A 70,735-nucleotide genomic window follows, 5' to 3' on the forward strand; every position below is an offset into this window, starting at 1 on the left:
TGATGATAGGGAACACACCAATAGGCCTCCACGTGTTAACATCTCAGCTAATTAAACAAAGCGCCACGGACAGGTCGGGTCGAAGGACACTTTTACCCTTGTCCCCGCTGTCTCAGCCCGGGGGGCACGAGAGCGTGCACGTGTTAATCATCTAAAGAAAGGAACTATAAATACCAGCCAGGAGCAGAAGAAGGGTAAGCCATTCCAAAGTAAAGAAATTATTATGTTATAAACCCAGAAAACTGATTATCACACCGGAGGTGCTTAACGGCCCAAACCCCCGGCTAGGCATTGTTTTGCAGGAACACACAATCTACAATCCCCATACACCAGCTAGGGAAGTTAGGTATTCTGAGACTTATCATTTGGCGCGCCAGGAAGGGGGTGGTAGAAGGAAATTCCTCCCCGAACTGAAAGATCTGCAGCATGGTCACTACTGAAGCGCCAAAAGAATCACGCACCAAAAGAGGACATGACCACGAGAAGCCGAAGAACGAGAGAACAAGATCCGCTCAACCTGGAAATAATGGAGAAGCCGAGGGAAGCGAGGCTGAAACAAGGGGAAGTGATCATTCAAAGCAAATCACCTTGACAGGCTTGACACGCCGACAAGCTAAAGATCTCAGAGAAACGGTGGCGGATTTGAAAGCTCAGAGGAAGCATCAAGAAAGAGGGGAGTCATACAGGAGCGAAAGACATACGTCAACAAAAAGCAACAACCGGGAGGAAAGTAGCGATAGATCCATATTTTCTCGACTGGGATCGTCGCGAGCTTCATCCCACACCCGGCATGGGGGAGACCACCATAGAGATGAAACATGGAGACACTACCAGGAACGCCGTGAAGAGGAGAAGAAAGAAGAGGAAAGGAAAAGATTAGAGGAGGAATACCTCGAAACTAAACATGAAAACAAGAAACGAAATAGGGAAGAGAGGGAGAGACCTAAGAAAGGGACTACGACAGCCACAAGAGATGATCTGTTGAAAACTATCGATGATCTGAAGAAGAGGGTCGAAGGAGAAGTTAACACTTTGGAGGGTAGTTCCCCTTTCACCAAGAAGCTGGAAAGAGAAAAGAAACAGAGGCATCTCAAACACCCGAACATCGATGCTTACAGCGGGGAAGGCGATCCTGAGGATCACCTTAACCAATTCGATCAGTTGAGCAAGTTCTACGAATACACGGATTTGACTAGTTGCCGTTTCTTTGCTACCAGCCTCAAGGGAAATGCACAACGATGGTTTAATAGAATACCGCCTCGAACGATCGATTCTTGGGCGGACTTCAAAAAATTGTTCTTAGTAAGATTCCGGGCGAACAAACCACATGAGGTCCATACTGTCTATTTGGAATCCGTCCGCCAGGGGGATCATGAAGATTTAGAAAGCTACTTGAAACGTTTCAAACAAGCAGTAGATAAAGTAGAAGTGGTAAATGAAACGGAAGCGTTGATACATTTGAGAAGAGGATTGAACCCATTTGAGTGCGAGAAATACATCTGTGAATTGATGAACCAGAAGCCGGACACTTTATCTAAAGCATATCAGTTAGCATCACGGTTCATCACAGAGGGGGAAGCAATGAGAGTACTCAAACAAACAAGGGCGCCTCCCGCCCAAACTCAACATCATTTTCAGCAGGAAAGGATCACATACCAGCGGACGCAAGAGCCCGCACCAAGATATCCCGAACAGTCCGCAAGGGGAAATCTGACAAGCACTTTAGAAAAAACCACGATGCCCGTGATTGACAAGACCCGTCTAGCCTTACCCCCTCCGGGACCGCCCAGTCGGGAAGATAGGCGCCCGGAGCCCACCTTTACGGTGTTCAGTATGCCGCGTGAGGACATACTCAAGGAGATACGCAATAAACCTTTTTTCTCGCCACCACCCCCGATGTGGACAACCCCTGAAAAGAGAAATTCGTCCGAACATTGCGGTTACCACGAAACTCACGGACACTCTACGGAAAGTTGTAAATCCCTGAAATATTTCCTCGAGAGACTGCTCCGACAGGGGCATATCAACCAGTACCTACCTAGACAAATCGTCAACCAGGAATATCAGGGGACAAACTCGAGCACGGCGGGCACTTCCTCGATCGATAAGGGAAAAAATATTATTAACGTGGTTTTTGGGGGGAGTCAAACACCACCGCGGGCAGTGGAAGGGGAAGTCTATTTGATTGATAGCGGGCCGAGCACAAATAATGTTGTTTCTTTTGCTGATAACGACTTCGAAGGAGTGAACCCAGATCATAATGAGGCGTTGGTAGTCAGCATAGAAATTCAGAATAATATTGTCAAGAAAGTATTGGTCGATAACGGGTCCTCGGTAGACGTGATGTTCGCTCATTGCTGGGAAAGGATGAAGTTGCAAGGTTACGAACTTCAAGCATGCCCCCAAGGAGCCCCTCTATATGGACTCGGATACAATACTATCCCCGTTATGGGGACGGTGAGGGTACCCGTCGTATTTGGAACATCCCCTAAATCTGTGGTAAAGGAGGTCAAACTGTACGTGGTTAATACCCCGTCAGCATATAATATGATATTGGGACGGCCTTCTCAAATAGCATTGCGGGCGATAACATCCATCACCCATTTGAAATTAAAATTCCCAATTCCAGGGGGCATGGGAGAGATCAAAGGAGACACGGCGGCTGCCAGGGCATGTTATGGATCGAACATGGCGTTGGCACAGACAGACTCAAAAAATTGGCAGACACACAAACCACACAAAAGAAAGGTTGAGCAGAATCAACAGAGCACGGAAACAGATAGGCAAGTGAAGAAAAAGGAGATACAGGTGTTAGAAAGTGCGATACCACCAGATGCGGACGGAGAAGATCAGAGGGTGAACTCATTATTGAAAAGTTGCATACAACGGGATGACACAGGAGTGACAGCGGCAGCGACGGCTACAGAAGGGATAGAATTAATTCCAGGCAATAAAGAAAAAATCATCAACATAGGGGCTGGGCTCGATGCGGTACTAAAGGAAGGATTGACAAAATTACTCAGAGACTATGCGGATGTATTTGCATGGACGTCCGAGGAAATGCCAGGGATTAACGAATCGATAGCCATGCATAAGCTAAATGTACATCCCGCAGCGAAACCCAAGATCCAGAAACGGAGAAATTTTTCCCCAGAGAGACAACGGGCAATCGATGAAGAAATAGACAAAATGTTGGATGCAGATCTTATATGTGAGGTCACGTACCCGAACTGGGTGGCCAATGTAGTGTTAGTCAAAAAAGCTAATGGTAAATGGAGGGTGTGTGTGGATTACACAGATCTAAACGCCGCATGCCCTAAAGACCCGTACCCGTTACCCACTATCGATCAATTGATCGACGCCACAGCGGGACACTTAATGCTCAGCTTCATGGACGCGTTCTCAGGGTATAATCAGATCAAACTGTCCCCACAAGATAGAGAGAAAACATCTTTCATCACGCACAGGGGGGTTTACTGTTACAAAGTCATGCCGTTTGGGCTTATTAATGCGGGTGCCACGTACCAACGCATGATGAACAAAGTATTCGCGGATCAGTTGGGAAGGAATATGGAAGTTTATGTTGATGATATGATAGTCAAATCCATGGAAAAAGAGGTGCACTTGAAGGATCTACAGGAGTGTTTTGATAAGCTCAGAGCAAGTAATATGAAACTCAACCCCAGCAAATGCACGTTCGCATTAGGGGCCGGCAAGTTTCTGGGATATTTGGTGAGTGTCCGAGGGATTGAAGCTAACCCAGAAAAGATCAAGGCTATCACTGACATGAAACCACCCAGCAATACTAAGGAAATCCAGAGGTTAACAGGCTGCTTGGCAGCACTCAGAAGATTTATTCCGCGCTTGGCGGATCGATGTCTACCATTCTTCGCCACCTTAAAAGGGGCTGCATCAACTAAAACCTTCCGCTGGAGCGAAGAATGTCAGAAGGCATTTGATGACCTCAAAAAATTCCTCGCATCACCACCGTTACTAACCACAGCATCCCCGTCAGAAGATCTATCTGTTTACTTGTCTGCATCTGATAACGCAGTTGGAGCCGTCCTAGTAAAAGAGACAGATAACGGGCAACAGCCTATCTACTATGTCAGCCAAATACTTAAAGAGGCCGAGACAAGGTACCCGCCCATCCAAAAAACAGCGTTTGCATTGGTGATGACTAGTAGGAAGTTACGGCACTACTTTCAAGGACGGGATATAACCGTCGTAACTGATCAACCTTTGAAGAAACTTTTGAATAAATCAGACATGTCCGGACGCCTCATAAACTGGGCTGTAGAACTGAGCCAATTCGCCATCAACTTTTCTCCCCGGAAAGCGATTAAGGCACAAGCCCTAGTGGACTTTATAACAGAATGTTCATTCTCAGAATCCAAGGAGGAGGTGTTGCAGGAAGAAAATACGCCGGTTCAGGAGGAAGAAGAGCTGCGGAGCAAGCAGTGGAAGTTGTTCGTAGACGGCTCATCTACCAAAGCCCGCAGTGGAGCAGGAGTTGTCTTGATCAGCCCGGAAGGATTCCAAGTCCTGCAAGCAATCAAGTTCTCGTTCAATGCCACAAACAATCAAGCAGAGTATGAGGCATTAATCGCTGGCCTTAAGTTAGCAGCAAGTCTGTTAGCACAGGAGTTACAGATTTTCAGCGACTCACAAGTAGTGGTCCGGCAATTAAGTGGAGAGTACGATGTTAATGATCCAACTTTACTGCGATACAATGTCATATCCCGCAGTCTGTTGGAGGCATTCCTCAAATATGATATCCATCAAATCGATCGAGCGGATAACTCAATGGCAGATGTATTATCTAAGCTAGCGGATTCAGAGAAAGATGAGCTGGATGCAGCTGTCTATTTTGAGCTGTTGACAACACCGACAAGCGAAGGGCACCAGATTATGGAAATACAAAGTGGAGACGCTTCCTGGATGACGCCCGTCATCGATTATTTGAAAGAAAATATTTTGCCCGCTGAAGCAAACGCCGCTGCAAAGATCCGCAGACAAGCTGCTCGTTACTTCTTGGAAAACAATTGTCTATACAAAAAAAGCTTTGACGCACCAGTCTTAAAATGCATCGACAGAGACGAAGCTGATTATTGCATGAGGGAGGTACATGAAGGAATTTGCGGGGATCACATGGGGGGAAAAGCGTTGGCCCATAAAATCCTCCGGCAAGGATATTTCTGGCCCACAATGGCAACTGATTGTAAAAACTTTGCAAAGAAATGTGAAAATTGTCAAAAATTTGCAAATATTCCCCGCCAACCACCAACGATGCCGTCATCCATTCTTTCCCCGATACCGTTTGCCATGTGGGGAATCGATATCATGGGTCCGTTTCCAAAGGCAAAAAATGAGGTGCAATATGTAATGGTAGGCATCGACTATATGACTAAGTGGGTAGAGGCGAAAACACTGAGAAATATCACCCAGGAAGATGCAATCAAATTCGTGAAGGAACATATCGTCACAAGATTCGGAATTCCAGTTATTTTGGTGTCTGACAATGGGACTCAATTCGTCGGCAAAAAATTCACCAAGTACCTGTCCGATCTAGGAATCAAACACCGCAAAGCATCAGTGTGTCACCCACAGAGCAATGGACAAGTCGAGGTGACTAATAGGATTATCGTGCGAGGTTTAGAGAAGAGACTGCAAGGGTTGAAAAAGAAGTGGCCAGAAGAGTTGTCTAGTGTCCTTTGGTCCTACAGGACTACAGCAAGAAGTAGCACACAGGAAACCCCGTTCAAATTATCTTATGGAACAGAAGCGTTACTCCCGGTGGAAATCGGATCACCATCACATCGCCTGTTGCAGTTCGATGAAGAGAGTAATACTCAAGGATTACACACCAACCTAGACCTGGTAGACGAGGCTCGGGAATCCGCTGTCGAAAGAATGGCCAAATACAAAGAAAGAACCAAGGAACATTTTGCAAAGAAGACCCGCATTCGCACTTTCGGAGCAGGGGATTTGGTTCTTCGGGCAACAGAAGCTTCGGACCCACGTAACACAGGGAAGTTAATGCCTAAGTGGGAAGGCCCTTACAGGGTCAAAGACGTACTTCGCCCAGGCTCATACAAGCTAGAAAGGTTGGACGGATCAGAAGTGAACAACACATGGCATGGTGATAAGTTACGCAAATTTTATTCTTAAGACGACAAAGGGACGATATATTTTGCTCGCAATATCAACGATAAACGTTGTAATGTAGTTTATCTGACTTAATGAAGTGGCCACCTTTTGCAATATGAAAAAGATCTTCGAGGCATATGGTCCCACAAACACATATACAACAAACTCAAACTCATCACATAGCGGGGGACAGAACCCGCACAACAAAACTCATACATATGCTAAATAGAGGACCACAACGCCTCTCACATGCTAATACTACACATCGCCTATTCCTATCAAATTATCTCAAACAGCACATCAAACACATGCATAAATACTTTTAGGATTTCAAAAGCAGAATACGTAGATTGAGTTGTCACAATCTAAATTCAGACAAACATCAAAAGAGCAGCATACATATCCCTTTAAAATAATGAATACATACATCCCAAAATAGTACGGCAATGATAAAAGTTCAACAACAGAAAATCCGCCAATTCACAAAAAGAGCATAAGGGCGATAGGGTTTAAAAATAAGCGTTCCGAAAAAGACGATTATACCCTTAGTCAAACATATGTCAAAAACAACAAGACACAAAATCCGTCGTCCCTGCACCTAGGTCGATGATTTGCACACAGAGCCCAAAGATGACGCACCCGTTTCACTGCGAAGACGTTGTTGGACAAAAGACATGAAGAAGTCACCGAATTCATGGCCAGGACGACGGAGATCATCCTTCAAAAACTCACGACAACATTCAACTACATGTTTAGACATTTTACCCGCTTCCATTCCCACTGCTTGGCGAAAAGCGATGCTTTTAGAATACTCAGAGGCCCAAACACTTTTCAGCTCCTTAATCGATGCAGCATAGTCAGCACTTTCTTTGTAGGTCTTCACAGCATTTTCAGCAAGCAGATCCATCTCACGACCAAATTCCTCACTCGCTTTATACGAAATAACCCCGGCAGCTCGGGCTTCACTCAGCTCTTTCTCATGCACATCACTAGAGAGGAACTCGGAAATAATAACGTCCCTCGACGGCAAAGAATCCAAAGTAGCTCGCAAATCATCGTTCTGTTTCTGCATCTCAGCTAAAGTTTTTTCCACACCCATCAACGATCCAGCACTTTCCTCCAGTTTGACTTCTAAACTCGAATTCAATTCAAGTTGCTCACGAAATTTACCCACAGCTTCTCTCTCTTTTGTTTCAATAGCCACGACCGACTCCTGCACAACCCGCAGCATCTCCTCACGTTCAGATAATTGAGTCTCTAGTTCAGAAACCCTTTTTTCCCATTTTGTCCTTTCAGCAATAATCTCAGCGCGGGCATTTTCTTTCGTTTGCACCACATCCAGCTCTAAACCCCGCTTTCGCTGCATCAGTCGCAAGCTTCGCGTACGTTCCGCTAGCAATGAATCAGTGAGACCTGAGATCTCTGCCACCACCTGCGACAAGGCACAAATATCACAAAATAGAAAACACAAATCTTACACAAAAAAGTGAATTAGAGTCCAAACAAATATACCATCCCAGCTACACGGTCAGCACGTTTGGCCCGACGCTGAAAACTACATCCTTCAAGTTTCCACTTATCATCATCAGTTAAAATATTTGACATCATAGACCGCGGGGCAGTTTTGAACAAAAACCCAACTCGTTTCCGTTTCTCACCCGTCTCAGGATTTTCCTCAACTTCATCATCCGAAGAGCTGGAATATACAATTTGCTGCGATCGACGCACGTCACCACGATTCAATAACCCAAGCTGACGGGCAGGAACTAATTTTTTTGGACGAGATCGCGCAACTCCGGACGCCGATCCAACACGGCTCGATGAATTACCCCCTTTTTCCCCTTTTTCTGGGGCACCACGCGAAGGAGGAGGCATAGATTCATCTACTACATCCAACGGAGCACCCACATTACATTGTCGGCCTTTAAGTTTCTCCCCCATAATGCCTACAACCGTCTTTTCCCCATCATCAGCAACAACCCTTGTCCTTTCCTCCTCAGGACGATCTACGACCCCAAGGTTTTCATCAACTCCAGTAACAATACCATCCACACTGACAACAGGAGGTAGATCTTTAGTCGGATCTACATCGCCAGACAGACCCATAAAAAAGTCCCCAGATAAGTTACTAATAGCACTCCCCAACTCAAAAACATCAAGGGGGACTTCTTCAACCTACAAAAATAAACAACAGAGCGTCAATGGGTTTAGATAAGAATACGAAACAAAACGAGTGAGACACCAATAAGCAAGGTAGGAGCAAAAATAAGAGTTACATTAGGAAGTACAAGGCCAGCTATATATATATATATAGACTTACAGGTATGTTTAATGTACTTGTCTCGGGTTCCACACCCGACACGTCAGCGAAGACGGGTCCAACATGCGCTTTGACTAAACGTCGCCTAACCCGCTTTGGGGTCACAGCAGATGTGTCCGCCTTAGTTGTCAATTTTCTCTTATTCAAAGGAACACTATCCTCAGGATCTGAATCTGACTCAGCATCGGGGACGGGTGATCTAACCTCTTTCTCAGTTGCATCATCTATACCCTGGTCTGATTCTTCCGCAACTCTTTCTCCTCCCACGTTCGCACTCCCGGTGGTAATTCCCCGCCTTCTCCGTAGGTGTTCAGGAACCGGAGCATAGTTCGACATAAAACTGCCAAGAGACACAGTATCCAAGTTCCAATTGAGCTCCGCATCGTCCATCGAACGCGGGGGGTATACTGCATGATACAACCAACACGTGATACTTAATAGCAAAATACACATTCAGCCACAAATAGTTGAAATTCACATATTACTAACATATATTAGTACGTATAACTAGACGCCATATACATATAATTGTGAGCACAACCTACAAGATAAAAGAGAATAAGCAAGATATCGCAGATATGCAGATCCACTCACAATTATGTTCTTTAAGACTAGCAACCTCATAAAAGACGGAGACATTCAAAGGGACTTCGAAAGTATGAACCAGATTGCGCAATCCAGCTAAAATCTCATGAGTATGCAGTTCAGGAGGAATCTTATAAGTCACAGTACAATCAGTAGTGAAGCCAGGCATGTAGGACCATTCTCCACCGCGTAACATGATAAATTCATGCCACCAATTCTTCATACATTTAGGTTTGTTCACTGGGTGAAAACCTCCAACAGCGGCCCCTAACCGCGTATTGCGTGAGTATTGTACCAACTCATAAAAAGGGTCCTTGCGGGAGCTCTTCACATAAAAAATAGAAAAGAAAGCTTTGAAAGTGGGTTGTTTTTTCTGACGATGACACGCGGCGATGAACCAAAGAATCAATCGAATTGCATTAGGAGAAAACTGAGCAGGAGAACATCTAAACTCTTGTTTAAACAAGGCGATAAAAAACCGATGCGGACGAGTCCGCAAACCAGCCTTAAAATGGGAAATGGGAATTGCAATAAATCCATCGGGAGGGCGACTATACAGCCGTTCATCTGCATGCGGAGCCCTCCACTCGTAATCACCTCCAATCTGAAAAGCTCTAGAAATTTTACCCCCGTGCTCAACTACATTGAAACTACTAGGATACTGCAAGCTTTCATAACCCTTAAAACGCGCAGACAACTCTTCCGCATCAAAAGTCGGCGGGTCAACATGATGTTCTCGATAGTAATCATGATAACTGCGAAATAGCTCCTCCTTATCCATTTGCACATTTTCTGGAACTTGGAAACGAGGAGAATCCGCCCAAGACCCATCACCATTCAAGAGACTCGCCACGGTTCGGATATTAGACCTACCCTCACCACGGGAGAACTCAGCACCTTCAGCCATCTAAGAACCCTCAAAACGAAACATACGCACGTATATAAGACGAACACATTACCAAAATAATCGGATACAACCACCCAACCAAAACCACAGAGTATAGAGTATCACAAAAGATCATGAAGATATTAAGTCACACATAAAGGCAGGAGCATCGACATAAAAGACCAACATTCCAAAGGCATAAACCTAACGACGTAATGAAAGTAAATTTAGAGTGTCGAACTTTGTCTCAAACATACACACACATCAAACATACACACACATCACACGAATCACTTATCACAAGTAATACAATACATACACAACACACAACAAAAGGGGCTCTCAACGGTAGTGATACCGAAGGGGAGAGGGTAGTAACCCAATAGCTTATCTTAAGACAAAGAGCAAAGACAAGAAATACTTACACCACAAAGTAGTAGAATGGTTCTTGATTATGATCCCCACACGCCACGCCACACAGAATACACAAGAGTCGTGAAAAGATACAAGACAAAGAAAAGAGGGGAGAGGGATACCTAGCGTTTCCAAAGAGTGAAGTACACTGGAGAAACAAAACTTTCTTTAGATTAATAAACAGAAAAACACCCAAACAACTTCCAACGTTTCAGTTTCCATCAACCCTCGCGAGGTTTATTTTCCCCAAAATTTTTAGCAGTCGGCACTCTTTTTCGTAAAATCACACTGTCCCACCCCAGTCACATAAGCAACAAAAAATCAAGAATAAGTTGGCATTCAAATTATTTTATTTCAGTATACAAATCGTTTTTATTATTTATAATTTTTCACAATGGTGTCACACTAAATGTCCACACGGGAAAGAAAAATTGGTACTCGTGTCAGTTTAAATTATGTATATTGAATAACATCATCACAACAGGTGATACCATCCCATGGGTCCCACAAGAGAGAACCAATATAGCGTCCTTCCTCAATACGCAACTTACAGGCAGGACCCACATGGGGTACCAAAAACATAGAACTAAAATTAACAATGTATAACATAAAGTAGAAAAGATAGTTTCGTCCACCCGTTGAGTTTCCCCACAGCGGATCTCCCAAACTTTCCTTTCTACTGGGGGGCAATGGATACTATTGAAAGCATAACACAAGAGAACAACTCCGAAATAATAAAATAGTTGAGACAGGAGACATAATGGACAAAAGCAGGAAATAGCACTTAGATTATAAATAAAGGGAAATTACAAAAAGCCAGGTTAGGCAGCATACGCCCGTCAAAAACAACAGCTAAAAAGGAACAAAACGATATATCATACAGGCCTAGATAATACGTAAACATCGAGCAAACAGCTAGGTAAGTAGTCGAGGCAGGAGAGGGGAGAGCTAGTTTAGAGTCTCCATCCCGTCATCGATATTCCCTCCTTCGCCCGGAAAGATTGGAGCGGGAGGATCAGAATCAGCAGCCTCGAGAACCAGATCCTTCACAACGTCACAGAGGATCGACAACCCAGCAAGAGCCTCCTTAAACTTACGTTTCTCTTCTTCGATACGGTTGTTGTACCAAGCAGTCAGAGCATCCCTGCGGTGAAGTAGCTCATCCCGTTCCTCGGTATGGCGATCTTGTAATTCACGAATAGCATCACGAGATCGAGGGCAGAGGGGAGGATCTATCCATTTGTGATACCCGCAAACGTCAGCACCACATTCTCGAAAGCGCCGCCCCACGTTAACGCCATACCAACGAGTTTTCTCCACGCTCATACGGTAACAGTCGCACATCAGATCCAATATCGCATCACATTCCTCGAGAGTCCTACTCATTCTGGAGAGTGTGAGAGAAAGCTGAACAGAAAGTGATAGTAAGTGAGACGAGATAAAAGGAAGGATGAAGACCCCTTTATATAAACAAAAGAAAAAGAGTCAAAACAAGAGAGTCAAACTCACACTTTAATACTTCCTCGAAACCTATAAAATATAGGATCCGGGAAGTAGGGGGGCAATGATAGGGAACACACCAATAGGCCTCCACGTGTTAACATCTCAGCTAATTAAACAAAGCGCCACGGACAGGTCGGGTCGAAGGACACTTTTACCCTTGTCCCCGCTGTCTCAGCCCGGGGGGCACGAGAGCGTGCACGTGTTAATCATCTAAAGAAAGGAACTATAAATACCAGCCAGGAGCAGAAGAAGGGTAAGCCATTCCAAAGTAAAGAAATTATTATGTTATAAACCCAGAAAACTGATTATCACACCGGAGGTGCTTAACGGCCCAAACCCCCGGCTAGGCATTGTTTTGCAGGAACACACAATCTACAATCCCCATACACCAGCTAGGGAAGTTAGGTATTCTGAGACTTATCAGATGATATGTGTGATAAGATTATAGAGGTACCGCGCTCTTGAACAAAGGAGGTTCATAGGGCTTGAGTAAGATTACAGCATAATGTTCTTGCTCTTCCTGGCACAAATTGGATCAGAACTCAAGTCAGGTCGTAATATGCGAAAAGTTCTGAATTGAGGGACCGAAGATAACAGATAACCACAGGGAAAATAAAATCATGTTTTGCGATGTGACGCGGAGGATGTTATAAACAAAATATATTATTTAGTATAATAATAGATAATATATTATCTTGCTAAATTGGTCGAATATGACTAATATGATGATTTATTTTTTGCTAAGAAAAATTAGCTGCCAGAGGGTCCACCTAATATTCAATTCAATATATATCACCTTAAATTTTTACAAAAGATTTTATAATATTATTTTTATATCTATGAATTTTTATGTGACACCAAATATAAATATTTAAATAAATATATATATATGTCTGATAAAAAATATGAGATACATCATCAAATTTATTAGAAACTGTTATTTATTTGATTCAAAAATCTTATCAATATTTGAATATAATAGGATAAATATCAGATATATTTTAAAATATACATAAAATATATCAGACTTTAAAAAGTAAATAAAATGTTATCAAATTGGGAAAATAGATTTTTTTGTCACCCAAGTTTTTATGTTTTTAGAAACTTGCCACTCAACTAAATTTTTTCTCCTTTTAGTCACTAATGTTAGGTTTGGATTTGTTTTTAGTCACTAACTTAGGTTCAGATATGATTATTAGCATTGTGATAATTTTTTGTAGCATCCTTAATACATAGTGATAGTATATAATATTTTGATAATATGATGTATGGTTATATCTTTATATATATCAATAATAACATAAAATGAGGCGAAATAATATTAAAATCAGGAAAAATCGTAATTAGAATTCTAGAATTTCATTAAATCAACAGTATGAATCAATGATTTCAAATAATTCATCCTCTCCATGATAAAATAAAATCTAATTGAGTGATACGATGCATCATCTTTCACTGTTAAAGTTTCAATCACCTAGTTCAGCCTAAGATCTCTCTTAAATTTATCTTCATAATTTTTAATAATTTTATCTTATTATAATTTTCAAGATAAAAATAAATAAATAGAGAGGAAAACTTGATCTTCAATGATTTATGAGATTTTCTTTTTGCGTGTAAAAATTTAAACACTAAAATACTTTTATTCGGAAGAAAAAATTAAATAATTTATGAGACTACATCTTTTGGAAACCGTAAAATGCGTGTCAAACTCTTATCACCGAAGATAAACGATCTTGGGTACATAAAAGTACTATATATAAAGATAGACATATATCAAATCATCAAAATATTACAGATTATCACTATATTTTAATAATACTACAAAGAATTAATATAATGGTAATAATCAAATCCGAACCTAACTTTAGTGGCAAAAAAAAATCCGAACCTAACATCAGTGACTAAAAGAAAAAAAATTTAGTTGAGTGGTAAATTTCTAAAAACATAATAAGTTCGATGACAAAAAAATCTATTTTCCCTATCAAATTAATATATACCATAATTCTAAAAATGCCTCAAATGTGAATCACCCCTCGGTAAGAATCATATGAAACAAACATAGCACAAGGCATTGTCACCCATTCCCCCAATTGAACAAACCCTAACCCTAATTCTCACAGTTCACCATGTCCAATCCACCCGAGAATCCCGACTCCGGTCCATTCAACCTCGGCGACTACATAACTCGGAAGGAGCTCCTGACTCGGCGCGCCCGAATGTTCCGCGAACTCGCCAACATCTACAAGGAAGAGTACTGGGCTTTAATGGAGGAGATCAAGGATAAGTACGCCGAGTTCTGCTGGGAGCACGGTAAGGCCACGATCGACGACAGCGACGAGGACGTTGAAACTGACAAGAATGCGGAGCGCGAAAATGTCGCTGTTGCTGATGGTGCTGAGAAAAAGGCGGGAAAAGCTGTGGTGGTGACGGGGTCTGGTAATCGGTGTGAGGGTTATGGATGCGAGAGGAAGGCGATGGAGCTTACACGGTATTGTTTTGATCATATTTTGCTGGATGAGAGGCAGGTGTTGTATAAGGGCTGCAAGTATTTTCTTAGGGGGTAAGGCTTCGAGTTTCGAGTTTCTTTCTTTTATGATGTTCGATTGATTGTGTTTGTTTGATGTGCATTGTTTGTTATGTTCCGTGTGTGGTATAAATTTTGATGTGAATATGATTTTGCATAATGTGATGAATTAATAGTAAGTGAAAAGTTTAGGTGGAAATAAGGAATGTGTACTTGATTGACGATAGTATTTTGTGAGGCAAGATTAGGAGGTATATATATTTTTGGTGGTCAAGTGTATAGCTTCTGGTCTTGTTACTGAACTTTTGATGCTCTGAGAATGTGATTAGATGATTAGTAGGATGTTTTTAGTTTAGTTGGGGTTCGTGAAACTAGTTAATGTTTATTTAATGGCATCTTACTCTAACTACGTCCATTTTATGTAACATTCATTCTGTTTTTTTTTGCCAAAGTTCTTCCGGAGCACTTTATAGCTACACCTATTATCTTATAATAATCTAAGTTTGTATATGTCTATGTGAAAAGAGAGCACTATCTCATATGCAAAACCCTGGCAAAGCATGGGGTTCGTGGTTTGATTTCAGAAGGCCCATGTACTTGTAAAAGTTCTGTTAAATGCTAATAAGTGAAAAGGTTTTAGCATTTTTACGACTTTTCTTGAATCACTGCTGTGAGTTCTAATCAAATAGAAATTATCAGAAATTATCAGAAACGTTACGTTAAGAAAATAAATTATTTGTTTAATTAATAAAGACAACACGATGCTGAAAACAATTTGTGTATGTTTGTTACAAAGTACCTCAACAAGTTTTTTTTAGAGAATGTTATTTGCTTTTATCACTTGCCTACATATATGTATGTTACTTCATTTTATAAATTGTGCTTTGTTCAAGTTCAAGGGAATGTAGTTGTGCTTTTCACGTATATTGCTATGTATGTTACTTCATTTTTATAAATTGTGCTTTGTTCAAGTTCAAGGGAATGTAGTTGTGCTTTTCGCGTATATTGCTATGCCCTATCTACTTCTATAAATTATGCTTTGTATATGCTATCGGAATGCCTTTGTGGTTTTATGTATATTTCTATGCCCCCTTGTCAGTTATTGACCTTTGAGTTATCTAATTTTGCAAGTGTTTTTGTGATTTCCTGTGTTTATAGGCTAGGAACGTAGAGAAATGTATTTTTTTTAATACTGGAGATTATCAAGATAGCAGATAGATTTGAGAAAATTGTAGAGAGAAATGGAGAGAAAACTTGTACGGAAAGGTTTGTTGTAGTGAGAGGAAGTAGTTAAGTAAATGGGAGAGAATGGTGGAATGATATTCCTTTTCATTAAAATCCGCGTAACAGAGTTTACAAGACTCTACAACTATTTTTATAGAATACTGACACAAACAAGTAAAAAGACCAATTTACCCTTACTATTGCTGCACAGTCATAGCTAATACTGCCAATACTGACTATAATAGTGCATTCCTGACATTCCTCCCTTCTTAAAAAGCACCATGTCCTCAAGGTTATTCTATTTGGAACTCGACTCCCCAATATCAGTGGCAGAACCTTCATGCATTCTTGAGAGGGCATCAACTATAATATTATCTCTGCCTTTTCTTTAAAGGTTTCTTTGATTGTAACCCAAAAGTTCGCTGACCCTGCAAAAGTTTACGATTTTATTCTCAGTCAGAAACTTAAGAGCCCAATGGTCAGTTTTGCTACAAAAGTGCTTGCCCATCAGATAGGGAGCCCATTTTATAACAGAGTGGCGACTGCCATGAGTTTGTTTTCTTATGTTGACAGTGCATGCTCTTTAACTTTCTGATGCACTCCTTTGATCTGAGAATTGAGATCCCATCCTCATAGACATTAATTTGAACAGTTTGACACCACAATTTCGGCACCACATTTCTACTCCTAATCACCTCACTCCTTTGCAATTCAGTAACACAAGTCTCTGCAAGCAACAAAAAGTATCTCCAATACCCCAATTCAAGCAAATTCAGTAACACAAGTCTCTGCAAGCAACAAAATTATCTCCAATACTCCAATTCAAGCAATTCACACTCAAGATGACAACAAATATCCAGTATAATACTCAGTCTTCAGTACAACACACTAACATAACCACAACATTAAAATACCTGCTGTTTTTTTGAAGTTTTCTTCAATAACTACAAAACCACACTACTTATGCACAAACAACTGAGATTGAACTAAAACAACAGAGATTCCAACCGATTCTAACAGAAACTGAACAGACCTATAAGAAAAACTGAAGAACTAGGCGCCGGGAGTGTATTAAATATATCTGCGATAACAGAGATGTTAGGCTCGCTCGACCTAGTTTTTGCTGCACAACACATAAGAAGCAGTGGCTGATCACTTTCTAATGCTCTGATACCAATTGTTCTGGAATTGACCTTTGAGTTTTCTGATTTTCCATGTGTTTTTTTGTGATTCTCAGTGTTTATAGGCTAGGGATGTAGAGAAACAAGTAAGAAACAGTGTTTACTACTAGAGATTAGCAGGGTAACATATAGATTTGAGAGAATTGTACAGAGAAATTGAGAGAACTTGTAGAGAAAGGTTTGTTATAGGGAGGTAGAGGGAGAGAGAGTGGTGGGATGATATTCTTTTTCATCAAAATCCACATAACAGAGTTTACAAGACTCCACAACTATTTTAGATTGCACACAGTTATAGCTAATAGCCTAATACTGACTATACTAGTGCATTCCTGACACCTCACCACTGTCATCACCTTGATCCCTGTTGCATGAACATACTTGCCTGTGTCTCTGTTCCATTTTGTATCAGTTATTATGTGGCCCGCAAATATAATTGTCAAGGGCATAAATTTTTGTCAGGGGACGTAAAAGAGGGACAGAAGGGACTGTGATATCTTAAAGCATCGTACTGGTAGATTATTTATTTGCAAGTTGATATTTGTTACAAGTTATACTTCATTATTTATGAATTTTGTTTGGTAGTTAGCTTGTAGGTCTCTACTTGTTTCCGATATATATCGTTATCATTAAATAGAAACTCTTTTGAAATGAGAAATTTTGTGCCTTGTAATATGTGTGTGTGTGAAATTTTTACCTTTGTGTGTGTGTGTGTGAATTTTTACCTTTGTGTGTGCGTGTTCTACAATGGTTGTTTATCTTTCCTTGTCTAGTTTCTAGCTTCCATTAATCATACTACATAAGGTGCACATCCATGGACTTTTGTGAAGATTGCTGGTGTAGGAAATATGCGCACCGTACATGTATATACAATTGGGGTCGTATGACTCATACTAATGATTCTGTATAAGTTTTCATCAGAGTTAAATTGTATGATTATATATGTATTGGCATCAAAGTACGATTCTGTATAAGTTTTCATCAGAGTTAAATTGTATGATTATATATGTATTGGCATCAAAGTACTTGCAACCATTAACTTCATTAATTGTGGTTGGTAACGTCCCAGCTCAAATTGCTTATACCTTATTATTTTCTTATCAGTTCACCGGTAGGACCAATACTTTGTAATAAGCCGATACTGAGCGCCACTGTTCCATCTCTCTGCACTGCTCATAAGCAGAGAACTGAGAAACATGTCGCCAAGGCCCTCAAGAAGGCTGGCCTTAGTAGCCATTCTGCCAGCAGGTCTGCTCCCCAGTTCCATGTCATGGTTGCAGAATTTGTCAACCAGATTCAAGCAAAAAGGCGTGCAGCTCGGGAAGTGAAGAAGGATCCCTGTGAAATGAACATGGAAGATGATACCACAGTGCACATTGACTAGGGTAGAAGATTCAGAATTGGGAAATTACGAATCTTCTACCAGTAAGGGTAACATGAAACTCTAATAATATAACTCAAGGTGCAAGTTTGCTTAGAGTGGCGTTAAGGCAAAAGTGGTCATATTGAACATATTTTTGCAGTGAAAACAAGTCATATTGAATGTTTTGTGAATCAAGAATTTGAAACTAAGCCTGTTTATATAGCCTGGAGGGACTAAGGGATTATAATGTTTACCTTTTTATATGTTCTACATAAACGTGTTAAGTTTTGTAATGGTTTTGGTTATGCTCTTGCTTAAATTTTACATTTATGCCTGTTTAGCAATTTAAAAAGCATTGAAGGGCTGCTTGTTAATCTGTGTGTAGCTCTTTTTTAATTATTTATTTGGACTATTTTATCATGTAGTTCGAATCCGTACTTGTGAGGTTTGGGATATAAATTTAATTAATGGGCACGTCATAATAATTTAGGGATGAAGATGCAACAATCAATACACGTAAACGTATGCAGAGCTATATCCAAATTTTCCAAAATAGTAGTGTGACCTTTACATCGTCGCTCTTCAGTCTTTTCATGATGCATTTTATTGTCGTATACAGGCACCTTTGATCTGGTCGATTTCACAAATTATGAAGACATGAAATATGCTGCAAGCTGCTGATCTATTTGATATGTAAGCTTAATTTATTTGCTTGAACATGGCTAGCCCGAGCTATAATGTTTTTGTGTATGAATGCAAATTAAGAAACTTAATGACACTGAGTAAAAATCCTTAGACAAAAACCTATATCCGGATAATCCTCATTCCGGTATTTGTATCTAATGTGATTTTATACTTTCCTAATATATGACTAGATTCTTAAATAGTGTCTCATTGCAGATTTCCGTAGTTTAAAAAAAAAGTGCATAGCACCTACACTTGTACCCTTGTGTTAGTTTAATATTCTGATCATTTTATATATATATGACAGACAAATATTCTAAATTTACAGGATGGTGCTCAGCCAATGGGTCAAATCAAAGTCAGCACCGTAAAAGGATAGGTTCTGTTAGGAGGTATCTATATCCAAGCTTTATTGCTTTGGCTCGTGGATACTCGAGGACACAGACCTACGGAATATATATACATATGATAGTGCACACGTAACACATGCCTTGTCGAAAAGTTATGTAGCTATCTATATATTAATTGTAAAAACCTCTAAATAAACTAATATATAGATAAGTACATAAATTAGGATATTCGAATAGGCATGTGTAGTTGATACCTCTTATTGCCAAGGGAACAGAAGAAAAAAAATTATTTCTTAGAATATTAATCGAGATCTAATATTTTGGTTTTCGGCTCTTCAATTAGACCATTGAATCCCTGTAAATGTTACTACTGCAGTTTGGCTGATCCCTAATATTTCCATACATTAGAAGTGCAATTTTCACCGCTTAGCAACTTACGTGGGTCCGGCACTGATTCTAGCAATTATAGGTCACAACTTATTTCATATTATTTGAAAGTAGAAGCCTGAAACACTTAATTATGACATTATTAAAACATAATTATTTATATAACTATATTTTTGATAGTAAATGATGAGATCCACTGAATGACATGAATAGTAAATGATCACCAACATTTTACATTTTCTGGACAATTTCTCTTTACAGCCGATCTGATTCATAAGTGTCATGGGTTACTTGTTTCAAGGTTACTTGTTTCTTATGAAAAAGCCTTTGATTTGATTGTATTCCGATTTCAGGTTAGCAAGTTTGACCGCTGTCCACCAAGAAGCCGAAGGAGGAGCCGGAGTTGGATTAGAAGCTTAAGAAGGGATGGGAGGTAAGCGGTCTGTCAATACTTTGTAAACTGTTTTGCAAAATACTTGTTTCAAGTCTTCAACTGAAATTAAACTGTTCAATTTTGCAGCAAATCTCTGGATCGGTCCGTCTCAAGGTCACCCATTAAGTCGATATCTGCATCTCCGGTCAAATTGACCAGGGCGTATCTCCTGTCAAATCAACCAGGGCAGCATCTCCTGTCAAGTCATCCAGGTCATAATTTCTTAATGATAAAATATTTTCTGCTCCTCTATTTCGTTACATTCTTATGTTTTGTCTTTTTAACGATCATATATGCAGGCCTAGGTCAAGATCCTTATCTGCGTCCCCAAATCAGGTGAACCTTCTCTCAAGTGGTTGACATGCATGTGTTTAGTCTAGTTGCTCTAGTTATCGAAATAATGAGAGCTATTGGAGTTTGAATATTGTAGTGCAAGCATTAGGAGTTCTTGTAAAGGGAAGCAGAGCTTTCTAATCTCGTTTGAATTCGTCATTCTAAATGGTATTGTAATTTTTAACTCTATAGTACTTAACCACACGTCATGCTGCCCTGCTTTAAAATTTCTACTGATGGAACAGATGTCCTAGTATTTAACCTGCAATTAAATGCATAAAGAACTTTTGGTAAGTAGGGGATTTTTCTGGTGGAGGTGGGTAGGTTGGCTTTCCGTGGAGTTAAGACCTAAAGATGATGGTTAATCAGATCATTATATGCCCAAAATAGTAGTGTGTCGACCATAGGGTGTTGGCCCATATGAAATTTCCTTTCCTGCTTTTATAATCACTACTCTGACTCTCTGAGGCAGTAATGTTACAAAAAAAGAATTTAGGCTATCTTAAAATAATGATTAGCATCAATCATCAAATATGAATTATTATTGCAATAAACAATGAATTTGTTTATTATTATTATAAATCATGTGTTCTCATGGAAGATATGGGTCCACCTCAGGTGCGATCAGGAAGTGCAAGGACAAGTACTGGGTTTTAATGGAGGACCTCAAGAATCACTATTTGTGTATTACTGGGATAACAGTAAGAGTCCTTTTCTCCAAAGACAACAGCAGGGAAGTTGATAATAATGGTAATAATGGTGACGAAATGGTGACACCTGAATTTTAGTAATCATTGTGCTGTTCAAGGATGCAAAATAAAAGCGATGGAGTTTATCTGGAATTGAAGTATGCATATTTTGAGCACTGTTTATACGGCGTTTGGCGATAAGGCGGTAAAGAAGTCCATGGCGTCCTCCTCGTCAGTCTACTTATATGGCGCGCGGTTTGGCGTCCATATGGCGTTTAAGACCGCCATGGCGCCAGGCCCAGCCCAAAAATTATAAATAAAAAGTGGCCCAATAGCCCCATACTCTTATACTCCCTCCGTCCCTCTCAATTCTTAACATTGGGGGATGGGGGCGTGACACAGACTTTAATGCTCATATAAAGTATAGTTCTGTAACTTTTTTTAAAATTTATATTTTTCCGAATAAAAGTTTGATGTTTAAATTTTTATTCAGAAAAAGAAAATCTTAGAAAAAGGTTATAGAACTATGTTTTATAAACGCATTAAAATGCGTGTCGAGCAGTGAAAAAGAAATGTTAAGAAATGAAAGGGATAGAGGGAGTATGTTATAACCTATAACCTAAATACTAAAACTGAAGTCTCCCCCATGTGATTACGACTAAAGCATTTCACCAGGTATTTAATCTTCTTCTTATTTTCTTTTCTTAGTTTTTATCTTCTTCTTCTTCACTTTCTTAATTTGCCTAATCACCTATATTTGTTAGTAATTACACAGTGCACACCACATGTTTGATAATATTCCTATGTGTATATCAAGAATGTTTAAAAATATTTACACTATTATATATATAAGTTATGCATATAATATTATGTTATACTATATATAAAATTATATATATCAAATATATCAGATTAAATATGGCGTCCGCCTAGTCCGCCATGGCGTCCTGACCCTCTACGGTTGCCGTGTCGCAATTACGCCGCATAAACATTGATTTTGAGAGATGACAAGCAGGTTTTCTTAAAGGTCACGTTGTCAGGATATAGGGTTTAGAATTGCAGAAATAAAGGTATTTTTGGTGTTTTCTGGTTTATATGCTGAGAAATAACAGATTCTAGAGAAACAGAGATTAAGAGAGAGATTTAAGCTACAGAGATAGAGAATTTAGAAAAACTTGCACACACAAAACACATAAATCTGTTATAGAGAGAGAAAGTAAACAGAGTTCTAGAGAGAGAAAGTGACGGTGGAAATTAATTCCATTTTCTGATAAAGTGTTCAACATAATTGCATTACAACTAGCTGATAGCTATTTGCACTAGTTTGATTCTGCAGTATAGTAAAAGACTATAGCATCCTTAAATGACACCCTTTTTTTAATACTAATACTTCCTTTTACTATATATACTTTAGTGCTTGCAACAGATCACTCTCCTGGCATTCTTTCTTCCTGAAAGTATCTCCATGTCCTCATGGGGATAGCACGAATCCTGGAAATTTGACTTTAAGCAGTTTTTCTTCCTCCCAGGTAGCTTCACTAACTGACCTCATGATCTTTCACAACAGTTCTATGATCCAAAACTCTTAATCAGAATTAGATCCAAGGTACCTTGCTGTGTCACTTGAGGTAATTGTGTGTGAACCTTAGCTTTGACCCGCCACTTTCTTTAAACTTCAATTGTGAGACATGAAACACAGGATGAGCTCTTGATGACTCAGTTGAAGCCAACTTGTAGGCATCATCACCTATCCTTTCCGGAACTTCATAGGGTCCAAAGAATTTGGCTGACAATTTCACATTTGGCCACTGTAACCTGTCTGTAGGGCTGGAGCCTTAAGTAAATCCCATCCCCAACCACAAACTCTCTCTCTCTCTCTGTCCTGTTAGCATCTGCATAGCTCTTCATTTTAGGTTGAGCTGCTTCTAGAATCTCCAAGTGGGTGGTCCATTGCTGCTGCTTATTGGCAAACAGGGTTTCTAAAGATAAAATGTTGGTGTGCATTCTCTCTAAGCCAGGTAAATGTCTTGGCTTTACTACTTAAATAACTTCATATGAAGAAGTCTGCAAGGTAGTGCACTATACCACCGTTCAGCTTCAGACTATCAAGGGGCCCAATTTTTTGGGACTTGGTTGGTCATACTTCTCAAATATCGCTCCAAACAATTATTTACCCCTTCTGTACAGCCATCAGATTGAGGATGATAGCCTGTACTCATACATAACGTGGTTCCAGTTATCTTGAAAAATTTCTGCTAGAACTCACTTAAAATAAGGCTGTCTTTACAGATTCTGACTATAGATCCTGGTAACCCATGCAACCTATAGATGTGATCTAGGAAGGTTTGTGCCAGGCTTTTAGCTAATATAGGGTGTTACGAATTGAAGAAAAAAGATCAGAAAATTTTCTTTCTCTTTTCTTTTACATCTTCCTATGTAGACCTGTGTATGCCATCATGCAAATTTCTGGCGACCTTGAAAGAGCTACAAGAAGTGTTCAATTTTCAACCAATGAATGTGATGCCTACTCTGTCCTGTGTCCTGTTGTGTCGACACGGGTACGCTGGCCAAAAGTGCTGTGTCGGAGTAACATTGGTTGCTTCAGTTTGTTGGTTTGTTCTCTATTTTTAGCATTACCAACAGGAACAGGGTAAACATCACTAGGCTCCACCTCATAGGTTAATCCTTAACCTTCTATTTTAGCAAACATCAGGAAATTGTGAGGCTTCTCGCACTCATGACTCTTTGACAACTTTTCATCACAGTAAGAACACAATCCTTTTTGTCTCCTCTCCACCCTTTGTGTATAGGTCAAGGGTTTAGGCTTAGAATTAAGCATGTTAATTGACTTTCTAGGAATTAGTAAGGATCCTTGACCATTGCTCGAGCCCCGAACAGTTGTGCAAGTAATACTATTTGATCTCCTGTACCAGACTTGAAGTTACTCCCGTAGCTACTGTATTTCTTTGGTTGCGGAATGATTTAGGTTTTTTGTGTATAGATAGTGTGTGTGTGAGAGAGAGAGAGAGTGTGTGTGTGTGTGTGAGAGAGAGAGAGAGAGAGAGAGGGGGGGGGGGAGAGGGAGAGGGAGGGTTATTACTTCTATGTGTGTGTGAGAGAGGGGGTGGGGGGTGGGTTTGGTGGTTCTACACTGGTTATTTATCAACGGACTTCTTTGTGCAAAGATTGTATCTATAGGATAATATGCACTACGCATGTATCTACAATTGGTGTCGTACGACTTATTCCAATGAATCTGTATAATGTCTTCACCAGAGTTAAATTGAATTTTCATGCACTACACATGTCCTCATTATTCTCTTAACGCCTACTTAGTGATTCTCTGTGTTACTCGGACTCGGGTACGGAATGTCGGATACGACACGTATCCGAGTGTCGGACTTAAGAACTTTGAGAATTGGGGACACTGTACTATTTTTGGACAAGGGTATGTGGACACGTCGTATCATACTAATAAACAAGTATGGTAAGTTAGACATCTTAACAAAAATTAACAATAAAACTCAAATTAGACATGACTTTGTAGGGGATCTTGCAAATTAGGCGTCTTCTGTACTTTAATCACATTTTTGCTTCTTTTTTCTCACATATTACTTTTGAATTGTAAGTTTGACTCATATTTACGAAATAAGTGTCGTGTCCGAGTGTCCAAGTGTCTGACACGGGTACGGCTACCTAAATATAAGAGTTGGAGTAACATAGGTTATTCTCATGTACCAGACTTGAAGTTACTCCCGTAGCTACTGTATTTCTTTGGTTGCGGAATGATTTAGGTTTTTTGTGTATAGATTGTAACACCCCACTTTTACAATAGGCTAAACAATTCTAACAAGTCTAAATTCATTTAGAAATATAATAATTTAGCAAACTAAGAAATCATAGTAAATATTAAAATCTGAAACTCCATAATAAAAACTCTAACAAAGTCTTAAAACAATATGAATATTAATCCTGAAGTCTTATTATAGCCCCTAAAGCAACTAAGTGTGGGTGTCACTCAATCACGCTCCCTGCTACCCCTGATTACCTGCGGAAAGAGAACAAACGGAGTGAGCCAATGCCCAGTACGAATATAAAAATAATGTAGGTGCAAGTGCAAGGAGTGTCAATAATCTCGAAACAATGATGTAATAAACTAGTACAAATAGTAACTCAAGTCACAATAATCGAGATAAACAATGAACTATAAATAGGACTCAATGATGAATAGATGACACAATACGGGTCTCTTACACAAAACTGTACTTGCTCAACTCCAATCACCGAGCAAATACAAAACAATGATTTCTTCTTCGGCTATCCACAAGAAGAAATAAAGAATGTATAAAACATTCCCCAAAACAATAACGATCATGATCTTCTCACGTCTCATACCCCAGAAACGTGCTCGTATGCTTAAATCACCGATACGAGTTGGTGTCTAGTTCACCTTTACTACGAACTCCATGTGAACATTGTCCGTGATTTACCCACACGGATAAGTTTAAGAGCCCAAACAATTACAAAAGTTGCCGACTCAATGAACAAAATATATACAGTGATACAATAATAAAACGAAAGGAAACAATAGGAGTCAAGGCAACAATAATTCAAATATATGGAGGCCAAGTGAAAAGAGTAGTGTACAATAACAAAAGAGATTTTAAAGATGTCATAATAATAAATATAATAAATATTTATTATTCAAGTAAAAGGAGAGAAAGAAATAGGATCCGTACCTGATATGAATACTAAACTAACTCCAAAAGATCCGCAACAAGATATGACCACTCCTTAAAAATCTAAAATCATATTTATTAACATTATTCAGCGAAAGAATTCAACGTATAATAATAATAATAATAGTAACAATTTAGTGATCACTGTGACACTAAAATATAACAGTTTGCGGACCAAGTCAACATATCAGTAACGTATACTATCATTTAGTATAGCACCAACCAACCTGCTAAGCCCATGATTATTAAACTAAATATTGTAAATTGTAAAATTAATGAATCCTTAATAAATTATTTATTACAAACACAGTAAATAACTCTAATTCTAAATTCATGAATAACCCGTAAATACTAATTAGCCAACAAAGCTACTGCTTCCGATAATCAATCCAAAATCAGAAAAACTAATATATACATAAAATTATAATACACCACATTATTAAGTATTTCTAAAAGAATTACTTTTAATGATATTCATAATGAAAATAAAATAAAATGAGTTAAGAATCTAGTATATCATTAATGTAGAATAACATAGCACGTGTTTGTCAAAACTAAATTCATTTAAAAAAGACATAAAAGAATTATTTAAACTAACATGAATAGTGTAACATGTGAACTACTATTCTCAGCTTGTTCCTGCTAGACATTAACGACATCATTGTACATATTCACGGTGTAAGACTTATATGCAGAAATACGAGTTAAAATAAAATTAGAAGTACCAGTGTAATTACTATGACGCATAGTTCAATGTATTCCATAAAATAAACTTTGAAAAAAAACAAACTCTATTTCGTCCAATGAAATATCATCCTTACAATAAATATAAATATAAATTATCTTTAAGATATAAATAAATATAAATAGAAAAATATTTCTCTAATTAAGCTAATTACAATAAAAACATTTGCAATTAACACTAATAAATATAAGAACAACAACTAATCATATCGCCATAATATTATAAACATTTAAATTACAAATACATGGCAGAACACATTGGGTAATCGCAAAACTAATAAAATAAGCAATTTAGAGGAACATATTCTCATACCAAAACTAATATTTAAATCAAAATTAAATCTATACAATTCATTATGCAATGAAAGAGAATAACGAAAGCATGATCTTACATTGATTTAAACTCAAACTAGTACGTGAGGTTGTGCAAATGGACGCTGAGAGCTAACAGGCTCCTGCTCACGCAAAGTTTATAAATCATTATATTAATATAGATATCTAACAACTGAAAATACAACTATAGATTACTGAATTCACGCACTACCTCGAGACTCTGCTTCCTGTACACTTTTGTGGCTATACGAGGTACTATATTTATAAATAGAATAGGATAACTATTACTAATTTGAATGTAGTTGTCGTAGATATCTGTTAAACCAAATATCTTATCTATATTATTATCTTCCTATTGTCCAGGTAGAAACTCCTGACGCCTTTCTAGTCGGATGCCATTAAAAATGACTAAATAAAATATCACTAATAATTTATATAATCATATAATAAATATTTTATATTACTAACATAGAGAATATTGGGATATTATATAGATAGTGTGTGTGTGTGTGTGTGTGAGAGAGAGAGAGAGAGAGAGAGGGGAGGAGGGGGGGGGGGGGGGGGGAGAAGGAGGGTTATTACTTCTATGTGTGTGTGAGAGAGGGGGGTGGGGGGTGGGTTTGGTGGTTCTACATTGGTTATTTATCAACGGACTTCTTTGTGCAAAGATTGTATCTATAGGATAATATGTACTACGCATGTATCTACAATTGGTGTCGTACGACTTATTCCAATGAATCTGTATAATGTCTTCACCAGAGTTAAATTGAATTTTTATGCACTACACATGTCCTCATTATTCTCTTAACGCCTACTTAGTTATTCTCTGTGTTACTCGGACTCGGGTACGGAGTGTCGGACACGACACGTATCCGAGTGTCGGACTTAAGAACTTTGAGAATTGGGGACACGGGGACACTGTACTATTTTTGGACAAGGGTATGGGGACACGTCGTATTATACTAATAAACAAGTATGGTAAGTTAGACATCTTAACAAAAATTAACAATAAAACTCAAATTAGACATGACTTTGTAGGGGATCTTGCAAATTAGGCGTCTTCTGTACTTTAATCACATTTTTGCTTCTTTTTTCTCACATATTACTTTTGAATTGTAAGTTTGACTCATATTTACGAAAGAAGTGTCGTGTCCGAGTGTCCAAGTGTTTGACACGGGTAAATAGAAGAGTCGGAGTAACATAGGTTATTCTCTTGACGCCTACGGAGCAGTTCACAGGCAGGACCGTTACTTTGCAATAAGCCTATACTGAGAGCTGCTGTTCCATTTCTCTGCACTCATATGCAGAACTCTGAGAAACATGTCGACCTGGCCCTGAAGAAGGCTGGCCTTAGTGGCCATTTCACCGTTACTTAGCAATAAGCCAATACTGAGAGCCTCTGTTTCATCTCTCTGCACTCATATGCAGAAAGCCGAGAAGCATGTCGTCCTGGCCCTGAGAAGGCTGGCCTTAGTGGCCATTCTACCAGCAAAGTTTATGCACCAGTTCCATTAGTTGGAGAATACTAAACCAGATTCGAGCAAAAGAGAAGAGCAGCTCAGGAAGTGAAAGAGGATCCCTCTGAAGTGAACAAGGAAAGTAGGGTAGAAGATTCGGTATAGGTAAGTATGAATTTAGGGTAATATGAAATTCTGATATTGTACAGGTGAACTAAAACAGATAGTTCATGTCAATATTTCTATTTTTGAATGCATTTGTATGAATATTTCAGTAAATAATTGTGCTGAGATTATTAAGAATATCATGTCACCGAGTTGAATGTTTTGAGATATGTCAAGTTCCATGCAACTCTGCACGCCTGTATGTTATCTGTATAAATTAACATTCATGTGTTTAAATAATTTTTTTTTTGACAAATATGGCTTATAGCCTTACAAGTGAGTATAATAAATTTAAACCTGTTTCTATATTTGTAACTATTTAAGTAGCATGATGTTCTTGTTCTCCTTTGCGTGAATTGGATTATCAGAACTCGAACTCTGTTATTACCCCCCTTCATGATATTCACAGCGGAGTGTATTTCAAATGCAGTTGACGGTTTCTTTGACTCCGCTCATGGTTGCAATGCAGTCTCCGGGACATGAAACTAGGCTTTTAGAGGTAACGCTGATAGATCAACCTGAAGTTTTGTTTCCAAATTTAGCTGAGTGGAATATACTCTTATATGCAAAATATCTGTTCTAAAACTTCTCGGGTGAGTGAAAGTTGACTGGAGTGTCGCGGAACAACATAGGATAAACACACCACTTGGGCTGTCCATTCACACTCTTACTGTTACTAGTTGTACTTGAATATATGATAATTGGTTAAATGTGCAGCAATGCTGTGCCTAGAACTCCCTGTTACTAGTTGTACTTGAATATATGATAATTGGTCAAATGTGCAGCAATGCTGTGCCTAGAACTCCACAAGGACCCATATGAGGGGCATCTTGGCATGCATGATGCAACCCAACTTATCAACTAGTGGACATAACCTGTACAAAGTAAATTGGTCATGTATGATCAACTTTTAAAGACCTCAGCGGTCAAAAGTTTGATTTGAATTCACATACATCCTGCTCTCTTCTGCAAGGTTTTGCTTTCCAAGGATTCTTGCTTAAAGGTCTCTTTTTATGAATAGGCTGAGCAACCTCGTGGCCTTCATTTGGGCATGAAGCGAGCCATCATCGGCTTGGAGGAGTCTGCTATACCACCCCAAAGTGATTTTGGGTGTTGGTCCCATTATTATAATTTCAAATAATAATATTTCAAATATCACGTTCGGAAAATATGGTCTCAAATATCACTTCACAACATTACATCATTTGATGCTATACTTTTTTTTTTTTTTTGACAGGATCATGTGATGTTATACTTCTTATTGAAAACGCTACAGTGTAGCGTTTGCCTTTTTTTATTTTTAGCTCAAGTTCACAGGAGAACTCTAACGTGAAATTATGTAACGTTATTTTATCTAATGAAACTCAAACCCATATAATATATGACTTAAATGCTACATCGTGTAGTGTTTCATTAGCATTAAATTACCGCTACATGATGTAGTGTTTTATTGTGAATCAAGAGACATATTTTCCGAGTGTGATATTTTAGACATTTTTACCCTTAAAATTTGGGTGAGATTTAGGCAATTTCTCAGGGATGCTACTGTCCAAAACATTTGATGGTCCTTTGAAAACTCTGTTATCAAATCAAACGGCAAAAGAAGATGCAGTGTATATTCATAAGCACGATTCACAAGCATCTCGAACACTTTCACTAATCCATGAACTCCCTTTTCTTTTAGGCTTAAAGTCTTAAAACCTGACCCAGTTTTGAAAAGAGCCTATTCTCCCAGATTCTCCATGTCTTCCTCACTTTGAATTTCTTTTCTACACAGCTCGATAAAATCAAGTTCAGAGCTTGATATCATGATGTCTAACAAAGATATACTTTTCAAGATTGACCTCGCTTTAGGATATCATATTATAAAAAAAATTATCAGAGTCTACAACTTGCTGAAAAATGAAAAGTTTAAAGGGGTAACTTAGTTTCTTACTTGGATCCTTCAGTTTCAATGGCCATATTCATGGTTGATCAACTTTCATGGTGTAACATGTCCAAGATTATACTATTGTGTCGGATATTCCGACCTCGACTACTCTGTACCGGATTCCGGGTAACATAGCATATAGGTGACTTTTGTAAGAAGATATATAATGAAATACTAAACCATCATCTCTGCCAAACCTTCACTTCTATCACTAGCAAAAGCCTATTAGCACTTTGAAAAGCCTAAACTTTTCTTTCAGTTTTTAAAAGGGAACTTATCTAATTTTGGCTGATAGAGTTACCCCATAGCCCTCTTTAATCAAATCATGATCCTATCTGGTCTGTTAAAGATACAAACATGTAAAACTTTGCATTTATAGTATGCTATTGGATATTCATGATCATGATTCATGAATGTCCTACACAGTGTCGTAATAGTGGCTTCTGATTCTACTTAATTCTCTGAAGAAATGATCTCCTCCTCATCGTGCCTGAAAACTCGACAGAGGTGACTCGTCAACTACTTCAGATTCGCTAAAACATCACGTTTATCTAGTGTGCACATGGGCCTTGGACGTGTTCGGCCTCCTCCATCCCAGTAGGGAGTCATGGACTTAGACGGGCAATTTGATACACGACACACGGATTTCAATTTTTGGTCCACGATATAAATATACTTTTAAATAGATAAATATATTTTTAAGTAAAATATAGATATATATAATACAAATATTTACACAATTGTACGTAAATATAAAGATTTAATGTATACTTCATAAAATAATACATAAAAAATGTATTATTAAATATATTTTAATTAAATATTATTATATTTATATTTTATGTACACAAAAATTATAAGAAAAGTACATGACATGTTTCGAAACGGATATAAGTTTGAGATTAGGTACATGGGTCGGACGCGGATTTAGCTTCAAGTATACGAAACTATACGTTGACAAACAAAAGGAGGGGAAGTGGAGAAAAACCTAAGTGGTTTAAGTGGCTAGTTTCTGAACATTCACCATCAATATCGCGAAGAAGGCATGAACCATGAATAGGTAAATTCTTTTGTGGCATTACAAGCACTGTAAATAGATAGAAAGGCACTATCTTAGTCCTAGCTCGTGAAAGGGGTGAATATGGACAATGCTTTGTGTAGCATTAGAAGGCAAACACTACTAGAATTATACTTTTGGTAAAGTCACATAAAACTTAAACACAACACCAAAATGCAACTCACGCAGAGATAACTAAAACGTGTAACGGGCTGGCTAACTTGTGCCCTCAAGGCATGTTAAAGTGTATTTAATACCTTGGTTGTTGTGGACAGCTGATATGAATGAATGATAGTACTTATACACTTTAACCTCTGCCCCAGGGCAAAGGTTAGCCGGCCCGAATATGTAATTGTGATAAAAGTTATACTAGCAGTTAAAAAATAACATGTCTAGAGTTCCAAAGTCCATGCAATTATGAACTTTTCTACTTGCTTTTCATAAAGTTTGAGCATGACCATAATGTTCCCTGGCTACTTGTCGAGCTCTGATCTTTATCTGTATGATTACGACTCATTCTCAATACAGAACATTGCTGCTGCTCGGATAATCAAACGGTTAGGACTGATAAACTGATTAAGTTGCTTGTAATCACACCACAGAAGATGCAAGTAAAGTTTAAATGTCAAGTGAGTATCTTCTGATAGACACTTCCCAGAAAGCTATTACAGCAACTCCTAGTCAAAAGGCAAGTAAAATTATTGCTACTTTATGTATCTCAGGGTTCCTTTTCTTATATAAACCTCATCACCTCCATTTTCTTAACATCATAGGCATTTCCCTCTCATCTTTCCGTTCACCAGCCGATGTCTGGGAACCACGAAATCTCTCCACAACATTGCGCTAAGAAAGGTTTGAGCATCCACAAGCGCTACAAGAAGCTACTATACGCTCTATTTACCTCTATCTTTTCAATTTTATCCATCATCTTCATTATATATTTTCTCCTACATCCCTCCAAGCCCGAGTTCTCCCTCAAAGAAGTCGATATCTACCAACTCAACCTTTTTACACATCCTCAGCTTGTCAACTCCTCTATTCAGTTCACCTTGCTTTCTAACAATCCTAACCAGAAAGTTGGCATTTACTACGACAAACTAGTGGTTTATGCGTCTTACAAGAAACAGCAAATTACGGATTATACATCACTTGAACCATTCTACCAAGATCACGATGAGAGTAACCTCTTGACAGCTTCCGTCACAGGAAATGGAGTGCCTGTGACTACCTCATTCGGTCATGAAGTGCTACGTGACACAACCGCTGGGAAGGTTGTCCTGAATATTAAGGTAAATGGCTGGCTGCGATGGAAGGTGCGTAGTTGGGTTTCAGGAAAGTACAGATTAAATGTTAACTGTGTTGCTATTATGCCTTTGGGACCTTCCATTCCATCAGGCCCTCTCAGTTCAAGGCAAGGGACTCAGTGTTCTACTACAATGTGATGGTTTTCTATCCAGAATCTCTAATTCATATATTTTGCCTCCTAGTAAAAAACTGAAAGTTGCCATATGATACGCATCTAACCATCCACATATTCTACTTCTGAAGGGGACTTACCCAGTATGTTTGGTTTGATTTGGTCCATCGGGTACATTATAAGTACCACATTTTACGGTGTAATATCGAGTGGTAAGATATTGAAGATGACTTTGAGTTTTACCTTTCCAAATCTCAGGGCTGTCAAAAATACTAGTGAAATATTGGCTAAGAGGGGGAGGATGATAGAAAAAATCCCAAGGAAAAGGGGAAATGAAAGGAGGGGGCTCACTCTTTTGACAGGGAATCTTCATTTCCATTTTCCCCTTTATTATTGTAAAGTGCTAATGCAACTCTTGTCTGTAATGGTATATTTGTATACTAGTATATTCTACATAAGTTTGCTGGTTACTTACCGGTGATACCGGGCTTAAGCAACCCCGACTCTTACATTGTTTTCTTATTTACACTATAATTTAAAATTTTTAAATTTAAGCCTCTTTCTAAAATTTTATGTTTACAGTGTTTTTCGTACTTTATGTTGAAGGCTAATGGAGTAATGGAAGTAACTATCAACAAGAACAAGAAGTGCTTTATACACAACCTTCTAATGATCTTACCCAAATGGCACTATTCAAAGACAACCTTTCTCTCTCACTTATCAACTTCAACATCTACATTGGAGTCTAACTGAAAAAGATTATGTATTTTCATCACTGAAAAAGGTTATGTATTTTATCACAGAAGCAGCAAAAGTTTTCATATCTTCTTATGTTTTTGTGCCAGACTGCCAGTGGCCTTTTAATCAATCATCTAATTATTAAACAGGGACAAACATAAGAAGACGGAAATTCAGGAACCATCCTTGTCTATGGTCATGACCACGAAAATCTTATCAGGACTCCGATTGAACCAAAGAGTTTTGTCTCGATGATGACATCTTTAAGAGATAAGAGGAATCAAGTTTTTCAAATTCTTAGCTATGTAACATAATAACAGTCACACAGAAAAGACCAGCACACGTTACAGAAATGGTGCAAACTAGCACCATGCTTCTGTAACTTCACTAAGCAACGTGTGTGCTCTTAAGAGACTGGGTCGTTTTACTATGACTTCCACTATTTGCATACCTTGACCCGCTACAGGATGATACTCGATAGTATTAGACTAAGACATTATTCAGGTGTTGACAGTGTATTACAGTGGAGGTAAGCGCAAGTGCAGAACATCTTCGTTTTCTACACAGGGAACACAGAACATGGCGACGGAAAGGAATTAAAATACTTTCTACTGTAAGCATGAGACTACAAAAACATAGATGCCCTTTTAAGGCGCAACCATACGATGCTTGTATATATAACCTAAAAATTGGGCAGAATTTTCATCAGTTGTTACTGGTATCCTTTGCGTGATAAAATTATGATATATTTATTATCCACCATGGTAATGAGAAAATACAGATTGCAACACCACAAAATATTTACAAGTAAAATATTAGTTTAGAAGGCCTTTTCATCTAGACATATCCCTGCTTTCTAATTGATACTACCTTATATATCTTGCTATCTTGGCATCTCTTAGACTCTTATGCTAGGAAAACCATTTACCCCAACTTGCAAATTAACTAATGAACTGGACCTAAGGATGGCAATTCAATTTCCAGAATGGGTCGGGTCGTCTTATCCAATCCAGTTTTCGGGTCTTATGCAATCCATTTTTCGGGTTAATCCGAACCCGATCTGAACCCTTAACGGGTTGAAAATATATTAAAAAAGTATAAATGATAATTTAATGAGATTATTAATGGATAAATTTGTTTGAATAATATATAAATATATGACAAATACATTAATTTATACATAAAATATTATATAAATTATAATAGGACAACCAGAACCTGGCCCAAAATTTTCACGTAAAAATTAGGGTCAGTGACCGGAACCCGACCTGAAATATAAAAAACCCAACCCTAATTTATACTTTTTTCAAATCGGGTTTATGTTAAGTTTCGGGTCATGTCGGATTTTGCCAGAGCCTTTTATGTTAGTGACCGTCTATCTTCATGGTAAAGATGAAAGTAGTCTGCATATGTTTCTCCATATCTTTAATTGTGAGCAGATTTAAGGATTACACAAATTAAGCAAGGATATAAGATCATTACATCAAAGTCACCTGTGAAGACATAGAGTAGAAGGCTTTGAAGAGCATTTACATATTCTAAAGCAAAATAAGAAATCTCTGACAAAATCCTGCAAAAAATAAAATTAATCGAAATAGTAATTGTGGCATGAAGGAACAACGAATACATGTAATGTGAACCAAGTCAGTATCTAATTCATAATTACAGCAACATGGAAGCAAGATACAAGCAGTGAGAAAATGCCAGTTCATGAGATATTTTATGACCACGTGGCCAGTGAACGCCGTCAATATGAAACACCCTTTTTATTCTCTGCAATATTAAACAAAATCCACCCCTGCATCTGACTGAAGATACATCATTACAAGTAAGGAGGTGAAAAATGCTTCACAGGTCCTTGAAATCAAACATATTAGCTTACAAAAACTCAATCACCCATATAGTAGTTACATTTACTCATTACAGCTTCATTACTGCTCCACGAAGTTATTAAATAGGCATCATATACTCTTAACAGAACAGTGCTGCAGATTTTTTGTATTACTTATTCTGTTCTGGTACTTTTCTTCGATAAGGTAGGGGGAGACATTTAAAGTTTTTGAGATTCTGCATATAATTACTCAGATAACCAGAAGGGAGTACTCCAATTCTTGCCTAGGGAACAATGGTTTGAACATGGTATATTGTACATTAACAGCCATTGTTGATCAATCTAAACGGAATTATGTCATATGCAACATCAGCTACATAGGATTCTCTGCAACCAAATGTACATCACATTATATTTGACTTGTCCAGAGTCCAGGTCCAGAGTCCAGATACAATTTAATTTCATTAGCTAGCATAAATATTGTGCTCATAGTCGACTTCACAATTAAAACATAATATGAGCCAAGTATACTAATAACATGATCATAACTTGCTAAAAAGATCAAACCTTTTATAAGGATAAATAAACAACGAACTTCTCATTAGATATAAGTCAATATCAAGAAGGGTGTCATTCCACAATATGACATCCACATTTGCTGTATGTATGAATATAAGCATTTTTGTTATAGACAAACTAACTAAAAAGTGCAAACAATATAAAACAACCAACTTCACACTATAGAACCCTAAAAAAAAATAACAAGGGTTAAAAGAACTCATACTAAACTGAATCATAGTCCATCCATTTCCAATAATGCTTTTTACACGAAACCGCGCCATCCGCAATCTTCTTCTCATCCGAATCCTCATACTCTTCCCCTTCTTCCGTACAAAACTCCCCTTCCGGCAAACCATCCACAAAAGCATCCACCGTATGCAAAACATAACAAGCAGGCAATCCGGGATACGAAACCGACACCCTCTCCTCTACTTTCTTAGTATACGAATTCGGAACAATCCTCACAACCTCACCTACATTCTCCCCTCCAATTAACGAACCAAGCTCTTCTTTCACCGCCCGAAAAACAGCCGAATCAACACTCTCCCCAGGCTTCATTTTCTCCGATAAAGGCCTAGACCGATACCTAACACTCCCATCCGACAATTCCTGATGAGACTCAACCAAAACCCGATTCTCACCCCCAATAATCCTCACAATCACAACCTCCAACGTCCTCACCGGAGGCACCGAATCATCCAAACAAGTCTCCCCTTCCGAAATCTCCAGCCACAAATTATGCACATTCTTGGTCCCCGCCTTGACCCCCCACAAACAAAACTTCTCCTCAGGCAACCTCGGGCTCAGCCAGTCCGAAAGCGCCTGAGGGCTCGGAAAGTTATGTTTTTTAGGAAGCTTGCTCGTTGCAGACATAACCGAAATCGGCAAGAATCTACGAGGGTTTAGCGGAAAAGAAATTGTGGGTGTGAATCTTTGGAAGAAAACCGAGGAGGGTTTGGGAGACGAAGAAATAAGAATGAAGAGCGAAAAAGTCGCGAAGATGATATCGGAGAAAGACTGAGATGGTGGCGACACGGTGGGCTTGTGGTTAAATTGAGGTGGTTTTGGTGGAGGAGACATATTAGGGGATGATAAAATGAGGTGTGTGCATATTTTTGAGGGTGGATAAGAGGGGGATTATGAGGAATAAGTGGTGGAAATGGTAGGGTTGTTTGGGATCAGATGTTGTTGATTTGAGTTTTGAGTTTGAGTTTGGATTTTTGATAAGGATTTGACTAGTTTGGATGATTTTGTGTGATGTTTGTTGGGGGTGTGTGTTTTGGTTTTGATAAAGTTGGGGGAGAATTTAGATGTGGGAAATTGAGGTCAAGATTATTTGGGAAGGTTTTAATTTGAAACAGTATTTTACTGAAGCCAGGCTAATTCACCTTGTACTCCGTGTGTCTCCAGGCTGTTTATCTAGGAACGGGTCTGAAGCTTATTTTAATAATTCTATAAAATACAATGACTCTGTTTGGAAGCCAGAAGTTTGGGGCAAAATTAGAGGTTTGAGGTGTTTTAGATGTTTGACCACTAAAATAAACTAATATTAGTGTTTGGTAGTTAACAGATTGAAATAGAGGTTTGGATCCAAAAAGCTAATTTTAAAAAAGCTACTTTGAGGAGTTTTTTGATTAGCGGTTTTGGTATGTGTCAGAAAAAACTAATCAATCAGCTATTTACCAAATAATTTTACGAGAAACAGCTAATTCAATCCGCTAGTCAAAAAATCTAATTCAATTAGTTAGTCAAAACAGTTAATTCGATCCGCTAACAGCTAACCGCTAATTCCCAAACAGAGCCAATAATTTTATGATAGTTTATTATTTTTTTTTGAATAAAACTTTGATAATTCAATATTTGTTTATAAATTTTAAAATTATATATATATATTTGCTAATTTAAAACTAATATAAGCATTTTGAATTAAATCATGAATGAGACACGGATGAGTATATTATTAATCTTTGACTTTTTGCGTTTACCAAGTATTAATGTTATTGGCTGTTTCTTGTTTATTGTTAATCTTGACTTTTGAATGGTAGGTGACACTCTTGTCAAAGTCTAACACCAAGCTTCATTGCTGAATACACCAGTTTTTTGAAGTTATTTGGTACATTTCAGCTGGCTTGATGGGAGTTTGGGCATTCTTCTCTTTTATGGTAACATGCTTGTTTGTTCTCTTTCAAACCAATACTTGCATGGCCCTTTCAATAGCTATTGGCAGATTAAAACCTGGTTTTCAGGTTGCTCAGTTGCAATTCATAGATGATGGTGGGACGTTTCTTTGTTCAAACAACTCCATTTTTTGTTTGGGCTTTATCACCTCTGACAAAGATTACACCACATTTGTACTTGGTATATTCCACTTGAGCACTTCAAGAAAAATTTGGTCTGCAAATAGAGCCACTCCAGTTAGAAATTCTGATAAGTTTGTGTTTGAAGATGGTGGGAATGCTATTTTGCAAATTGGAGGGTCTGTGATATGGTCTACAAATACGTCGAATAAAGGGGTTTATGCCATGGAAATGCAGGACTCTGGAAATCTGATTTTGTTGGGGAAGGATAGTAAAATTGTCTGGCAAAGCTTCGATCATCCGACAGATACCCTTTTGTCTAACCAGAAATTTAGTGAAGGCATGAAACTTGTAAGTAATCCTAGCACAAGTAATTTGACCTTTTTTCTTGAAATGAAGTCTGGAGATATGGTCCTTTATGCAAATTTTGGAAATCCACAGCCGTATTGGTCCATCAGGCAAGATGATAGAAAAATTATTCAAAAGAATGGTCAGAATGTCAGTGCAGCATATCTTATTGGTAACTCATGGAGGTTTTATGACAAGAGCAGAATAGTGTTTTGGCAACTAATTATCTCTGGAGAGAGTGATACAAATTCTACTTTGGTTGCAACTTTAGGAGATGATGGATATATCACTTTCTTTAATCTTGAAAGTCAAAATTTCGATGATGGTTTTTCTGTTTTGAAAATACCAGCTAATTCATGCAGTAGACCTGAATCATGTAATCCGTATAAGATATGTTATCATGGTAATATTAATGATATCTGTGGTTGCCTTTCAGTGCTCAATTCCACGGACAATTGCAGACCTGGTATAGTTTCTCCTTGCAAGGAGTCACATGGTTCTACAGAGCTGATAGATGCTGGAAATGGGCTGAGCTATTTTGCGCTTGGCCTTGTTGCACCCTCATCCAAAACCAGCTTAGATGGCTGCAAAACTTCTTGTCTTGCTAACTGCTCATGCCTTGCTATGTTTTTTGAGGAGAAGTCCCAAAATTGCTTTCATTTTGATAATGTAGGAAGTTTGAAAGCTTCAGGTGATGGAAGTGACTTTGTTTCATACATAAAGGTCTCGAGGAATGGAGGCAATCTGAGGGGGCATAGAGGCAGCAAGAAAAAAATTCTGCTTGTCGCCATAATACTCACGGTAACAACGTTGATTATTGGTGTTGTACTTTATGGAATAAGGCATTACTACCAAAAACAGAACAGTATCCAAGTGGAGTCTCCTCGAGAAACTGAAGAAAAAAATTTCTTGGAGAACATATCTGGAATGCCAATCCGATTCAGTCACTATGATCTCCAAGTTGCTACCAACAACTTCAGTAGGAAACTAGGGCAAGGAGGTTTTGGATCAGTTTATGAAGGTGTTTTATCAGATGGAACCCGAGTGGCTGTGAAGCAATTGGAAGGCATTGGTCAAGGAAAAAAAGAATTCCGAGCTGAAGTAAGCAGTATTGGCAGCATTCATCATCACCACCTGGTAAGGCTTAAAGGCTTCTGCGCTGAAGATTCCCACCGGCTCCTTGTATATGAATACATGGCAAATGGTTCCCTGGAAAAATGGATCTTTAGTAAGCACAATGGAGATGTGTTGGACTGGGACACAAGATTTGCTATTGCTATAGGCACCGCGAGAGGGTTAGCTTATCTTCATGAGAATTGTGAAGTGAAAATTGTGCATTGTGATATTAAACCTGAAAATGTGCTCCTAGATGAAAACTTTCATGCTAAAGTTGCGGACTTTGGTCTTGCCAAGCTAATGAGCAGAGAGCAGAGCCATGTTTTCACAACACTACGGGGAACAAGGGGTTACCTTGCACCAGAGTGGATCACAAACTCTGCAATATCAGAAAAAAGTGATGTCTATAGCTATGGAATGTTACTTCTTGAGATCATTGGCGGTAGAAGAAACTACTACGCATCTGAAACAGATGAACAATGCAACTTTCCTTCATACGCTTTTGAGATGATGGAGCAAGGTAAAGTTAGGGACATTGTTGATGCCAAACTAAGAATAACTCTAGATGATGAGAGAGTGTCTATAGCAATTAAGGTTGCTCTATGGTGTATACAACATAACATGCACCTTAGACCATCAATGACAAAAGTAGTCAAAATGCTCGAACAAGTGTCTTTTGTTCCTCCACCTCCTTCTTCCCAGCAGATGAACTCTTCAGAGCCATTAGATCTCAATAGTTGTGCTGATCTTTCAGCCGTGAGGCTTTCAGGACCAAGATAGCAGCTGATATTATATGTGTATCTGGTATGTTACTAAATATCTTGTACTACTCAACTCACTTAAATATATTGTTAAATGATTCATGCTTATATGTCATTTCCTCAAAATTGATAAATTGATACACAGTTAGATCAATCTGTCATAGGAGACGGATGATTAGTGTCTGGGAGACGAACGAGTAGAGACACTTCAAAATTAGAAGAGTACATTATCAACTACATGGAGGTCTGAACCTTTATTTTCATAGCACAAGATCCTTATTTCATAGGCAAACTGTATTGATCAAAATATCATAACTGAAATATTCAATCGAAGAGCTTAATTCTCATACAAAGCTCTACTTGCAAAATTCCATAATCCAAATATTAAAAGCACAACATAACTTGTTGAAATGTTTAAATCCTGCACGTTTAGCTAAGGCCTCAAACTCTTCTTCAGTCCTCTCTCTTCCACCAGGAATACATGCCAGCATAATGGCGTCAAAATGAAGGGCGGTCTTAGTAATGAGTGAAGTTTCAGGTTGCTCCGGAAGAATGGACTCTGCTACAACTACCTTTCCACCATCCACGAGTGCTTCATAACAGTTTCTCAACAGCCTCAAACACTGATCATCGTTCCAATTATGACATATCCACTACAAAGATCGCAGTCATAATTAAGAAGATAAACTGAAGGATAAATTAACATAACTAGCAAAAATGTCAATATTGTATACACATAACCAACCTTCAAGAATATGGCATCTCCCTTGGGCACACTAATAAACATGTCCCCTCCAACATGTTCCACACCTACACATGCACAGTGAACTCAATAGAAATGTATTCTATGTGTAGGATGCACAATATAATTGAACCTTCTTTTAGTAATTTTATGCAAATTTTGTTACCATTATTATGAGATGAAGCATCTTTAACAACGTGGGGAAGATCGAAATTGATCCCTTTAATAGTAGGATACTTGGAAATGATTGCATCAAGTGAAGCCCCAATACCACCACCGACGTCTACTATTGACGTGAGACCTTCAAAACCAGTGTAATTTTCAAGGATCTTATTGATGATAATGGTAGAATGATCTTTCATAGCTTGGTTAAAGACCATGTTGAAGCGAGGGTCTGTGCCACTATAATCGTATATGTTCATTCCAAAGGCCTTGTTAAATGGAAGTCCGCCACCAAGAACGGCATCTTTCAAATGGCACCTATATATATATAAAGACTAACCATCATGTTAAATGTGACATTGCAAGATTATCTAGTTTAGCCATATAGAACAGGAGAGAATACATTACCAGCTCTCCATTATAATCTTATCATAGTTTAAGAGTGAAAGAGGTGCCAGAGAGACACCATCTTCATTTCTTGTAAAATATTTGCAGACTGGCATTAAGCCATAGGTCCGCGCTATAAGACCACTAGGTAGCTCAGTAACCTTACATTTGAGAACCAAGTAGCTGGCCAGGACTCTGAGGATGCGGTCCAGCATAAGTGGTGCATCCGGGTTTGACGTTGGGAGCCTAGAGGCTAACTCATTGGGAGTAACATAGGCAGCCGGGCCAGCTTTAGCAATGAGCTCGAAAAGGTTGAGCTCAATGGCTGATTTCAGAACCATGGGAAGTACAGAAGCAGTTGCTAGTTGTATTGCAAACAAACAAGTTTCTTCTTCTTCAGATAGAGTAGTACTAATAATATGAGCCATTGAATTCACAGGGAAGTTGTGATTGAGGGGTAATCTATATGTAGTGTGCTATAAATGACTTTTTTTTGACAATTTAGATTCATTTGTCTTACAAATAATTATTTGTTCTAATATTTGTCGGAATGAGTCGGAGTCGAATCCGGATGTCCCGACACAACAGAGGATAAACTCACCACTTGAGCTATCCGATCGTGCTCCTCCGAATGACTTTTGGAGAGCAACCATTTTGATTATTGCCATATATCTGAAGAAAATTAAGAAAGTTCAACAAATTCTGACCATAATTCTTAAGAAAATAGAGTCCGTAAGTTATGACCGGAGAAAATATGGTACAAGTTGGTTGTTTCGGGACTTGTTTGGTTTACATATGGTCAATCAGACAAACACATGACGTGGGCAGTTCTACTTCCCTCGTTTACAGGTAGCAACAGTGCTCCCTCTGTAGGTGCGGTCGCTTTTGCATGTAATAATAAAAGTATATATATTATTAATATATTAATTTTTGAATTTTTTAAAATAAAATTTTAGTATTTATAATTTTATTCATTAAAAAAATTGAAAATAATATGTAGAAATATAATTTTCTATTCCTCAAATTATGTGTAAAAAAAAAACCGATACTTATTTTAGGACATATAAATTTAGAGAGTAATATCTTCTTTTTGTTGCATATGTTCAGTGTTGTAAAAAACGGAAATCGGACTTAATCGGTGAATTCACAAAATAAGGATCAATCGGAGATTAATTGCATTGATTGGCGATTAATCGGGGATTAATTAAAATAATCGGATATTTAATTAATTCGGCGAGTTACGGAACATGGATTAATCGGTGATTAACCGTGATTAATCACCGATTTTTAGAACAGAGCATATGTTAAATAATTTCACTTTTATCCTGACCGAAAAAATGAGGCATACCAAACTTCATATATTTGAGTGACTGCAGACCAGACCGACTTCTAGAAGAACACAAGAACTCATTTGCTCCACACAAGATAATTAATATTGTTTTTTACTAGATTGTTCATGTCTTATATTTTGGCTTTTCTTATATATATGATATGTAATATGTTAGGGTTTACGGCCAGTGTTACAGAAATCGGGAATCAGACCTAATCGGTTGAACTACTAATTCAGAGATTAATTGAAAATCGGGGATTAATCGGAGTGAAAATCGGATTTATTTTAATATTAAAATATTATTAAATATTTAAGTTATTATTATAATAGCTATTTAGTAACTAATATATTTACTATATTCATAAACTCTATAATTATTCATATTTAAAGTAATATAGTATTTTAATTTTAATAATTTATCATATATATTTCGATTAAGAAATATATATAAGGATTAATCGGATTTCAGAAATCGAATCGGTGATCGACTTTGCAGGGGATTAATCGGTTAAATCGAGGATTTTTAGAACATCGTTTACAGTATTCTATTATGAAATATATTTTAAATATTATTGAGTCACTATTAACATGTCTATATCCTCATTTGGTTAAAATTTGAACATTTCCAATTGGACTTTGTTAGACGGATCAAACGGAGAATATTCAAAAATTTGAGTAAGTTATCGATTTTGTGACTTAATTAAGCTATATTAGTTATATATTTTTTTTCATTTTTCTTCAATATCACTTTTGATAATTTTAATAAAAACTATTAAAATATTTTAATATAAACAATTTGAAGTGCTGCGTAATGATTCCCGTTCTCAAAATTGCTAACAGTTCTGGTATGCGAGTAAAACCTAAAATTATAAACTTAAGGTTCGAAGTTTACAGAAAGTAAAGTCGGCCACCTCTGGTTTGAACTCTAAGTGCTTGTTTGGTTGACATCTAGATATGTGGGGAGTAGAAATTCCTAGGAAGTAATATTTGATGAAACTGTTTGGTTGAGTTCCTTGGAATTTTAAATGCCTACAAAACATAGGAAGTCATTGACCATAGACCCCCCTTGGTAACTTGCACTTCCCATAGGAAGTTAAAAACCATCTATCAATCAAACACAAATTTTAACTTCCCATTTATTATAATTTCCATAGTAATTTCAAACTACATAGGATTTAACTTCCTATTGGTAACCAAACAAGCACTAAATTACAATGCATGAACTAAGGGTATTTGGTTAAAATTTAAAAATCTTTTAATATTTTGAGATATTTCATCGAGATCCATCCATGCTAGTAAGTTTACATATTCATGAGAAGAAATGTTAACTTTTAAATAAAAAATCCAAATTTGTGACATGAATTCAAATCAAATAATTTTGAATTAAATTCAAAAATTCTTAAGTTTTTAATTAATCAAAAGTTATTTATAAAATACATATGATATTAATTATAAAATTTAAATAAATTCTAAAGTGAAATGATAATATACTCTAATTAAAACCAAATAATAATGAAAGAATTCAACCACTAGTACATATCTATATATAATTAGGTTATAAAAATTTGTCGAAATAAGAATGCCTGAGGATAGTTATTATTTATATAGTTAATGGCAGCAGAAGAATCTAAGATTTTTATTTAATGTTATGAAATAAAAAGTTTTATGTCATGTAAAATCAAACATAAATTAACAAATCATGTTTAAAATACAATTTTTAATAAAAATCTATATATATGTACATGGTAATCACAAGAAATTTGACATAAATTTAGAACACATATTACTCTGACTTGATTTTGTCCTTTAGATTAAACTAGCAGATTTTGCTTGAAGTTTCTAATAGTTCAACCTCAACTACAGTAGAGAAGGAAGTACTGCATATCACTCTCAGCTACAGTGAAAAGATGAAAAAGAAAAAAAATAAAATGGATTCAACTTAAAGAAAATCATCATAAACCAACCAAATAATACTGAAACTTGAAACCTTTAAGGTCTGAACCTTTGGTTTCAAAGCAGAACATTATTATTTCATATGCAAACTATATTGATCAAAATGTTAAAACTGAAATAATCAATAGATCCAAGAGCTTGTTTCCCATGCAAAGCTCTACTTACAAAATTCCATAATCCAAATATTAAAAGCATGGCACAGCTTGTTGAATCGTTTAAATCCTGCACGTTTAGCTAAGGCCTCAAACTCTTCTTCAGTCCTCTCTCTTCCACCAGGAATACTTGCCAGCATAATGGCGTCGACATGAAGGACGGTCTTAGTAATGAGTGAAGTTTCAGGTTGCTCCGCAAGAATGGACTCTGCTACAACTACCTTTCCACCATCCACGAGTGCTTCATAACAGTTTATCAACAGCCTCAAACACTGATCATCGTTCCAATTATGACATATCCACTACAAAGATCGCAGTCACAAATAATCACATAATTAAACAGAAAAATTTACATAATTAATTAGCTTATTTTTTTTCTAAATTTTTAAGATTGAATATACATAACCAACCTTCAAGAATATGGCATCTCCCTTGGGCACACTAATAAACATGTCCCCTCCAACATGTTCCACACCTACACATGCACAGTGAACTCAATAGAAATGTACTCTATGAGTAGGATGCACTATATATATTTTAAACTTTTTTTTAGTAATTTTATGCAAATTTTGTTACCATTATTATTAGACGAGTTAGCATCTTTAACAACGTGGGGGAGATCGAAGTTGATCCCTTTAATAGTAGGATACTTGGAAATGATTGCATCAAGTGAAGCCCCAGTACCACCACCGACGTCTACTATTGACGTGAGACCTTCAAAACCAGTGTAATTTTGAAGGATCTTATTCATGATAATGGTAGAATGATCTTTCATAGCTTGGTTAAAGACCATGTTGAAGCGAGGGTCTGTGCCACTATAATCGTATATGTTCATTCCAAAGGCCTTGTTAAATGGAAGTCCTCCACCAAGAACTGCATCTTTCAAGTGGTACCTATAATAGATAAATAAAGACTAATAAACATGTTAAATCCGTGACATTGCAAGAGTTTTTGATTTGGATTGAAGAGGAGTGAATACATTACCAGCTCTCCATCAAAATCTTATCATTGGTCAAGAGTGAAAGAGGTGCCAGAGAGACACCATCTTCATTTCTTGTAAAATATTTGCAAACGGGCATTAAGCCGTAGGTCTTCACTAGAAGACCATTAGGTAGCTCAATAACCTTACATTTGAGAACCAAGTAGCTAGCTAGGACTCTGAGCATGCGGTGGAGCATAAGTGGTGCATCCGGGTTCGACGTGGGCAGTATAGATGCTAAGTCACTTGGAGTAACATAGGCACCCGGACCAACTTTTGCAATGGTATCGAAAATGTCAAGCTCAATAGCTGCTTTCAATACCATGGGAAGTACCGAAGCAGTTGCTAGTTGTATTGCAAACAAGCAAGTTTCTTCTTCTTCTTCAAATGAACTAGTGCTATTGATATGAGCCATTGAATTCATAGAAAAGTTGTGATTGAAGTGTATAATTTATAAGTAGTGTGCGCCCGATTATTGATGAGATAAGTGGTGCTGCACTTTCTTTCTTGGACAAGCACAAGCACGGTAAGCTAGGTATTAATTTTATGTTTTAATAATATAATGATTTTGAGTTGAGGGATTGATATTCCAATTTTTGTACAAGAAACAAGAATATAAACTCTATATATTTAACTCATGCAATTGCCCTCTTAAAGAGACTAGCTAGATCATTTCTTCGATCTATTTATGGGTGTGATCTTTAGTATTGAATATGAGAATTGATAAAAATAATTACGTTGCACTATTAATTTTATATATTTAAAAGATTATGTTTACTTCTTTTCTTTTTTTTGAATCAATAGTATGTTTATTTCTTAAAATTTGCATGTGATCCCTGCGCTTTCAATTTTATATTTTTCCAACAACAACAAATTGGTAGTTTAATTATTGTGTAGTCCAACAAACAAGCTTCTTCTGCTTTTTGTGGTAGTTGCTTATATATGACTTTTGATCGAGTTCGTTGGTGTTTTTCTTCTGTAAAGAGCACACCGATTTAAATTGCACTTCTTCAAAAGTTAAACAATAATATCTTCTCTGAAATCTTAGCTGTAGATGGATGGAGAGCATCAATTACTCTGAGGCCTCAGTTTTTTATTTTCACTACACATTTTATTCAGTTGTTAGATAACGGAATTGCTAATATCTTTACATCACTCAACGAGGAGCATGATATGACTCCAATTTCTCTAGTAGTGTTAAATCAATAATATCTTTATATCACTTAAACCGGCCAGGAGCTTGTCACTCAAATCAAGTTCTACTTGCAAAGTTCCATAATCCAAATATCCAAAGCACTGAAGACCTTGTTGAAGCGTTTAAATCCTGCACTTTTAGCTAAGGCCTTGAACTCTTTTTCGGACCTTTCTCTTCCGCCAGGAATATATTATGCCAACATAATAGCATCAAAATGAATGGCGGTCTTAGTTGCATTTTCATTTTGAGAATACTCCGGGAGGATGGAGTCTGCTATGACTATTTTTCCGTTCTCAGCGACTGCTTGGTGACAATTCTTCAAGAGCTTCAAGCAGCGTTCGTCGCTCCAGTACTCATGACATATCCACTACAAAGATTAGAACTCATAAATTCATGATTTCCTAAACAAATATATTAAGTACTATATGAATTATGTAACTATCAGAATTGATTTATGTACACATTTTCTTGTTGACCTTCAAGAATATGGCATCTCCTTTGGGCACGCTAGCAAACATGTCCCCTCTGACGTGTTCCATTTCATCACAATTGGTAGTATTTCTGATTTGTGCCATTTTATCCATGGGACAATTGTGATTCAGAGGTAATCTTTAATGATGAAGATGGTTTTTGGTAGACCAAACTTGGTGTTTATGATTTGGTTAACCAAAAATATTAGGTATTCTTGTTTTGTTCCTATTTTTGTGCTTTATAGGTGCTTGATATCTTTTTCAATCAATTGTAAATGAAACATAAGGGTTTTATAAATGTTTGGTAATGTTCCGTAACTTGTATTATTTGCGCCAGTATGTCCAAACAAAAAAAAAGTGACACTGCTAAGAATTATAGAACCTTTACTTATTTCTGAGAAAAGTATAATTCTTTGTTAAGATAAGGAGCCAGTGTCAAAGGATCTGGTCATATTAATATTAGTATCATATAAATATAATCTTGTACAAAAGTTCAGTGACCTTCATAGTTTGTATTATATGCCGCCGATCTCCAAATAGACATGCATCAATTAAGGGGGAGAATTTTATATACAATTATAAAAATCATCAAATTAATAAAAATTTAATCGGAAATTATTTATATTATATAAATCAAAAATGAATTTGGAGTTTTGAAAATTTATTATTGAAACTTCTTTATCAATATAACTAAAAAAATCAAATTACCAAAACAGTCATGGAAATAAATTAATATATAGAAATTTTTTTATCAGAATATATATTTTACAATAATGAATGTCTTAAGAATTTATAAAGCCAACACAACAACAATTAATCTATGTATCATCGAAATTATAAGGCAAACTAATATTGTTATAAAATATTAATGTAAAAGAAATACTAAATATTTGTATAGATATAATATTGACAAGATATTAATATTTATAAAGTTGAATGATTAAAAATTGATAAGAATATTAATCAGAATAAAATTAATAAATTAATGCAAATCATCTCATATAAACTTTTCTTATAACTACCAACCTAGAGTGCAAACGTTTATAAATATTTGGTTTTTCAGTTTGTTTTCTGGTGAGATTTTAAATGTGACTCTCTTCACCAACTTTATAAGTTCAACTCCTTTTTATCATTTCTTCGTGAGTGTGTTGGGTGTTCCCAAGTTCACACACTGGGGGCGAACTCAGACATTCTGGCCCCTGACTAGTCTAAAATTTCTGGAAATTACATCAAATATTAATATTTTAAAGGTACTATATACTTCTGTAATATATAATTTTATGTAAATATATTGTATTTTTATCAGTAAAATTGGAATTAAAAATTATATATAATTCAATGATTAGACAAATTAACATTTTTCATATTTTGTAAAGAAAATTAATATTTTTTAGGTACGGTCCTACTATATTGATAAATTGATACAATTTAAATATTTAGTGACAAAAGAATTTAGTTTGAAAAATAATTTTAGTCTTATAAAGTTATGAAAATGAATTTTAAAATTTTAATCAACCCGACAATTAGATAAAATAAATTAATCCGAAACACCTAACAAAATAAACTAGTAGTCTCTCTGTGTTAATATTGTCTATTATAAATAAAAACCAGACAAGAAACACAACAACAAAATATAATAACAAAACTTCAATACTTTCAGCTAAAGTTCAATAGGTTAGGTCTTGAAAAAAATTCAATAGATTTGCATAAATGGTGAGTAGTCATATTTTACATTTACAACAGAGCAAAAAATCAATTTGCCTAAACTGAAAAAGACAAAGAAATGGTCTGCAGAAACCTCCTTTTATATACTGCAAACACAGCAAATTAATTAGTTATAAGCCTTAACATATCTTCTTCCAATGGATTATACAAAATATGATTCATACAAAGATGAAGAAGCTTGCATGTTAGCAATGCAACTAGCAACTGCTTCAATACTGCCCATGGTTCTGAAAGCAACCATTGAGCTTGACCTTTTGGAGATCATAGCCAAATCTGGCTCAGAGGCCTATGTCACTCCTACTGAGCTAGCCTCCATGCTGCCAACTTCAAATCCCGATGCACCGGTTATGCTGGACCGGATCCTTCGAGTCCTGGTTTGCCACTCGGTCCTTAAATGTAAGCTTAATGAGCTAGCCAATGGTCAAGTTGAGCGGGCTTATGGCTTGGCGCCAGTGTGCAAGTATTTGACAAGAAATGAAGATGGTGTGTCGATGGCACCTCTTTCACTCATGTTCCAGGATAAGGTTTTCATTGAGAGCTGGTAATGTATCCTCTCCCCTTCTCTGGTCTCACGGGGATCGAACCCTTAACCACAAATTTTTATCAGAAAAACTGAAATTAAAAATTATATATAATTCGGTGATTAGACAAATTAACATTTTTCATATTTTGTAAAGAAAATTAATATTTTTTAGGTACAGTCCTAGTATATTGATAAATTGATACAATTTAAATTTTTAGTGACAAAAGAATTTAGTTTGAAAAATAATTTTAGTCTTGTAAAATTATGAAAATGAATTTTAAAATATTTTTTATCAACCCGACAATTAAATAAAATAAAATATTAATCCGAAACACCTAACAATATAAACTAGTAGTCTCTCTGTATAAATATTGTCCATAGACACCACACAAGAGACACAACAAGAAAATATAATAACAAAACTTCAATACTTTTAGCTAAAGTTCAATAGGTTAGGTCTTGAAAAAATTCAATGAGTAGTCATATTTTACATTTACTAACAGAGCAAAAAATCAATTTGCCTAAACTGAAAAAGACAAAGAAATGGTCTGTAGAAACCTCCTTTTATATACTGCAAACACAGCAAATTAGTTAGTTATAAGCCTTAACATATCTTCTTCCAATGGATTATACAAAATATGATTCATACAAAGATGAAGAAGCTTGCATGTCAGCAATGCAACTAGCAACTGCTTCAATACTGCCCATGGTTCTGAAAGCAACCATTGAGCTTGACCTTTTGGAGATCATAGCCAAATCTGGCTCAGAGGCCTATGTCACTCCTACTGAACTAGCCTCCATGCTGCCAACTTCAAATCCCGATGCACCGGCTATGCTGGACCGAATCCTTCGAGTCCTGGCTTGCCACTCGGTCCTTAAATGTAAGCTTAATGAGGTAGCCAATGGTCAAGTTGAGCGGGCTTATGGCTTGGCGCCAGTGTGCAAGTATTTGACAAGAAATGAAGATGGTGTGTCGATGGCACCTCTCTCGCTCATGTTCCAGGATAAGGTTTTCATTGAGAGCTGGTAATGTATCCTCTCCTCTTCTTTCGTCTCACAGGGATCGAAACCCCATCCGCATTTTCAGTTAAAAATTTGGCAACCTTCGTTAATCCATATGCCCGCTCTACTTGACCATTGGTTAGCTCGTTAAGCTTACATTTAAGAACAGAGTAGCTAGCCAGGACTCGGAGGATGCGGTCGAGCATAACCGGTGCATACTGACTAGAAGTAGGCAACCTGGAGGCTATCTCATTAGGAGTGACATAGGCGCCCGGGCCAGCGGTAGCTATGATCTCCAAAAAGGTCAAGCTCAATGGCAGCTCTGAGGACCATAGGTAGTATTGATGCTGTTGCTAGTTGCATTGCCAACATGCATGCTTCTTCATCTCCCGGTGAAGTGTTTTTGATTTGTGCCATATCCATATATAGGACAAATGTGATTGAGTGGTAATCTTTAATTATGTGTGCGCGCTTTTTGATGAAACCAGAATAGATATACAAAATAATGCAAGGGAAAAGCAAATTGTATTTCTGAACTTCGTGACTTACAGAATGAAAAACTACTGCTATTTCTAGACGTTGAACATGCAACTTGAACTCCTGGGAAATAGCCACTCTACCACTTGACCGACTAACCCACCTAACAAACTTAAATACTCATTTGACTAAGTCATAACCCCTACAGATCATGAAGCTGACTATTATTCAAATATAATAAACATGCTACGATTAAATTCCAACATGCTCCCCCTAATCTAAGCATGTTTCTGCAGATTCTGAATTCCAAGCAAAGCTCTCATCTGCTCGAACTTCACTGTCGCCATAGCTTTCGTAAGAACATCTGCACGCTGCTCATTCGAACTCACATACTTGATACTTGACTTCAATTTCCCCACGTCCAACGCACTCACGAATAAAGTGGTATCGAATGTCGATATGCTTACTTCTACCGTGAAAAACCGGATTCTTTGCGAGGTCGATAGCTGATTTATTATCCACATAGATGATCACTGGACCGTGTGTCACCCCTGTTATCTGAATCAACAAATTTCTTAACCAAACCGCTTGACAGGCAGCAGCAGTAGCTGCCATGAACTCAGCTTCGCAGGAAGAAAGAGCCACGCATCGCTGCTTTTGAGAAACCCAAGTAATCAGATTATCATTCAAATAAAACGCCATTGCTCCGGTGCTCCTCCTATCCTCGGTGTTCCCAGCAAGATCGCTATCCGAGTACCCCTCCAACAAATGATTACCTGTTCCTTTTGAATAAATCAAGCCATAGTTTGTAGTCCCTTTAATGTAACGCAAAATACGCTTCACTGCTGCTTGATGAAGAACCGTGGGTCGCTCCATATACCTACTTACAATTCCAACTGCATACGCTATATCCGGGCGTGTATGAACCAAGTAACGTAACCCACCCACGATACTCTTGAATTGAGTGGCATCTACGGCTTTTCCCTTTTCGTCCTTGTCCAGCTGAATTGAAGTTTCCATTGGGTATTTTGCTGACCTGCACTCTGCCATCCCAGCTCGAACTAACAACTTCTTCGCATAAGACTCCTGTTTGACTTCAATGTATCCCAACTGTTGACTGACCTCCATTCCTAAATAATGAGATAGTTTGCCAAGATCCGTCATGTCAAATTCCTCCCCCATTTGCCTTTTAAATTTTTGAATATTGGAGATATTTGTACCCGTAACCAGAAGGTCATCGACATACACACCTATAATCAGTACCTCTGGCCCTTCCTTTTTCGTGTATACTGCCTGCTCATAAGGGCATTTGCTAAAACCAAGACTTTCTAAGTATCTATTGAGACGAGCGTACCAGGCCCGTGGTGCCTAATGAAGACCATACAAAGCTTTCAATAGCTTGTAGACAAGATGCTCTTTGTTTCTTACTTCAAAACCAGGTGGCTGAGATACAAACACCGTTTCTTGCAATTCACCATTTAAAAAGGCTGATTTAACATCTAAATGGTGAATTTCCCATCCATTTCGAGCTGCCAATGCCAGTAAAAGACGTACTGTTTCAAGCCTGGTAACAGGTGCAAACACCTCCTCATAATCTACACCTTGTTTTTGAACGTACCCCTTTGCCACGAGACGTGCTTTATACTTGATAATATTCCCGCTGGTGTCTCGTTTCAATTTAAAAACCCATTTCAGACCAACTGGCCTGTGTCCAGGCGGGAGCTCCACTAAGTTCCATGTATTGTTTCGTTCGATGGACTCGATTTCAGATTTCATAGCTTGTGTCCATGCTGGATCTGCAAGTGCGTGCTTGTAATTTGTTGGCTCTTCTACCCCCAACAACAGCATATCATCATCAAGAAACACTTCCTCACTTTCATTATACACTTCATCAATAGAACGAAATTTTCGCGGGGCACTTTCATCACTGGTGACATCTGCAGTGTCTTGTCTATCTGTTCTTGCTCTTTCAACTGTCGAGGAAACTGCTGGAGTCTGTACCTCAACATTCTCCATACTTTGTGGTGGATTGAGTTCATCCCCATCTGCGGTGTTACCAGTGTCATATCTTGTCTGAGAATCAACAACTTTGAACATATTTGCAGGCCCATTTGACTCTTTGGTCCCCTGGTTACTCCAGTCCCAAGCTCTCCCTTCTTCAAAAACTACATCACGGCTGACATGTATTGTGCCTTGAGTAGGATCAAGCAACCGATAGGCCTTGGTCCCTGCTTCCCTGCCAAGATTCACAACCAATTTGCTTCTATTGTCCAACTTCGTTGTATGCACACTTGGCACTTTCATGTGTGCCACACAACCAAACACTCGAATATGTGCAACATTCGGCTTGTCACCATTCCAGGCTTCATACGGAGTCACATTAGACAGAGATCTTGTTGGCAACCTGTTTAATATATACACCGAATGGCGTACAGCTTCACCCCAAAGGTTTGAAGGCAAATTCATCTCCTTTAGAAAGCTACGAGCCATGGCAACTACAGTACGATTTCATCGCTCAACAACCCCATTTTGTTGAGGGGTGTATGGAGCGGTGAAATGTCGTGTGATGCCTTCCTCATTACAAAACTCAATAAAAAGTTTAGACATGAATTCACCTCCCCTATCAGTTCGGAAAATCTTGATTGTTTCTCCTGATTCTTTTTCAACAAGCCTTGTAAATTTCTTAAAAGCCTCAAATGTCTCATCTTTGCCTTTTAACATATATATCCACATAACTCGACTAAAGTCATCAACCAAGAGTAGGAAGTACCTATTTCCTCCAGCAGTTGGTGGTGAAATTGGTCCGCAAAGATCACCATGAATGAGCTCAAGTTTTTTCTTTGCACGAAAATCAGCTTGTCGAGGGAATATCTTTCTCGTTTGCTTCGCCATTAAACACCCAACACACAATTTCTTTGGTTGTATGAGCTCTGGCAACCCCTCTGCCATACCCTTTGCAGACATTAAAGCCATTGCTTGAAAATTCACATGCCCAAATCGTGTATGCCATAGCCATGTTGATTCTTCCGCCTTAGACATCAAACACGCTGCATGACTCGTCTCCAAGAGGATCTTATACAAACGATTTCCAGACCTTTTAACTTTCATGAGAAGCCGCCTTTGATCATCATAAACCCACATGTACTCCCCTTTTATCACGACCTCATTGCCCAATTCCGAAAGCTGACCCAACGATATAATGTTACTGCGTAACTCGGGGATGTAGTAAACATCGTGAAACACTTTCTCGTTCCCATCTTTGGACAAAAATGCCACTGTACCCTTACCTTTTATATCAACTGTAGACCCATCCCCAAACTTTACTTTTCCCGTCACTTCCTCATTCAACTCTTTAAATTTAGTGCGATACCCAGTCATATGTTGACTTGCTCCGTTGTCCAGGTACCAAACATTCGAGTCCACATTCTGATTGTTCCCTTGACTAATTTTAGGCACCATATTCTTCTCATTTAGCAACAACTGTTTCGATCCCTCTTTGGTGGACTCTGTAAATAACAGGGCGGGTTCGTCGTCTTGGGTAAAGCTCAGATTTGCCTCCTGTTTAGATGTATCTTTGTCCTTGCTTTCTCGATCACGTCGTGGCTTTCTGCATTCACGTTCAAAATGGCCAAGAATTCCACAGTTGAAACACCTGATGTTTCGTCTGTCACGACCTCCACGTCCTCCATCTCGATTGTAGTAGTTACCACCTCTCTGACTCCTTGATGTTTCAGTGCCCCCCTTCTCATATTTCTTGGCCCATTCTTCTTTGGTCATTAGTAATTGCCCTTCACCAATCTCACGTTTCTTCCACTCATCTTTTGTCAGCAACAACTGGTTGCTTGTGTGCTCAGTCGATCCTTTTAGCCTTTCATCATGAGCCTTAAGAGACCCAATAGTTTCTTCAACGGTCATGACCTCAAGGTCCCCAAATTGTTCGATTGTCGACGTAATTTGGAGAAACTTTGGAGGCATGGCTCTCAACAGCTTCTTAACCACGTATGACTCTGCCATATCCTCTCCCAATTCACGTATCTTAGTGACCAGAGCATTTAACCTCATACAAAAATCATCCAACGCCTCACCATCTGTCATCCGTAGGGATTCAAACTCTGCCTTCATTGTTTGCACTTTAGCTTTCCTTACCCGATCTGCACCCAAACACATAGTTTTGATTGCGTCCCAAGCTCCTTTGGCTGTCGTCTTCTCTGCAATAGTAAGCAACATGTCATCTGGAATGCACTGATATATCGCAGCTAAGGCTAGTTTATCCTTCTTCTCTTCTATCACAGCCTCAGGGTCCTTCGGTTCAACTGCCTCCCAAATACCATGTGCTTGCATAAAGACTTTCACCTTCAGTGACCACACAGTATAGTTACTTTTTGTCAACATCGGGTAGTTCAATCCCACTGCACTCTCCTTGCTCTTGTCCGTCTCCGTAGCCATTACTCTGGGTATGTACTTTGGCATATACCTTGTTCAGGCTCTGATACCAAGTGATGAAACCAGAATAGATATACAAAATAATGCAAGGGAAAAGCAAATTGTATTTCTGAACTTCGTGACTTACAGAATGAAAAACTACTGCTATTTCTAGACGTTGAACATGCAACTTGAACTCCTGGGAAATAGCCACTCTACCACTTGACCGACTAACCCACCTAACAAACTTAAATACTCATTTGACTAAGTCATAACCCCTACAGATCATGAAGCTGACTATTATTCAAATATAATAAACATGCTACGATTAAATTCCAACACTTTTTATAAGATGGTTTTGGTAGACCAAACTTCGGGTGTTTGTGATCATGGCTAACTAAAGAAATTAGGCATTCTAGTTTTTTTTTTCTTTTCTATTTCTGTGCTTTCAGTGCCCTTTGATATCTTTTTCGAATAAAATATAAGAGTGGTATAAATGTTTGGTAATCTACCAAACCTATATCTCTTGCTGTTAATCAGAAAAATAGATATGTACATTTCAAATTAAGAAAGAATAAGGTGAAACTGAGAAAAATTGTATCTTTTCAATCTAATGCAAATGAAACATAAGAGTTGTATATATGTTTGGTAATCTTCCATCACTTGTATTATTTCCGCCAATCTCAAAATAGATACGTAACGTTGAGAAATGTAAGCTTAATGAAGATTTGACAAGTATTTGACAAGAAATGAAGATGGTGTGTCAATGGCACCTCTTTCCCTCATGTTCCAGGATAAGGTTTTCATTGAGAGCTGGTAATGTATTCTCCCCTCTTCTTTTTACACTGAACTCTGGCCGTTAAGTTATCCTATGAATTGAAGCCGTGAAACTATATATCTGTACATTAATATCTTCATTGTGTATTGTCAGATGTTGTTTTTCATCTCAAAGCCTGATGTCTTCAAAAGCCCAAAGTCTGAGACGTATATTATATTTGGAGAGGTGAAGATACAAGGTTTAAGCTCTCAGTTGCAAACAAGGATTTTGGTGACATAGTCAGTGCTATCGAGCTGGTAATGACACAAGCAGGGGTATTAAGAAACAAGGCCATCGCTGCTCTCATTACCCATGATGGTGACATAGTCAGTGCTATAATGGAGCTCACTGCCTAGGTGAGATTTTGGTCATTTCGGAAACAATTGGTCACTTGGGATGAGTTTTTAATGTATGAACCACCTATTATTGATTTTCAGTTCTTATTGCATGGCACAGTTTTCTGGTTTTGTTGGATTCAGGTTACTTCCGAATGCTCACATTCTTGAGTCAATTGTGCTGGTGCCTGGTAATTAATATGATGGACTCTTAGAACAGAGATTACGACTCATATTCACAAAATGTTTTTGCTTGCTCTTTAAATCAGATGACCGTGTTTTGTGAATATTGATAACGCCAATCTCCGATCCCGGTCCTTCCTCCGCCGTGACTGGTGGTTCCGTGGTGCAGCTGCTGGATGGGAGCCTACAAAACAACGCCGGCGGGGGGGTTTTGCCCCGAAGCGCCTCCGGCGTGAGAGTAAGTGTAGGCTTCGGAAGGATAAAGATTAGAGAGAGTGCTATCTATATGTGGTGGGTGAAGGTGGTGTATGGTGGTTGTATGGTGGCTGGTGGCTTTTGTGTATGTATGCTGAGTGCTTAGGTGTGTGTATGAAATGAGTGTAAAGAGAGTGTGTAACCCTTAAACTCCTGATCCTGGGTCTATTTATAGGCCGAGGATTAGGGTTTAAGGGTGAGTACCTGGATCCTGGTCCTACACGTGTAGGGGTTCGATCCCCTATGCGTGTCCAGGTGTCAGCGCGGGAGTAGTATTTTGGAATGTCCCCTGGCTTGTCTCTTTCGCCAGTAGTTGACCGTTATGTTTGTCTTTATCGTGTCAGTCTGTGTTTTGTGCAGCAAGTGTCGGCTGGTACATACAGGGATCCTGGTCGAGGAGTGTGACTTGGTTGTGCCCGGGTCCAGGACCGTACCCGGTGATGTGTCCTGGTAAGGTTGAGGGGTCATCCGTCGTGCCTGGTAGCACACCAGGGGTCGGGGTCCTTGTTTGAGCCCGGGTCTGTCGACCCGGGTTATACCATATCATTTGCCCCCCACTCCCTTATATAGATCTTCTATGTGAGGGAGTAGAGTGGATTTCTTGCTTTTGCTCCTTTTACCGGGTGGAAGTTTTTTCAATGCCCCCTGCCTGAGTAGACCCGGGTAGGGATTTGTGTTTGCTCCCTGACCCGGTAGGTCCGGGTGAAAATTTTTTGGTTACATGTATCCGGGTGGATAGTTGTAGCCTTGGGTGAGTGGTTCATATTTATTTCCCCGTTGTCTTGTCTGGTTTGGGAGTTGGGTTTGTAGGGGTCTGTCCGAGTCTAGCTGTTTGCCCGGGCTCCTTGATTGTGAAGCGTTTTCTAAGTGTGGAATTCGAAGTGTTGCCCTGTAACGCCTCTAATCTTGGAATTTGTGTCGTCGCTGCTTTTGAGGGAAGTAATAATTACAGCTGTAATTATTATTTCTCAACGAATAGAACGTCGCCACGTGGCAAGTAGCCTGGGGGCTATATATACAGGACGCCCCCCTTCCCCCTTTCTTTTGTTATTCTTGTCTTTCTCAGTTTTCTCCCATTTTCTTTCAAAAAGAAGGTAACCGCTCAAGTATTTGCCGCCTTTCGTCGGAGCTCCGTCGCCGTTTGTTTCGCTTCTTTACTTCGCTGCTATTCCGGTGAGTTCTTGCTTGTTTCTTTCTTTTCTTTCCCTTATTTCTTTTGTAGTGCTTTCTCTCGATTTCTTGTTGCTTGATGATTGTAAATCGATGCATTTTGATCTTTTCATGTTGTGTTTTTGCTGCGTTTTGGGTTTGGTTTCGTGGGTTACGAATGTATGTTTGGGGGGGTTTCTGTTTGTTTGATGTTGGGGTTTTTGGGATGCATGGTTGCTGGGTTTGATTTTGAATATTCTTGGATGTATATGTGTGTCTATATGTGTGTATACGCGGGTTTTTGGTGTTTGATTCTTGGTTTGAGTTTGGAATTGATTTAGGAACTGTTTGTGGCTTTTAGGCTTCCGGGGGTTTGAACTGAACTCGGGTGTAATGTGTATGCCCGGGTTGGGTAGCTTTAGGGAATCACTGCATTAGATTTTTGTAGGTTGTGAATTTTCTTGCCCGGGTATATTCTGTTGGGTCCGGGTAGGACTTGAGAATTTTGTTGTGCCGTCTGGCCCGGGTAACTTTCTTGTATGTAGTACTCTTCTCCCCTCGAAAACCTGGGGAAAGGAGAGGACCCGGGTGGAGTTGGGTCAGTTGCTGTAGTTTTTTAGAGGTCGCCCGGGTGTCCTTTCTTGTCGCCTGGGATCCGGGTGGTGTTTGTTTGTACTTGATTGTCTCTTTTTGCTTTAATATATTTCACATAGATATAGGATGGGATCCGGACCTTAATAAAACTTGAAACAATTTGTGAGTTCTTTAAAACTGACCCGGGTTGCTTGTCTGTTTAGGTCCATGGTCCGGATCCCCTTGGTGGTTTTTGAAGAGTCTTCTAGTGACAGCGGGTCAGACAGAGCTCACGCTCTTGCCCATCGCGCTCGGGTTTGTATTCCCAAAAGACCAAGGCAGGTCGTTGCTTACTCGGCGGTCCCCGGGGAATTCTCTAGTGATACCGAATCCGACGAGGTTCAAACCCTTGCCGCGCGAGCCCGGGTTAAGATGTCTGAAAGGGAGGCTTCGTCTTCTGGGGTTATCTCCGAGTTCCAGAAAGTTAAAGAGGCTGTCGGGCGGCAGGTTATAATGTCTCCCGAAGGCATGTGGTGTGACTCCAAGTCCTTCTTTATTATCAAGGCCCCTCTTGTCGAGGAGAAGGGTTTCTATACAAATATGGCCGGGTTCTATCGATCGAAGCACCCGGATGGTCCCTTGGCTCCTTACAATAAGGAGGAGTTTGATTCGAGATTTGAGTTGTTGTCCGTCGCCCGGGCTCCTTTTCCTTTGAGAGACCACATAAAGGAGATGTCTGAGGATGCTGCGGATAAGATGATCCGGGCGGCGTTCCAGATCCCGCCCGATGTAGAGTGGAGATGGCCCCTGCCCGAGGAGAGGGTGTATCACCGTCCCGCCGACGGGTTTGTTCCTGTTTGGATGGAGCACCTCAGATCCGGATGGAACCCGAGGTGGCACATTTTTTTCAAGCACTTATGTAAATACGAGTTCAAGTGTTCCCCGATGCAGCTCACTCCAAATGCTATTAAATGGATGACTTGGTTTCTGGCGGCCTGCAATAAGAAGGGTTATTACCCGACTCTGAAGCTTTTCCATCTGTTGTTCCAATTTAAGAGATCCGGGGTGAAGCCCCTTTATGAGCTGCGTTTCCGGTCCAAAGAGCTCGGTTTGGGAGCCGGATTCGTTAGTCCAGTCATTCATCAAAGCTCCCTTAAAGGTTGGAATGGGGAGGTCCTTATGTTGAAGGGCTTGGACCTGGCTTTTATGCCATACATTGTTTCTGACGAGAAACAAGTGAGGACCGACTTTGGGGCTCTGGGTGCTGCGGGTGCATTTCGGGAACAATTGCGTGACTTTTGTAGTTGTCTTGGGTCTCAAATGACCCGGGATTCGTTTATGCAACATAATAAATTGCATGAATATGGCTGTAAGTTATTTTCTTTTCCTATCCGGGTTCGCTCTGTTGTATTTGGCTGTTTTGTTGTTTGTTCATTCGTCCTTAGAACTTTTCTGTTGTTCTAACTTTTGTCTTTGTTATATGTATATTGCTTCTGACCCGGGTATATGTTCGTTGTTGCAGGCTTGCCATATTTTGATCCGGATCTGTGGAAAGAAATGGCTAGTGATTCGTTTGCTGCCCATTTGAAAACTCTAGGGGCAGCCCATGTTCTCCCCAAGCCGGCTCCCAAGAAGTCCGGGAAAAAGAAGAAGAAGGCTGAGTCCGGGTCTTCCCGGCAGGAGACCGAGGGGACGGGCGCCTCTAGTGCTAATCTGGAGTTGGGGCTACGTGAGGAGGACCCGGAGCTTAGCACAGATGTGTTGGGGGTGGAGAGCCCGGATCTTCAGCCAAAGCTGAAGAGGATGAGGCCAAGCTCTTCTGTGAGGAAGGTAGCTGAGACTGAAAGCGTGGATCCGGGGAAGTCGCCTATCGAGGTCCTTGAGTTGGATGTGGAAGAGGGAGAGCGGGCCCGGGTGGTTTCAGGGAGTGGTAAACCGGAGTTCGGCCGGTATTCGCTGAAGAAAGTCATCGGGCTGATGTCTGAGCTCCCATCCGACCAGGATTGGGAGACAATGGAGGAGGAAGGTCTCGTGGAGAACTTCAAGGGACTGGGGAGTCTTTGGGCCGAGGTGATTCTCCTTCTCCCCCCTTTTTTTTTATACTTCATGTTTTTGTTTTTGTATCGAATTGTTGACCCGGATTGATGTTTGGTCTTTTGCTTTGTCAGCTTGGTGGTCGCTTGGCCGGGTTTGACCCGGATTGAGTTTTCTGCCTCCACTTTGGCCCAGGTCGCAAAGTTGGAGAAGAGTCGGGATGTGGAGAGGTCGGCCCGGGAGGTCCTGGAGTCGAGTGTGGCAACCCGAATCAAAGAAGCTGAAGCTCGTAAAGAGGCTGAACTCGGTCAGAGGGCTAGGGATGCTGAGACCCGGGCGGGTGAGGCCGAGGAGAAGGTTGCCGGGCTGGAAGGGCAGGTAGCTGAGTTGAAGAAGCAGTTGGAGACCCGGAAGGCTCCTGCGGATGTCATCTCTGATTTCAAGAAGTCCCCGGAGTATGGGGATGCTTTGTCGAAGGCCGCAGCCGCTGAAGTTATGCGCTGCTGGACCGTGGCCGAAAAGCATCTCAAGACGGACCCGGGTGCCAATGCTCAGAGCTTCATCGACCTCTATATAGCCGCAAAGGACCAAATCGCTGCAGGTGGGCCGGAGCCCGAACCATATGTCGCCCCGGGTCAGGAAGTGGACTCGGATTCCTCTGATGAGTCCGAACCTGTGGATGAAGAGATTCCTGTCCAAGATCTTCTTGCCGATGATCCTTCCGTCCAAGTCCCTCCTCCTGCTTAGATTTATTTTTGCTTTTGTTTTTGAAAACAATGTTTTGTAAGTCTTCAACATGCTTGTATCTCCGGATTGGTTGATTGACCGGGTCTGTGTGGACCCGGGACTATGGATGCTGGTTTCGCTTATTTTGACCAAATATTTGTTTATCGTGTTTGCTTGTGAATGCTTTTATATACTTCTCGTCCGAATTGATTGTTTTCGTAGCTTTGTACTTAGAAATTTTTCTAAGTAGATGGAGTAGATGGACCCGGGCAAGCTCTACCCGGGTTGGTTGCTTTATAGATGCTTGTACTTAGAAATTTTCTAAGTAAATGAAATAGATGGTCCGGGGTAAGTTCTACCCGGGTTGATTGCTTTATAGATGTTTGTACTTAAAATTTTTTTTTTTAAGTAAATAAAATGGATGGATCCGGGCAATTCTTACCCGGGTTGATTGCTTAAACATGTTTGTACTTAAAAATTTATCTAAGTAAATAAAATGGATGGACCCGGGCAATGTTATACCCGGGTTGATTGCTTTATTATGCTTGTACTTAGGAGTTTTTCTGAGTAAATGAACAGATGGGTCCGGGCAACATCTACCCGGGTTGATTGCTTAAAAACCTTGTACTTAGAAATTTTTCTAAGTAAAATGAACCGGTAGACCCGGGCAACATCTACCCGGGTTGCACTTAGAATATTTTTCGAAGTAGATAGAATAGATGGACCTGGGCAATGCTTACCCGGGTTGATTGCTTTATATGTGTTTGCACTTAGAAATTTTTCTAAGGAAATAAAATAGATGGACCCGGGCAATGCTTACCCGGGTTGATTGCTTTATACATGTTTGTACTTAGAAATTTTTCCAAGCAGATAAAATGGATGGACCCGGGCAATGCTTACCCGGGTTGATTGCTTTATACATGTTTGTACTTAGAAATTAGGGGTGTTCATCAAACCGCCCACACCGCATAAACCGCCCGCACCGCTCCGCACCACACCGCAAAATGCGGTTTTTCTTTTTCGTGGTGCGGTTGCGGGTTGAAATTTCAACAAACCGCGCGGTGCGGTGCGGGTTGCGGTTTGACATTATACATGCGCGGTTCAAACCGCACCGCACCGCCTAATATATAAAAATATATCATATATAATTACAAATATTTATATTATATAGAATATATATAGATTATTTATTATGATATTATCTCCTATATGTGTGTATATACGTTCAAGTTACTTAACTTAATTTTAATATTTTTACAATACAAATTAATGTTATTTTTAATTCGACAAATTAAATATTATAATTATATTTGTTTTCCAATAAAATGACTTGTAAGTGTTGAAATCTTTTCATCTTCATCATTATCATACTCATATTTTAGTTTATATTTCTTTTAATGAGTATCGTAACTCTAAATTTGTGTGTGTGTGTATTATAAAAATTATTTTTAAATACATATATTTTAAAATTATATTTATATTGTCATTCAAAAGTATAATTTTTTTGAATGTATAAACCACGCAAACCGCATGAACCGCACCACACCGCACCGCAATTTTGTGGTGTGGTTTACGCGGTTTTTATATTACGCGGTGCGGTTGCGGTTTACGAATTTCCCCAAACCGCATACGCGGGTTGGTTTGCGGTTTTAGGAAAAAACCGCACCGCCCGCACCGCGAACACCCCTATAATAGAAATTATTCCAAGCAAATAAAATGGATGGACCCGGGTAGATCTTTCCCGGGGTGATTGCTTTAATATGTTTTTGGTTGCCTTATAAATTTTCTAAGTAAATAACAATATAGATTCATTAGTAGCAAAAGACTTCATTGATATTCAGACGATTACACAGCTTTGATAATGATCAAAAGTACATGATTGCTTTTTAGGGATATATGGCTGTCTTCAAGGATCCTTCCTTCTCGTTGGTTTTACTGATAGAACTTCCTCAACCTAAGACCATGCCAGGTGTTGGATACTTCTGACCCGTCCATATGCTCTAATTTGTAGGTGCCCGGCCTTAGGACTTCTTTGACTTTGTAAGGGCCTTCCCACTTAGGCATCAGCTTGCCAGTGTTGGTTGGATCAGAGGCTTCGGTGTCTCGTAGGACCAGGTCTCCTGTTTGAAAATTCCTAACCCGGGATTTTTTGCTGAAATGATCCCGGGTCTTCTCTTTGTACTTTTCCATTCTTGCGATTGCCTGATCTCGGACTTCATCTACCAAGTCCAGGTTGACCCGGAGTCCTTCTTCATTCGCAATTTCATCGAAGTTGATCGCTCTGTGGGAAGGTGACCCGACTTCGATTGGGAGCATCGCCTCCGTTCCGTAGGCCAATTTGAAGGGAGTTTCTCCGGTGCTTGTCCGAGGACTAGTTCGGTATGACCAGAGGACATGAGGTAGTTCTTCTGGTCACTTGCTCTTGCTTTCTTCTAGCCTTTTTTCAATTCCTCTCAGGAGGATCCGGTTGGTGACCTCTACCTGGCCATTTCCTTGAGGATAGGCGACTGGAGACTTCTTGTGCTTGATGCCTCTTTCAGCCAGGTAGCTTTCAAAATCTGACCCTATGAACTGGGGTCCATTATCTGAGACCAGGACTCTTGGTAGCCCGAATCTCATTAGGATGTTGTCCATGAACCGGATGACGTCTTGCTGATTGATTGTCCGCATTGCTTTAGCTTCGACCCACTTGGTCATATAGTCGATGGAGACTAGCAAGTACCTAAGGTCTCCTTTGGCCCGGGGAAAGGGTCCCATGATGTCTATCCCCCAAACAGCAAAAGGGATTGGAGATAGGACTGAGGAGGGTAGGACAGGGCTTACCCGGGGTACGTTGCTGAATAGTTGGCAGTTCTTGCATTTTTTCACGAATTCGACGGAGTCTTGATGAATTGTTGGCCAGTAGTAGCCTTGCCGGATGATTTTATATGCCAGTCCTTTTGCCGACATGTGATCTCCACAGATCCCTTCGTGAACTTCTCTTAGACAATATTCGGCTTCCTCCGGACCTATGCATTTCAGGATTGGGGATGAGTAGGTCCGGCGGAAGAGTGTTCCTCCTTCGACAAAAAATTTGGCCGCCTTAGCCTTCAACCGTTGTGCTTTCCCCTTATCTTCGGGTAACTCTCCCTTCTCTATGTAGTTGATCAGGGGAGTCATCCAGGTAGGGTCGTTGTTGATTTCAAAGATTTCTTCATGATCTATTGTTGGCTTGTGCAATTCCTCGAAATAGACTGAGCTATCCAGGTCTGCTGAATTTTGGACCAACCTGGAGAGGTTGTCCGCTTCAGCATTTTCTTCCCTGTTGACCTGCAGGATCTTGCACCCGGGGATCAGGGTGAGGTAGCCTTTCACCAAGGCCTGATACTTGGTCAGGGTCGGGTCTTTGGCAAGGTACTCCCCATTGGTCTGTCTGACCACGATCTGGGAATCACTGTAGATGGTGAGGTTCCGGATTGACAAGGTCCGGACCAACCTCAATCCCGCTAATAGGGCTTCATACTCTGCTTGATTGTTGGTTGCTGCGAAGTTGAAAGAGATTGCTGTTTTGATGGTGAACCCCTCCGGGCTCTTCAAGATTAGCCCGGCTCCTGACCTTTCGGTTGTTGAGGAACCGTCGACATGGAGTATCCAAGACTCCGGGTTGGGTTCTCCCGGGGCTTCCAGGTCAGTTTCCATGGGGGTTGTCTGGTTCTCTGGAAAGTTGCATTCTACTACGAAATCGGCTAGGACCTGGGCTTTGACTGCTGTTCGGGGTAGAAATGTTAGGCTGAACTGGCTAAGTTCGATTGCCCAATTCACTAGTCTCCCGGAGATGTCCGGCTTGTGAATGATTTTCCTTAGAGGTTGGTCTGTCACAATCCTGATCTCTCTTCCCTGAAAGTAGTGTCTGAGTTTCCTGGAGGCGGTGATCAGTGCGAAAGCAAATTTCTCTAAGTTGGGGTATCTGGTCTCTGCGTCTTTGAGGACCTGGCTGACATAGTAGACAGGCTTCTGCTGCCCGTCTTCTTCCCTGATCAGGGCTGCCCCAACGGCCAAGGGTCCTGCTGACAGGTATAGATAGAGAGGTTCTCCGGGTAAGGCTTTTGTCAGGATCGGGGGTTTGGACAGGTATGCTTTTATTTCGTCAAGAGCTCTCTGGCAATCCGGGCTCCATTCTACCAACTTCTGATTTTTTGCCCCTTTTAACAACTCAAAGAACGGTAGACATCTTTCGGCGAGTTTGGAGACAAACCTTCGAAGTGCTGCTAAGGACCCTGCTAGCTTTTGGACTTCTCTCTGAGTCCGAGGTGGTTGCATCTCTTGTACAGCTTTGATCTTCTCCGGGTTAGCCTCGATACCCCGGTTGCTTACCATGAAACCCAAAAACTTTCCAGCCTCTACCCCGAATGTGCACTTGTCTGGATTGAGCTTTAGCTTAGTTCTTCTCATGTTCTCAAAACATTCTCTGAGATCTGAAATGTGACCCGGGACTGATGTAGATTTGGAGATGATGTCGTCGACGTAGCATTCCAAATTTCTTCCAAGTTGGTCTTTGAAAATTTCATTCATTGCCTTCTGGTATGTAGACCCGGCGTTCCTTAACCCGAAAGGCATCAGTTTGTAGGCATATACTGCTCTGTGGGTTATGAAGGCTGTTTTGGCTATGTCTGCTGGGTTCATCTTAACCTGGTTGTACCCGGAGAAGGCATCCATAAAGCTTAACATCAGGTGTCCTGATGTGGCATCAATAAGCTGGTCTATGCTTGGTAAAGGATAAGGGTCCTTCGGGCATGCCGCATTCAGATCTGTGTAGTCAACACACATCCTCCACTTTCCGTTTGCTTTCTTTACCATGACTACGTTAGCTAGCCACTCCGGGTATTTGATCTCGCAGATGATATCCGCCTTTATCAATTTGCCAACTTCCTCATCTATTGCCTTCTGCCTTTCTGGTGCGAAATTTCTTCGTTTTTGTTTAACAGGCTTCTTTTTGGGATCGACGTCGAGGCTGTGCATTGCCAATGATTCATCTAACCCGGGCATGTCGTCCGGGCTCCAGGCAAAGACATCTGCATAGCTCCGGAGTAGTTGGATGAGTTCCTCTTTAAAAACGGTATCCAGGCCTTTTCCAATTTTGACTTTCCTTGCCGGGTTGTCTTTCTCGATCAGGACAGACTCGGTTTCGACCGCAGCTTCCACCTTAGTTAATTCTTGTGCCGAGATCATTTGTTGGATCCGGGCATCGGTGTTCTTTTCAACAAAATTTTGAGCTGGGCTCATGGTTGCTTTCTGGTTGCTTTGTCCAGGATCAGGGTTGGTTGCTCCCGGGTTTTGACTGCCCGGGTCTAGGTCGATGACCTGGACTTCACCCTTAGGGTTTGTTCTCGGGTAAGGCCGATGCTTCTTGTTACTTCTCTGTTTTTAGAAGACGGTAGCCTTTCTCTTATTGTCCAGGTGCGTTTCTGCCATGACCAAGGCTTGGCTATAACACATCCCGGCTGTTGCCGAATCTCCTCTGACTTCCCCTACCCCGAACGGGGTTGGGAACTTGAACTTTAGGTGTGGGATGGAAGTAATAGCTTCGATCTTGTTCAGACCTGGGCGGCCGATGATCACGTTGTAAGGGGAGGGTGTATCCGTCACATAGAATTTGATGGTATGAGTGACTTGGTTCGGAAGAGTTCCGAATCGGACCGGGAGATAGAGTGTGCCAAGGACCGGGACAATGCTATTCCCGAACCCATATAGAGGATCCTCCCTGTAATCGTTCATCCGGATACTCCCGAGCTCCATTCGGTCCATGGTGTGTTTGAACAAGATGTTGGCCGAGGAGCCGTTGTCCACCAGGATCCTCCTTACTTCATTTTCGGCCATGTCAAGGGTCACTACCAGGGCTTGATTGTGACCCCGGGTGACTCCTTCAAAGTCCTTGTTGCTGAAGGAAATCACTTGTTCGGGGAAGGCTTGGATGGACATCACTTCTTGACAGGAGCCCGGGCTAGGGGGAGGTGAACAGGATCCTCCTAGCACTACGTTGACAATGTTTTTCTGTTTCCCGGATCCCCCTGTTTTGTCGGCTGTATTCCGGGCTATATATTGCCCCATGTTTCCTTTGCTGATCTGTTCTTCAATGAAGTATTTGAGGGATATGCAATTTTCAGTTTTATGACCATGGGTACCATGGTAGTCACAGTGCCTGTTGGTAGGTCTGCTTTCAGGAGGAGTTTGCATGGGTTTTGGTGGGTAGTAGAAGGGTTTGTCCCGGACCTCCTTGAGTATGTCCTCGCGGGATCTGTTTAGAGGAGTCCATTCGGGCTCTGGTTTTGGTTCCCTGGTTGCTTTGTTTGGACCGGGGTCACTTCTGGACCCGGATCCCTGTTGGCTGGTCCTCTTGGAACCTGATTGCTGGATGAAGTTTGTCTGTCTGTCCGGTTTGAATTTCTTATCCTGGTGATATTCTTTCCGGGGTCTATCCTCGACCTGTTTTCCTCTTGAGCTGCCCTGTCTGGTCATTCTCATGGCTTGGAGTACGTCGGTTTCTTTGATGAATTTTGCAGCCATGGCATAAGCAGCCGCCAGGCTCTGGGGTTCTTTGTTGATCAACTCGACAACATATCTCTCATTTTGTTCCGGGTCTAGGTTTCTTCTGAAAATGCTCAAAGCCTCACGCTCGTCTAGGTTGGAGATTTTGTTGATTGCTTCCTGGAAACGTTTCATGTAATCTGAGAGTGCCTCATTGTCATACTGACGAACCGTTTCCAGGTGACACATATGAAGTTCATGTGTCTTGTTTGCTCGGAACCTTCTGAGGAAGGCTTCCCTGAAGTCTTTCCAGGATCCGATGCTCCGGGAGGGGATCCGGCTGAACCATCTCTGGGCCCCTCCCTTGAATGTGGATGCGAAGAAGCGGCATTTGGTCAGATCATTGTAGTAGTAGATCAGGGCTATCTGTTCAAAGTAGTGCAGGTGTTCCTCCGGGTCTCCCAGTCCATTGAAAGATTCAAAGTTGTAGTGTTTCATACCCTTTTGTCGGGGTATGGATTCCAGGGAGTGGCTGAAGGGGGTCAGGGTTCCCCCAATTTCAAGCCCGGCATCATTTCCGATTTTCCGGTTGAGTTCATTGATCATGTCCCTGAGGTTGGTCTGCCCCGGTCTCTCATCCTCGTCCTCAGAGATGAGTTCGGGTGTTGTTTCTTTCCGGTACCGTTTGGACCGGGATCCTTTTGTCAACTTCTCCTCTTCGAGTTGAATCCGGAGGGCAATTTTTTGTTCAAGTTTTTCCTCTTCCTCTTTTCGGATCTGTTCTTTTCTTTCAGCCAAAATTTTCAGCCGGGTTTCCTCACTTTCCTTTTGTTTCTTTTTCTTCGCTTTGTCTCCAATACGGTCGAAGACAGAACCCCGGGATTGACGGCTGTTCCCGGAGTCCTCGGACTCACCGATGTCCTCAAGTCTGCGGTTGCTTTCCCGGCGATCATGGTACTGTCGGATGGCCTCGGCCAACTCTACGTTGGTGAGCTGGGACAGGTGGAGGGTGGTGACCGGGATGTCGGTGTACTTGTACTGATTTGCTTCGATCGTGACCTGGGCATCATTGGGGTTGATTGCTTGGTTCTCGTCCGGGTTCACATGGGTGAAGAGGGGTCCTGAGGCATGATCCTGGTTCGGGTTGTCCTGGTCTGTCTGAGGGTTGTCCGGGTTCTGGGGAAGGCCCAGGTGGGAGCGTGTCCTTTTTGTCATGGTTTCAAAAACTCACACAGGGTGTATGGTTGCTGTTTTTGTGACAATGCTTGCAAATAGTATAGATAGTGACAGGGTGGCAGAAATGGTGTGTACAGGTAGTCAACTTACTATTTTCAGAAATACTATAAGTAGTTAAGTGACAGAATGTGACCAGGTGTGAGACAAAAGATTTTATGTACTACAGACAAGATTAGGGTTTTGCTCAGGCAGGGTTTGCTATCATGCACACATCAAGAAAAACCATGGCTGAGGGTTTTGAGGAGCTGGGTGTTTTATGAAAGCTTACTGGTGTGATTCGGACCCCCGTTTCGGGGGTTTGTTGAAGAAGATGAGTCCAGTGGCACCGTGACCACAGGACAGAGGACACCTTCCCCTCCTTCTAGCGCCAAATGATAACGCCAATCTCCGATCCCGGTCCTTCCTCCGCCGTGACTGGTGGTTCCGTGGTGCAGCTGCTGGATGGGAGCCTACAAAACAACGCCGGCGGGGGGGTTTTGCCCCGAAGCGCCTCCGGCGTGAGAGTAAGTGTAGGCTTCGGAAGGATAAAGATTAGAGAGAGTGCTATCTATATGTGGTGGGTGAAGGTGGTGTATGGTGGTTGTATGGTGGCTGGTGGCTTTTGTGTATGTATGCTGAGTGCTTAGGTGTGTGTATGAAATGAGTGTAAAGAGAGTGTGTAACCCTTAAACTCCTGATCCTGGGTCTATTTATAGGCCGAGGATTAGGGTTTAAGGGTGAGTACCTGGATCCTGGTCCTACACGTGTAGGGGTTCGATCCCCTACGCGTGTCCAGGTGTCAGCGCGGGAGTAGTATTTTGGAATGTCCCCTGGCTTGTCTCTTTCGCCAGTAGTTGACCGTTATGTTTGTCTTTATCGTGTCAGTCTGTGTTTTGTGCAGCAAGTGT

The 70,735-nt window shown here is 39.7% G+C and overlaps 8 protein-coding genes and 1 pseudogene across 22 annotated transcripts in view; 4 read left to right on the plus strand and 5 right to left on the minus strand.

Moving 5' to 3' along the window:
• Positions 1-6,273, plus strand: part of LOC108210538 (uncharacterized) — a 6,920-nt gene extending 647 nt beyond the window's left edge. The window contains exon 1 of the mRNA XM_017381866.2: positions 1-6,273. This exon is cut by the window's left edge and continues 647 nt beyond it. Within this exon, the coding sequence (XP_017237355.1) occupies positions 427-6,171 (5,745 nt within the window). The 5' untranslated portion in view covers positions 1-426 and the 3' untranslated portion in view covers positions 6,172-6,273.
• Positions 6,274-13,885: 7,612 nt separating this feature from the next.
• LOC108211132 (uncharacterized) lies at positions 13,886-29,857 on the plus strand. Of its 15 annotated transcripts, none has more exons than XM_064090769.1 (10): positions 13,887-14,418; positions 17,889-18,215; positions 18,767-18,840; positions 19,922-20,001; positions 20,089-20,213; positions 20,301-20,337; positions 20,953-21,698; positions 28,071-28,461; positions 28,892-28,960; positions 29,483-29,857. In XM_064090769.1, exons 1-2 carry the CDS (start codon positions 13,985-13,987, stop codon positions 18,166-18,168), a joined length of 714 nt encoding a protein of 237 aa, XP_063946839.1. In that variant the 5' UTR covers positions 13,887-13,984; the 3' UTR covers positions 18,169-18,215; positions 18,767-18,840; positions 19,922-20,001; positions 20,089-20,213; positions 20,301-20,337; positions 20,953-21,698; positions 28,071-28,461; positions 28,892-28,960; positions 29,483-29,857. The 15 variants fall into 15 exon arrangements, with proteins under 15 accessions (XP_063946849.1, XP_063946839.1, XP_063946846.1 ...); XM_064090776.1 differs by lacking the exons at positions 28,892-28,960; positions 29,483-29,857 and adding an exon at positions 20,432-20,502 and having other exon boundaries at positions 20,953-21,035; positions 21,143-21,698; positions 28,071-28,631; XM_064090768.1 differs by lacking the exon at positions 29,483-29,857 and having other exon boundaries at positions 28,892-29,413.
• Positions 29,858-31,902: 2,045 nt separating this feature from the next.
• On the plus strand, positions 31,903-33,107 carry LOC108214398 (NDR1/HIN1-like protein 26). The gene has a single exon (XM_064090610.1). It carries the CDS (start codon positions 32,255-32,257, stop codon positions 32,888-32,890), a length of 636 nt encoding a protein of 211 aa, XP_063946680.1. The 5' UTR covers positions 31,903-32,254; the 3' UTR covers positions 32,891-33,107.
• Positions 33,108-36,013: 2,906 nt separating this feature from the next.
• On the minus strand, positions 36,014-37,381 carry LOC108210832 (uncharacterized). Its single transcript, XM_017382253.2, has one exon. The coding sequence runs from the start codon at positions 37,073-37,075 to the stop codon at positions 36,218-36,220; it is 858 nt and encodes a 285-aa protein (XP_017237742.1). The 5' UTR covers positions 37,076-37,381; the 3' UTR covers positions 36,014-36,217.
• A 646-nt stretch (positions 37,382-38,027) lies between these two features.
• Positions 38,028-40,660, plus strand: LOC108211914 (G-type lectin S-receptor-like serine/threonine-protein kinase SD2-5). Its single transcript, XM_017383632.2, has one exon. The coding sequence runs from the start codon at positions 38,128-38,130 to the stop codon at positions 40,534-40,536; it is 2,409 nt and encodes an 802-aa protein (XP_017239121.1). The 5' UTR covers positions 38,028-38,127; the 3' UTR covers positions 40,537-40,660.
• Positions 40,661-40,764: 104 nt separating this feature from the next.
• Positions 40,765-42,292, minus strand: LOC108213412 (caffeic acid 3-O-methyltransferase-like). The gene is made up of 4 exons (XM_017385201.2): positions 41,830-42,292; positions 41,426-41,739; positions 41,263-41,327; positions 40,765-41,170 (listed from the first exon to the last, which is right to left on the minus strand). The coding sequence occupies exons 1-4, from the start codon at positions 42,234-42,236 to the stop codon at positions 40,874-40,876; spliced, it is 1,083 nt and encodes a 360-aa protein (XP_017240690.1). The 5' UTR covers positions 42,237-42,292; the 3' UTR covers positions 40,765-40,873.
• Positions 42,293-45,071: 2,779 nt separating this feature from the next.
• On the minus strand, positions 45,072-46,753 carry LOC108213212 (caffeic acid 3-O-methyltransferase-like). The gene is made up of 4 exons (XM_017384984.2): positions 46,228-46,753; positions 45,820-46,136; positions 45,654-45,718; positions 45,072-45,545 (listed from the first exon to the last, which is right to left on the minus strand). Exons 1-4 carry the CDS (start codon positions 46,644-46,646, stop codon positions 45,249-45,251), a joined length of 1,098 nt encoding a protein of 365 aa, XP_017240473.2. The 5' UTR covers positions 46,647-46,753; the 3' UTR covers positions 45,072-45,248.
• Positions 46,754-47,316: 563 nt separating this feature from the next.
• LOC108212071 (caffeic acid 3-O-methyltransferase-like) lies at positions 47,317-51,554 on the minus strand (annotated as a pseudogene).
• Positions 51,555-67,511: 15,957 nt separating this feature from the next.
• On the minus strand, positions 67,512-69,827 carry LOC135151095 (uncharacterized). Its single transcript, XM_064088657.1, has one exon. It carries the CDS (start codon positions 69,825-69,827, stop codon positions 67,512-67,514), a length of 2,316 nt encoding a protein of 771 aa, XP_063944727.1.
• Positions 69,828-70,735: the final 908 nt, after the last annotated feature.

This window comes from Daucus carota, chromosome 3 (assembly GCF_001625215.2).
Source record: "Daucus carota subsp. sativus chromosome 3, DH1 v3.0, whole genome shotgun sequence".
In the NCBI taxonomy this organism is placed as follows: domain Eukaryota; kingdom Viridiplantae; phylum Streptophyta; class Magnoliopsida; order Apiales; family Apiaceae; genus Daucus; species Daucus carota.

Excerpts from the sequence above, each read along its gene's own strand:
- LOC108210832 (XM_017382253.2), bottom strand. The coding sequence starts at position 37,075 with ATGTCTCCTCCACCAAAACCACCTCAATTTAACCACAAGCCCACCGTG.
- LOC108211132 (XM_064090769.1), top strand. The coding sequence starts at position 13,985 with ATGTCCAATCCACCCGAGAATCCCGACTCCGGTCCATTCAACCTCGGC. Across the intron at positions 14,419-17,888 it reads TGCAAGTATTTTCTTAGGGG|TTCACCGGTAGGACCAATAC; the intron begins GTAAGGCTTCGA and ends TTTTCTTATCAG.
- LOC108213212 (XM_017384984.2), bottom strand. The coding sequence starts at position 46,646 with ATGAATTCAATGGCTCATATCAATAGCACTAGTTCATTTGAAGAAGAA. Across the intron at positions 46,137-46,227 it reads AAGATTTTGATGGAGAGCTG|GTACCACTTGAAAGATGCAG; the intron begins GTAATGTATTCA and ends TATCTATTATAG. Across the intron at positions 45,719-45,819 it reads TAACTCGTCTAATAATAATG|GTGTGGAACATGTTGGAGGG; the intron begins GTAACAAAATTT and ends GTGCATGTGTAG.
- LOC108211914 (XM_017383632.2), top strand. The coding sequence starts at position 38,128 with ATGGGAGTTTGGGCATTCTTCTCTTTTATGGTAACATGCTTGTTTGTT.
- LOC135151095 (XM_064088657.1), bottom strand. The coding sequence starts at position 69,827 with ATGACAAAAAGGACACGCTCCCACCTGGGCCTTCCCCAGAACCCGGAC.
- LOC108213412 (XM_017385201.2), bottom strand. The coding sequence starts at position 42,236 with ATGGCTCATATTATTAGTACTACTCTATCTGAAGAAGAAGAAACTTGT. Across the intron at positions 41,328-41,425 it reads TGCTTCATCTCATAATAATG|GTGTGGAACATGTTGGAGGG; the intron begins GTAACAAAATTT and ends GTGCATGTGTAG. Across the intron at positions 41,171-41,262 it reads GAGATGCCATATTCTTGAAG|TGGATATGTCATAATTGGAA; the intron begins GTTGGTTATGTG and ends CGATCTTTGTAG.
- LOC108214398 (XM_064090610.1), top strand. The coding sequence starts at position 32,255 with ATGTCTGGGAACCACGAAATCTCTCCACAACATTGCGCTAAGAAAGGT.